The sequence below is a fragment of the Acomys minous genome (assembly GCF_964271855.1).
Source record: "Acomys minous genome assembly, chromosome: 7".
Classification (NCBI taxonomy): Eukaryota; Metazoa; Chordata; class Mammalia; order Rodentia; family Muridae; genus Acomys; species Acomys minous.
Window position 1 is genome coordinate 48,104,975 of NC_140488.1, and position 72,089 is coordinate 48,177,063.

The following is a 72,089-nucleotide window of genomic DNA, read 5'->3' on the forward strand; positions in this document are numbered from 1 at the left end:
GCCCTTTCCTGGGGACCAGCGCCACTCACACTGAGTAATTCTTCCCACTCCAATTAATACACTCAAGATAATCACAATAGACCTCTTTTGCACATGCCAACATACTCTAGACAGTCATTCAGTCTTCCTTCCCAGGTGATTCTAGAATGTGTCAAGGTGACAAGTAAAAACAATCATATACTCCACTAAAAATGTGTACACACACACACACACACACACACACACACACACACACAGAGAGAGAGAGAGAGAGAGAGAGAGAGAGAGAGAGAGACAGAGACAGAGACAGAGACAGAGACACAGAGAGACAGAGACAGAGACAGACAGAGACAGACACAGAGACACAGAGACACAGAGAATTAGAATATTCACATTAAATAAGAAAGATTTACACATTATAGCAATCAAAAGAAAGCTGGAGTAGCTATACAATTTCTAAAAAGAACCCAGAACAAGGAGAATCAAGTTTAAAAAGAGGGCACTGTATATTAGAGTGATCAATTCTCCAACAACTTAAACAAGCACACACCTAATGTTGTCAAAATATGTTCAGCAAAATGAGACAGAATTGGAAAGGTAAAAGACAATACATCACTAGAGCTTTTAGTTTCAACATCCTTCATCCAATTGGTAGTTAATAAAGTAGGAAGAAAATCAATGAAAATATGGTTGATCTAAATAGCTCCACCAAGCAACCAATTTCCTCTAATTGACCCTTAACTTAATTTGTGTCACACCCTATCCAGGAGCAGAACACCATTGTTTACAACTTCACAAGCAATATTTATCAACAGACCATGTCAAGCCATAAAATGCTACAGTTATTTTAAAAGAATAGAAATAAAAAAGTATGCTGTCTACAGAATTAAACTAAATAGCAGCAACAGAAAAGACAGGGGAAACCCCAAAGATCTGGAAAATGGGCATACTTTTAAATAACACATGAGCCACATAAGAAGGCTCATGAAAGGTTTAAAAAATATTTTGAACTGAATGAAAATGGAGCATATCACTATAATAGGCTGGAGCAAAAGCAATGATTATAGAATAATTTCTAGCTTAAATGCATTTATGACAAAAGAAGATATAAAATCAATAATATAACCTTTTAATTTAGGAAAACAGATGTGTAAGGCAAAGTAATTAAGAATAAAGCAATAAAAACTTAAAAAAAGATAATCTACTTTTCTGGAAGTCCCAAGTTTGGCTCCCAGCACCCACATGGCTCACAACCATCTGCAGCTCTAGCTCCAGGGGAAACAAAGCTTTTGGCCCCTGCCAGCATCTGCACTCATTTCCGTGCACCCACTTTCAGATGCACAAACCTACACATAATTAAAAATACTAAAAAAGAATCTGAAAAGAACCCCTGCTTCTAAAATCACAGCTGCATAATGTACAAAGTGGAAATTTATGGTGCATATTAATTTGGATGTTTAGTTTATATATAATGCATATACATTGATAAAATTATACCATGTATAATGCTCTGATATTTGATGCCTCCACATAAAGGAATATCTTTAACACATTTCCTTGGTACTGTACACAACACTACTTCATGTACTTTTTGCTGCCAATTTTCCTATTCAGATTTATTAAAATGTATTTGATACATTTTCATCAGTATTAGAAATGTTCCATACATTTATTATTATTTCAGGTAATATCTATATAGAGATCACACTGATCTCTTTGCCCAGGGGAAAGTCTTGATAAAGAAGAAAGATGACCCAGCTCATTCCACATGTGACTTTGTCACTTTTCTGCTAGGTGAATGCAGACTGTAAGTTTTTTTTTTTATGGTAAAAAATAATTGAATCTACAGTTTGAAGTATGATAAGCAAACTTTATCTTGAACTCCTTCTGACTTGTTATTGTTGTTTGTTTTTAAGGCTTTTGGGGGGGTTAGGGGAAAGGTCTCTTGCTAGCCTGGAATTTGCTAAGTGGGTAGGCTGGCTAGCCAGGTAATGTATCTGTCTGTTTTCCCAACACTAGTATCACAGATGAAGGATTTGTGACCTAACTCAGAGCCTTGTACTTGAAAGACTTGAATGACTGAGCTATTTCCCCAGCACTGTCTTTTATTTATTTTTATTTTGGGGAGGACGGAGGGACGGACAGGGTGTCAATATGTATCCTTGGCTGGCCTAGAACTGACTATGTAGACCAGACAGATCTCAACATTTGCTGAGAGCCTCCTGATTCTTCATTCTGAGTGATGCTATTCCAGACACATGATGCCATGATTGGGTTTGTTTTGCTTTCTTTGAGTCAAGAATTGCACTGTATATCTCTAAGTGGCTGGGAATTCACTGTGTAATTTACCTTGAACTTGTGGCACTCTTTCTGCCTTTTATGTGTGCTGGGATTATAAGTGTGAGCCACCAATCAGCTTTTTGTGATTGCTTTGGTTTATACTGTTTGTCAGAAAGCATATTACATAACTTTTCAGACTTGACCAGAATACACCATAATGTGTCTGCCTGATAGTCTTAGAATGCTCACACTGTGGAGATCAGCTACCACATGACCTCCTGCTTTCTCTGAGACAACTGTCTTGGAGAGCTCATGTCTTAGTTACTTCCCTACTGCTGTGATAAAACACCAGGACCAAGGCAACTTACAGGAGAGGAGTTTATTTTGGTTACAGCTCCAAAGGGTTCGTTTTCCTGTTGGGGGAGTGGAGGCAGAAGGCTGAGAGCAGAAGCTGCACATTCATATCTCAAACTGTAAGCACAAAACAGAGTGAACTTGGAATGACACATGGAGTTTGAAACCTCAGAGCCTGCTCTTAGTGACGTACCTTCTTCATCAAGGTCACACCTCCTAAGCCTCTCCAAACAGCACCACCACCTGGGAAGCAAGAATTTAAATGCCAGAGCCATGGGGGACGTTCTCATGCAGATCTCCAGAGGCCAGGCAGATGTTCTCAGCTGGTCAACTCCAGATCATTTCTACTCTACTAGGCAGGAGTAAGCTGCAACTGTGGGAGAGTCCTTTTGGATTCCTATTCCAGTCCAGCTTTCACATAAACTTCCTGCTCTAAGCATCATTAAAGACCGCAATAATAAGTGGAATGATGTGTATAAAATATATTTTATTGATACAAACAACTGGGCTGGGGTTGGGGGGGGTAACTTGATGGTACAATACTGTCCTAATGTTATTGAGATTCCAGTTTCAAGTGCTAGCACTGCAATAAAACACAATAAAATGTATCTGGAGATGTAAATGGAAAATGTAAAGGAAATTATCAATAGACATTTCACAAAGCCTAAAATATTTGTCATCTGGCCCTTTAGTGAAAGAGTTTGCTAACACAGGTCTTTTTTTTTTTAATACTAACACAGGTCTTAACCTAAAGCAAACAACATAAATTTCCACCAGGCCACTACTGTCCTCATTAAGATGTGCTGTCAAGGGCCTTCTACTATAGATGCATATTAAGGTGCAGGTTTCATTCTAGTCATTGTGGGATGTGAAGTTTTGTTTTGTTTTGATACAATTTTAAAATTATGGAAAAACTCTATTCTGAGTGGTTTTGAAACAACCAAACCCCGAGTGCTAAAAAGGACTACTGTAAAAGTTTGTGGCGTTGATGTAACAAAAAGAGTCTATAAACCAGATTTTGTACTTATTTTAGAAGAACATTTAATCTCTCTTGGACCCAATGAGTTAGTACATCTGAAAAAATTGAAAATACCAAGATTTTGTAAGGATTGCTTTGGAAAACTGTCAACATGTACTATAGCTCAAGAGTAATTTATGTCTTCACTCAGCAATTGTACTTTTGGTATACAAGCAACAGAGAGGGGTCCTTATGGCCACCAATAGATATGGACAAGGATAATCATACTAATTTTCAGACAAAGAAGAATCGTGTTATAGTTCTAGAAAGCATTACAACATGAAAGTAAAAATGAATAATTTACAGCTGTGAGCAACAACATGAGCTGAGTATCGCAAACATTGCGTTCACCCTTTCATTATGATTTCTCTACTCTGCTGCTTACAAAACCACACCCTGCTGGAGTTAGTAACATGCTGAGGGGTAAAGCCTCAAAAAAAGGTTCAGGAAGAGCAGAAGCCACCCCGCAATACCAAAGTGGTGAAAATGTGATATACAATTTTAATATCTGCACTTCCAATTGTGACTACTCACATTTCTTTTTGCCACAATATTTTCACTTTCTTTTCTTAAATAAAAATGATATATTTTTCTCTTCACAATCAAAAACATTTCTTTAACATAAGCAGAGTTTATCTTCCTTAATGGTTTGGCATGAAATACTCTTGGAAGCTTGGTCATTTGGATAGTAACTCAGAGAACATCTCGACTGTACTATTTTTCCTAGTTCTTAACTCCCTTTTTAGAAACAGGCAAGATTAATTATTCTGGTTAATATTTTCCACAAATGTTTTATAAATTTCTCATTTGTGTTATAGCTATTTGGAAGAGATATTCTTTACAAAAAATGACTATTTCTGACATATTCCCTTTGATCTCTCTAAGGAAGTTATTTAGATGTGAAGTTTAGTATCTTTTTAAGCCAGGAACTCTTATGGTCACACATTTATTCACAAATTAAAAAGTGTCAATTATCATAAGACAGTTGTATTACATTCTTATTTGTGTGTGCTATGGCGTGTGAATGGAAGGCAGAGGATAACCTGTGGGAGAAGTCAGTCCTCTCCTTCCACCCCTGCATCCTGAGAACCAGTGAGCTTAGTGACAAGTGACTTCAGCTGCTGTCATCTTGCTGGCCTAAGGTTAGAGCATTTTTGTAGGATTTGAGAGCAATGTCCTTTTTTTTAGATTCAGATTTTATTTTATTTTTTTAAGTTTTATTTTATTAATTTATTCATATTACATCTCAATGGTTATCCCATCCCTTGTATCCTCCCATTCTTCCCTCCCTCCCATTTTTCCCTTACTCCCCTCCCCTATGACTGTGACTGAGGAGGACCTCCTCCCCCTGTATATGTTCATAGGTTATCAAGTCTCTTCTTGGTAGCCTGCTGTCCTTCCTCTGAGTGTCACCAGGCCTCCCCATCCAGGGGACGTGGTCAAATATGGGGCACCAGAGTTCGTGTGAAAGTCAGTCCCACTCTCCACTCAACTGTGGAGAGAGCAATGTCAAGAAAACAACTTAAACATGTTCAACATTTACATTTGAATAAAATTTTGTTTTGGTGTGTGCTCTGTATTTGGAAACTGTGATGGTGCCATGTTTCCTTTCCCGATTGCCAGAGGCTTTATTTTTGTTTGTGTGCGTGTTAGTTTGCTTATATCAGACTTCGAAGCAGAAAGTTTCTAGCCAACTTTATTGTTTTCTGGGAGCTCCAGGTTAGAGAGTTCCTGTGTAAGGTCAACAGGTTTAGGACTGGATAATGTTTTGCTCTGGGTTGTAAGTAATGTGGCCAGTACACTCATCCGGCAGTATGGATCTGGCTTAGGGAGGCCCAGTATTTTATGTAGATGATACTAAAGTGTCTCTAATATATATATGCTATGAATGGTAGTCACAATGTGTTTTTGACTACAGAACATTTTCAGTTATCTGGAATATTCCATGCCCACTAAGTGGATCATGGTTAGAATCTATTTCATTCAATCAGATATATGTTCATAACTTCATTTGAATATCTGGCCTACAAAGAGAAACCACCTTGTCACTAATAAAAATTAATTTTCATTTCAAGGTATTGAATAGAATAGCTATGAGTACCAGGGGCTGAGAATTCTTCTAAATTTGTCTTTATCAAGAAGGGCTTTCTAATACTATTTTCAGGTGGTTTGTGGTGAGATGCACTTGTAATCCTAGTATTTAAGACAGAGGCAGGAGGATTGCTCCAAATTCAAGGTCACATAGAACACTTCAGGCAAGCCAGGGCAACATAGGAAAGATTCTCTTTTGATTCCCTTTTAAAATCCATTTCATATCATTAAATGCCATATAAGATGCTCATTATTTTCTTATTGACATCTTTGATTTCATTGCCATTGAGGATAGTGGTTTAATCTAGAAACCATGAACTTACCTATCACTTCCAGAGAGACCAAGAAGGCCATATGCTTCTTGCTATCAAGTGAGATCAGTAGGCAACCTGGGATGATGCTAAAATCTTTTCTCAGAGACATACAGAATTATGTGGAAAACCATATCCCAGTAGAATGAGATCTACTTATAGCTATCAATGTTAATTTAAAGATATCCTTTCTTTACTATGAAATATCAATACTATAATTATGGGTTTTAAAATTAATTATTTTATTTTATTGTTTTTAGAGACAGGGTTTCTCTGTATAGCCTTAGCTGTCCTGGAATTGCTTTGTAGACCAGGCTGGCCTTGACCTCACAGAGATCTACCTGCCTCTGCCTCCTCTAGTGCTGGGATTACAGGTATATGCCATCACACCCTACTGTTATCATTGTGTTTATTATTCAATATTATCAGTTTTAATTTAGCTATGGCCCAGTTAAAAAAATAAAATATGGTACATTCTCAACAATGATGCATTATACCACATTATTATGAATCAATTCTTCTAAGCACTTTTCCTAGGTTAGCCTTTCATGGTGTCTGTGAGATAATGCTTTTTGCCTTTTCTGCTTATTCTCATATATGTGAGGTATAATATTCAAGAGTACTTTTTGTATGGTATAACAACAGATTAGGTACAGAAACAGATGTAGCAATTCATCACGTGTCTATTAGAATAGATACTGTAGAGATTTTGAAATATTTCACTTTTTATTTACATGTATATGTGTGATGTATGTGTTTGTGCATATGATTGTGGGTGACTGCAGAAGCCAGAAAAGGGCACTGGATCCCCTGAAACTGAAGTTACAGTTGGTTGTGAGCTACTTGATGTGGGTGTTGGAAACTGAACTCAGGTTGTCTGCAATATCAGTGAGGTTTATTAACCACTGATCCATCCCTCCATTTGCAAAAAGGCAACATATACTAACAAAAATTAATAACTGAAGAAAAATAGACAAGGAAAAAGAAAATTGGTTGATCATATATGTGAAATTGTATTTCTGAACTGCCTAATATATTCCATTGATGTATATGACTATCTTTATGCCAGTAGTGCCTAAAGAGTTATACTAAGTTTTGACACAAAGCAGAGAGAAACTTAAGAAATTTTCTTTTTCTAAAAATTATTTTTAATTGGCTGTGGTTTTCTGTAATGGTCTCTGTCTGTTGCAAAGAGAAGTTTCCTTGATGAAAGGTGAGGGTTCTGCTTATCTGTGAGTAGAAGGACAAATATTTACAATGTAGTTAAGGATTATGCTGGTTTAGTAAAGTGGCTGTTGTGGGTTCGCCAAGATCCATGACTTCCCTAGACCTGAGTAGTTTGATAAGTTTGCAGTACCAGGCATGAGCAATGGAGGCCACTACAGAAAAGCACAACCAATCAAAATGCAAACTTGGAGAGCTCAGTCCCAACTGATAGATCTACAAAACACTCCTGCATCCAAGGCTCAGGGAACATTGCAAAAGAGGAGGTGAAAAGATTGTTAAGAAGCCAGAGGATCAGGGAGTTTGCTGTCGTCTTGTATCTCCTAGTAATGTCAGAGGCATCACTCATACAGTCTCGCCAACATGACTGTCTGAATGTGAGCTGAACAAGCGTGATACCAACAGATGTGTTATAGTAGATGAAGTGAAGCCCAAGAGTCCTCATCCATACACAAAGAACTACAGGCAACTAAGGCGTGCTGAGAGTGGGAGAGACAGTTATCCGCAGGGAAGAACACACCATCAGTTATCCAATACCAACTGATCAGCCCCAAACACATTCAAATACAAATAACATCAGACAGGTTGAGTGGGTTCTATTTATGTATTTAGGAACACACACACACACACACACACACACACACACACACACACACACACAATGTGTGTGTGTCAAAATCAATGAAACAAGAGGCCACGAGTTAGAAAGACTAAGAAGGGGGTATATGAGAGGATTTTGAGGGAGAAAAGGAAAGAGGACAATGATATATTATAGTCTCCGAAAATGAAAGAAATAATTTCTAAAGATTGTTTTACAATTTAAATGTAGAGGTTTTGTCTGTCTGTATGTCTGTATACTACATGTGTGACAGCTTCTCACAGAAGCTGGAAGAAGGCATTGGATACCCTAGAACTGAGGTACAGATGGTGGTGAGTTATCAGGTGGTGGGTGCTGGGAATCAAACCTGGGTCCTCTGCTCAGCCGCTTCTCCAGTCCCTTTTTCTCCATTTTCAAGGTTATCTTGGTTTTTTGAGGGTCCATTGTAACAACACAAACTTTTAGATAGTTTTTAAAAGTTTCTTTACATTTATTTTATTAACAACTTTTTACTTATATATTTATTTGTGTGTGTACACAAGCATGCTGTGACATGTGTCTGATAGAGGAAAGTTTTCATGACTCAGGTCAGTCTTCTACATCGTGGATTCCTTGGATCAAACTCCAGTCGTCAGCCTTGGTGGCAAGTATCTATACCCACTGAGCCATCTTTTGGGGAGATAATTGGTATTGACAGAGATTGTATTGAGTCTATCAAGCACATTGGTTAGTAGTGATATCTTAGCCATATTAAGTCTTATAATTGAGAATCACAGGATGCTTTCCAATGTATCTCTTAATTTAGCAATATTTTGTAGATTTTTGGTTTTCATGTCTTTTACCTCCTAGGTCAAGTTTGTTTATATTGTCTTTGTAATTAGATGGAAATGAAATTGTTTCTTTTTAATATGTGTTTTTATAATTTAAAAAGTGTTTTGTGTGTTTTATGGCAGTTTCTTCTGAGATGAAAACCTGTCATCTTCCAGGGAAGCTCCTTAAGCTCAGGGAGTAAACAGCCGAAAGGCATCAAGAAAGTCCCTAAAACTGACCAGATACAGGAACCTCCTTCCTTCCCAAGCATATCTAAGCAATAAGTACTGCTAAGAGACATGTTCAGACAAGCTGAGCTGCTTGGAAGAGGCTCAAACTAGCAGAAAGCCCCCCCCCCCACTCTTGGCTGTCCCCGCAAAAAAAAAAAAAAAAAAAAAAAAAAAAAAAAAAAAAAGACAGTGGAGCTCACTGGAAGAAGCTCAGACCAGCTGAGTTACTTGGGAAGGACAGTGTTTAAAGCTTATGCACTATGTTCCAAGTTTCTAGATTGTGTGAGCTCTCACTTATGCTGGGGCGAGCTTTTGGTGACTTCTGTTTCTGCAAGTAACCCCTCAACCATGTATGTAAAGCTTACTGGCTTAGCAACTTGAACTTCGGTGGAATTTGTACTTCTGTTGTAATTAGTCCTCTAACTTGGTTATAAGTGGACATTTGTTGGTTTTTCCCCAGAAAAATTGTGACACAGAGTTTCTGTGAATTATCGCCAATGCCGAGGAGGCCAGAGGTTTTAGACTTACCTGGAGTAGGAGTTACAGGGGTTGTGAGCCACCCAATGTGGGTGCCAGGGACCCTCTGATCCTCTGCAAGACTAGGATTGTCTCTTAACTGCAGAGCAATCCTTCTTGCTTGGAATTTTTCGCTTAAGCTTTTTTATTTTGATTGTGTATTGTTAGCTATAAAAATGTGATCCAGGTGGGTCTGGGGAGATGGATTAGTCTTTAAGAGCACTTGTTGTTCTCACAGAAGCCTGGATTTGATTCCCAGCATTCACATGGCAATTCACAACCACCTAGAAGTACAACTTTAGGGAATCTGATGTCCTCTTCTGACCTCCAAGGGCACCAAATATGCATATGGTGTGCAGATATATATTCAGACAAAACATATAAAAATAAATCTTTAAAAATGAATACAATCTATGTTTAAGTGTTGATTTTCTTTCTTTTTTTGTTTAATTAATTTATTCAGATTACATATAAATTGTTATCCTGTCCTTTGTATCTTCCCATTCCTCCCTCCCTCCCGCTTTCACCCTATTCCCCTCCCCTAGGTCTATGACTGAGGGGGACCTTCTCCCCCACTATATGGTCATAGGCTATCAAGTCTCAACTTGGTAGCCTACTATCCTTCCTCTGAGTGCCACCGGGCCTCTCCATCAGAAGCAGAAAGACTCAAATGGTATATACTCACTTATATCTAGACACTAGCCCAAGGGCCATGTATCATAAAAGACCTCACTTACCAGGAAATTGCGATAGATGAGAGGACATCCTACTGGGACTCTAGGTGAGAGAAGTATGGGAGAATGGGGAAATAGAAGGATCCAGAGGGTCCTAGAAACCTACAAGTAGAACATTATGACGGGCGTACCTGGGCCCAGGGGTTCTGCTCAAACCACTGCACCAACCAAGGACAACACATGCAGTAAATATCAAATCCCAGATCTAGCCAATGGACAGGACATTCTCCACAGTTGAGTGGAGAGCGGGGAATGACTATCACATGAACTCTGGTGCCCCATATTTCATTTTCTACATTCATTTATTAGTTTTAATACTTCTTTTATGGAATCTTGTGTCAGTGTGTGTGTGTGTGTGTGTGTGTGTGTGTGTGTGTGTATACTCTGAACATTGAACTCAAAGCCTTGTTCAGGCTAAGTACTTGTTTTAAGCATCTATGGAATCTTTGAATTTCTAAAGAATAAATTAAATCATGTCACTTGAAGTTAGAAATAGTAGCTTTAATTTCTTTACATTGTGGGTGCATTATTTTTTTTTATTCTTGCTAGTACAACTCAGAATGCAAATGTCTTATTTCTGATCTTGACAATTTGGTTGTGAACCAAGCCTTTAATGGCCGAACCATCTCTCCAGCCCTCATTTCTGATCTTAAAGGAAAATCTTTCAGGCTTTCCCAAACAGGTATGGCATTAGCTATGAGTGTTTCACACTGGGTTTTGTAAAGGTTCTTCCCATTTGTTTCTCCTAATACCAGTGAAAAAAGCCAAAAAGCTCTTCCACCAGAATTAGCCTGTGATTTATAAAACTTTGACCAGTCCTCTCTGCCTAGGGTTTACAAACTATCCCAGAGTCCTTGGCCTGCCAGCAATAATCTTCCTTTCTTGTCCACATGCTGTGGTTCTATAAGTGATCCCATGCTAGGTTCCCAATGTCAAACTTAGTTTGCTAACTATAGCGGTTCATACTGGATTAAATATGCGCCATTCCCAAATTCGTTATTTTCGGGAAACACTATTTGCCAATAACATACTAGTAAGAAAGAAGGCAACTTCTTTTTTTCTCTCTCTTTTTAAATTTTTATTTAATTAATTCATTCAGATTAAAACTCAATCGTTATCCCATCACTTGTATCCTCCTGTTGCTCCCTCCCTCCCGCTTTCACCCTACTCCTCTCCCCTAGGTCAATGTTGAGGGGCACCTCTTCCCACAGACTATGGTCATAGGCTATCAAGTCTCATCTTAGTAGCCTGCTTATTCTTTCTTTGAGTGCCTTCAGGCCTCCCCACCAAGGGGAGGTGGTCAAATATGGGGCACCAGAGTTCATGTCAGAGTCAGTCCCTGCTCTCCACATAACTGTGGAGAATGTCCTGTCCATTGGGTAGATCAGAGTAGAGGTTCGATGTTTACTACTTGTATTGTCCTTGGTTAGTGCAATAGTTTGTCAAGACCCCCCTGGGCCCCGATCTACCCGTCACAATTTTCTTCTTGTAGGTTTCTAGGACCCTCTGGGTCCTTCTATTTCTCCGTCTCCTATATTTCTCTTACCTAGAGTCTCAGTAGGATGCCCTCACACCTGTCCCAATCCCCTGGTAAGTGAAGACTTTCATGGGACATCCCTTTTGGGCTAGTGCCCAATTATAAGTGAGTATATACCATGTGAGTCTTTCTGCTTCTGGGTTAACTCACTCAGTATGATCATTTCTAGTTCAAGCCAGCTTCTTAAGAGAAACTGTGTCAATCACCATACATGTATAAACCAATATTCTTCAAATTTATAAATTTTACAGATGGTGGGAAAATATCATTTGCAAAACTTCAGTTTACAATGGCAAATCTCCTAAGTTTCTATGGTTTCAGACACAAGAAAGATGTAGTTGGAAGATAGATTGCTCTCTGTTGCTATAGCAAGCCTGGGATGAGGGCCTTAGTCACTATGCTGGCTGGTGCTTGATCTAGCTTTTTGGAAGGACCAGAACATTGGCTTCAAAATGTCCTCACAACAAATGTAAACAAGAACTGGAGAAGTTCTTGGTTTAGAGTTAGTTGAAGATATAAAAGTAAACAATAAGGATAGAGGTAGATTCTTGGCTATACATGATCTGATCCTCTTTGGCACTATGCACAATCAATATTTCTATGGATTTCAACTCCGTATTGACCATTACATCAAACACAGAATGCTAAATTGGCAGGCTATAGTGAAATAGTTTATATCATTTTATATTTTATATCATTATAATGATATAGAGCATTATTTGGTTTGATCTTTTTTAAAAAAACTAATAGCTTAAAAACTAATATACAGCACATGAAGTCATTTGGGTGACAGCTGCTTCCCAACACACAAACAACTTTATACACATCTAGACAGGCCCTCCAGGCAAGCACTGAACCACTGCTCCTCCACATGTTGGGAAAAAACCTTTTGGTTCTCCCAGACTATGAGGCCCAAGTGCTTCTTCTGTGCAGCTGTTAGCAAACCACACCCACTTCCTGCTCATAAGAGTTTGCCACTGCTTCCTGGGTCCTGATGACGTTTGTGCTTTTACCTCACTCCTTTGGGGCACAGCTGTAGGCTAGAAAACTGTTTTGCTGCACGACAGCCTTGACCCATGATGACCCATTTTACCTCTTGTTTTTCCCAAGTGGAAGAGCAAAGGGAATTCTTCCATTTGCCTGTAATGCCTTTGTAAATCTTAAAATGTCTACATGTGAGACTCTGATTCTTTCTTGACATATTTTACCACAACTGTCTGATTTAGGGTTTCTATTGCTTTGATGTGATAAAAAACACATTGGGGAGGAAAGGGTTTATTTCTCTTGCACTTCCACATCATAGTCCCTCCCTGAAAGAAGTCACGATAGGAACTCAACCTGGACTGGAACCTGGAGGCAGGAGCTGATGGAGGGGTGCTGCTTATTGGCTTGTTCTCCTTGGCTTGCTCATTCTGCTTTCTTAGAGGATCCAGAACCACCAGCCCAGGGATGGCACCATGCACAACCAGTAACTAAATGCATTGCAGACTTGCCTACAACCCAATATTAGGGAGGCATTCTCTCAGTTGAGATTTCCTTCTCTCAGATGACTTCAGCTTGTGTCAAATTGGCATAAAACTATCCAGCACACAACCTTTGTGCTGACATCCTTTTCCAAGGGGCTGTCAGTTTTCTATCCTCAATTACACACAATCTGGGCTTTAGCCGAATGTGCAAACATCAGTCAAGTATGAGAGTAAAGCAAGAACTGCTTGCAGGAAAGGGGGGCTTAAAATGGCTGTGGTTAATTTAGCAACTTTCTAGAGCAAAATTAGAGGCATCTGTAATCAAAATAGTGCGACTGACGAGTTTTTTTTCTTATTTTATGGCAACAAATGTCAGAAAAGCCACTTCCTATCATTTTAAAATAAAGATATATATTGCAAATTTTCATGCTTTCATTTATAACAGTGAACGTTACATCTGGTTCACAAAACAGATTAATCTAACACTTGCAAAGAAATCATCTTGAGATAGAACACATAATTATTCCCCAGGATATAATGCATCATCAGTGTATAAAGTAACAATAATATATACTAAAATAGCATCAAGTGAACAGATTTGGTATGTCTGGAGTAGACTCTAAACACCCAATTTTTTAATATATATTTTGATAATGCATTTTATTTTATTAGTTTCTTTTTATGCCATATATATTTTAATTTGTTCACTTTACATCCCGATTTTAGCCCCATCCTTCATCTTCTTCCAGTCCCACTCTCCCTCCCTTATAACCTCTCCCTCCCTCATTTCCCCTCTCCTCTCCCCTGTTCCTTAGAAAGTGGGAGCCCTCCTCCCCTAACATCTGACCTCACCCTATCAAGTTTCATCTGGACTGCCTGTATCCTCTTCCTCTGTGGCCTGGCCAGACCACTCTCCAAGGGGGAAGTGATTCTGTAGGCACCAAAGTCCATGTCAGAAGTAGTCCCTACTCCCCATATTAGGGGACCCACAAGGAGACTGTGCTGTCTATCTACTACATCTGAGCAGAGGGTCTAGATCCTCACCATGCATGGTCCTTGATCTCTGCAGCACCCACATCCTCTACCTGGATTTGTTAGCTCCACTGGTCTCCTTGTGGAGCTCCTGACCCACCTCTTACATAAGATACCCTGAGATCCACCCCAAAGTTTAGCTGTGAGTCTCAGCATTTGCTTTGATCTCCTGCTGGATGGAGTCTTTTAGAGAGCCTCTACTGTAGGCTCCCTCCCTGTTGCTTCTTTTCAACTGCTTCTAGTGTCTATTCTAGTTGCCCTTCTGAATGGGAATTAAGCGTTCTCTCTAGGGTCCTCCTTGTTATTTAGCTTCCTTAGGTCTGTGAATAGTAATGTGGTTATCCTGTATTATTTGGCTAGTATCCACTTATAAGTGAGTATATACCATGCGTGTCTTTCTCGGCCTGGGTTACTTCATTTAGGATGATCCTTTCCAGTTCCATCCATTTGCCTGCAAACTTCAATATTTTATTGTTTTTAATGGCTGAGTAGTATTCCACTGTGTAAATGTACCACAGTTTCTTTGTCAATTCTTCTATTGAGTGGCATCTGGGTTGTTTCCAGATTCCGGCTATTACGAATAAAGCTGCTATCGACATAGTTGAGCAAATGTCCTTGTATGGTGGAGCATCTTTCAGGTATAGCTGGGTCTTAAGGTAGCACTGTTCCTAGTTTTTTTAGAAATTGATTTCCAAAGTGGTTGTACAGGTTTGCATTCCCACCGGCAATGGAGGAGTGCTCCCTTTTCTCTACATCCTCACCAGCATGTGCTGTCACTTGAGTTTCTTTTTTATCTTAGAATCAATCAGCCGTGGAAAATTTTGCATGCAGGGGACATTTTGTTTCTGGGAACTGTACACACCTTACAAGAACAAAATATTTAGACTGTAAAACAGTGTAGCTGTGAAAACAAGAATGAAGCCTTTATTCATGTTTCAGCCCTCACTGGACAAAAAGAATCACTATACAAAAAAGCCTATAAATATGTTAAAACCTATAATAATTTATCAGACATCTTTATTTTAATAGAACTAAATCACCACAGACTTCAGCATCACACAGATAACTCATCTCTGAAAGAATATCAATTTATGGTCAATTAAAATTCCCATCTCATTCGGATAGGTGTAAGATGGAATCTCAGAGTTGTTTTGATTTGCATTTCCCTAATGACTAGAGATGTTGAGCATATCTTTATGTGTTTCTTGGCCATTCCATATTAATTTTTTGAGAATTCTCTGCTAAGTTCTGTACTCCACTTTTCAATTGGATTCTTTTGTTTTTTTGGTGTTTAATTTCTTGAATTCTTTATATATTTCAGATATTAACCTTCGGCTAAATGTAGGGTTGGTGAAGATCTTTTCCAGGTCTATAGGCTGTCATTTTGTTCTGTTGACAGTGTCCTTTGCCTCACAAGCTTTTCAGTTTCATAAGGTCCCATTTATTAATTTTTGATCTTAGAGCTTGGGCTGTTGGTGTTCTATTCAGAAAGTTGGATCCTGTGCCAATGGGCTCAAGGCTCTTCTCCACTTTTTCTTCTAACAGATTTAGTGTGTCTGGTTTTATGTTGAGGTCTTTAATCCACTTGGACTTTAGTTTTGCACAGGGTGATAAATAAGGGTTTACTTGCATTTTTCTAAACTTAGACATCCAGTTAGACCAGCACCATTCTTTGAAGATGCTAACTCCCCCCCCCCCCATTGTATGGTTTTGGCTTCTTTGTCAAAAATTAAGTGCCCATAGGTGTGTGGATTTATTCCTGGGTCTTTGAATTGATTCCATTGATCCATCTGTCTGTTTCTATTCCAGTACCAGACTGTTTTTATTATTGTTGCTCTATAGTACAGATAGAGATCAGGGATGGAGATGCTTCCAGAAGATCTTTTACTGTATAGGATTGTCTTAGCTATTCAGTTTTTGTTTGTTTGTTTTCCATATGAAGTTGAGAATTATTCATTCAAGGTCTATAAAGAAATGCATTGGCATTTTGATGGGAATTGCACCGAATCTGTAGATTGCTTTTGCTAAATTGTACATTTTTACTATGTTAATCCCATTGATCCATGAGCGTGGGAGAGCTTTCCATCTTCTGATATCTTTAATTTCTTTCTTCAGAGACTTGAAGTTTTTTTTTTCATACAAGTCTTTCACTTGCTTAGTTAGAGTTACACCAAGGTACTTAATGCTTTGTGGCTAAACACCCACATTTTAATAAAATTGTACAGGAAACCTTTGGTTGTTTGTTTGTTTTTTGAGACAGAGTTTCTCTGTGTAGCCTTGGATATCCTGGACTCATTTTGTAGACCAGGCTGGTCTCGAACTCACAGCAATCCACCTGCCTCTGCCTTCCGAGTGCTGGGATTAAAAGTGTGCACTACCACATGTGGCTGTACAGGAAACTTTTTAACCAGTATAGCTTCTCAGGTTTAACTGGCTGCTATTGTGTAATTGGCAGTTTTCACCCTACACTGTGTTTCTGAATTCCTTCTATACCATATCTACCCCAGTTCACTCATTATTACTGGTACATTGTGTGGCGCTGTGTATCTGTACAATGAAGAGTAGTGCTGTTTTCAATGTGGTTGCCAAACCTTACTTGTGTAGAACTTCTTGTGGCCATGTGCTTGGTATCTTGGACAGTTACCTGAGGATCCCTTTGAGATGTATCCTCCATGGTATGAGTACCTCCTTATACACATATCATATACACATACATGACACACACTACAAATAAAAAAGTTAAAATAAAAACAAAATAAAACTACCCTATGGCCCACCTATATGACTCTGAGCACAAACATAAAGGTTTCTGAGTAAACATAACACATAGATACAGGCACAGTGATGTTTATTGCTGCACTACTCATAATGCATACAAAGTAAACCAGTATAGATGTCCACAACTGAATAAGGTAATTATGGCACACATACATGGTAGAATTGCATGCAGACATAAGGAAAAACAGAACTGACATTCTCAGGAAAATGAATGGAGCTGGAAATCACTATATTAACTGCTATAAAACAGTCTCAGAAAACAAAATTCTGTATTCTTTCTCTCATATGGCAAACACAGATGTAAGAAGAGAGAGAGAAAAACAGAGTGGAAGGGTGTCTCACCACCATGGGAGCCATATTGTTGGGGAGCGTAATCTTAATGGGATACATGCGCCATGGAAGTAGGCACTGGAGTAACAGAACATTACCCTTTTATGATGGAAACCTGCCATTGAGCTTGTGATAAGGGCCTGTCATAGAATTTGGAGGTGACTAGGGCTGATAGGACTCTCATGATCCTTCTATCAAGTGAGTGTATAGCCAGAGGTGAAAAGGAAAAAACAACAGATTGTCTACCTGGAATTCAGGTCACACTGTCATGCTAAGATAGGACAAAGGCTATAGAGACACATGGCTCCATGTCCCTCAGATGGAGCTGGAAGAAAGTGAAATGGTTAGAAATTCATTTTCTGTTTCTGACAAAAGTCCCACATTCCCATCACCACATTTCCTGCAGAACTCAAAAAAAAGGGGGGGGGGCATAAGATCCTCTTAAAGTGGAGTTACCTGTGGTTGTGAGCAACCAGATGTAGGTGTTTGGAACTGAACTCTGATTCTCTGCCATAGCAGCCAGTTCTCTTAATTGGTCACCCATCTCTCCAGCCTCAGATATAGTATTCTTTATGAGATCTTAACAGTTTCACTTGAGTTATAATTTGAAATTATATCCATTTAAAGTTTTAACTCCTTACTGGACATACTTTTATTTTGATTTTTGATTTTTTGATTTTACATCAGAGACCATGTGTAGCTAACAACTTTTCCCAAGTCACTTTCAATAGGCTTTGTACGTTGAATACCAGCTTTATTTTCCTCAATATCCTGCTGTTCATCAGAATACCATCCGTATACAGGCTGCCTTTTAATCGGTTGTGAGGGCAATTTTATGTGCAGTTTAAAATGCCCTATAGCATTCCATCCCCATTACTGGGGGCGGGGCAAACAGCCCTCACTGTTAATGTGAAATTGACTGATATCTCTGTCTTGATCCTTAGAAATGAAGTTCAGCTTTCATTTAGTATGTACTGTCACATATTGCTCTATGCATGTAGAAATACACACACACACATCTATTTGACTATACATTAGCTGATTTTAAATTTTGTTTTATGCTACCAAATTGGAATCATGAAATAAAACTGATTTCCTACTTAATACTCACAGATGTACATTTTTCAGTAAGGTATTGCTTTTGGGATACAACTACACAAGTCTTGGCAATGGCATATGATTCTATTCGCACCATCACAAATAATGAAGTTATACAATAGCCTTATCATGATGTCTTCTCTGTCTCCATATGTATTTATTTATTTTTAGTATTTTTGTTTGCTTGTTTGTTTGTTTGTTTGTTTAGAGACAGGGTCTCTCACATAGTCCTGGTTGTCATGGAATGCGCTATGTAGACCAGACTGGCCTTGAACTCTCAGAGATCTGCCTGCCTCTGCTTCCAGAGTTCTGGGATTAAAGATGTGCGCCACAATGCCCGGTTTATCCTCTGTCTCCTAAAGTACATCTGTTCTCTACACCACAACCATGGTTATAAGCTAAATTCTCATCCTCCCAAATTTGGTACATGATTGTTTTCCTTTTAATGCCATTGCATATATTTTTATTTATCTTAACACAATTTTTTTCATGTGTGAGTCAGGTAAGTGTTTAATTTTGATGTTCTTGGATACTTTTATTTATAGCTACATTTATTATTGTCCAATAAGCCATTTTGTTTGGCTTCAGCTTCTTCAACTTCTTGTGGTGTGTGTGTGTGTGTGTGTGTGTGTGTCTGTCTGTCTGTCCCAGGATATATTTTTAAATGAATCGCCTACACACATGTAAAGAGAGTGTACATTCCGATGTTTTTAGGAAGAATTACTGTACATACCCAATAGATCTACTTGGTCAATGGTGTTCAGCTCCCATGGAACCTTGATGCTCTTAGTTCTCCCAATCCTCTCTGTGTATTACTGAACAAGGAACGATGACGACTCCAATTATAACTATGGAGTTGTCTGTTCCCCTGTCAGTTTTCTCTGCTTTCGCTTCACAGCTTTTGATACTCCATTGTTTTACACGCATCTATTTTTAGAAATCTCATATCTTTTTTGTTTGAAAAATTTCAGTTTCTTCTCCTGAGTCTGACAGATTTAACAAATATGAATACATGTAGGTCATCACTTGCATTTCAGATAAAGAAAATCATATTGTATGTTCACAAACCATATGTTGTAACCCAAAATTTATATTCAAGTGGATTCCATTTAATCTGATGACTTTGTACCTGGAATAGTCTGTGGAATAGAGCCAAAGCGCTCTGGTCAGTAGGCCCATGTGAGCTTCAGTAGCTGCTAGTCCTAGTGGTCACCCACGTGAGAGAAGTTCCCTCATGTCTCAGGGGAGTGGATCCTCTAGGTGACTACAACCACAGGTGACACAGAATGCAGGAAACACAAAACACCCAGGTGAGCCCTTTCAATCCATAAATAATTGATATTGATAGCTTTTAATTTGGAGTGTGTGTGTGTGTGTGTGTGTGTGTGTGTGTGTGTGTGTGTGTAGAAATGGAAATGCAAACCATGCAATTTTGATATGCCTTCCCTCTTCTTTATAGGCTCTAATCCCTGGAAGGGAACGAGACAATCTTATCCTTCAGGGATTAAACAAGGGGCTCTGTTCTATATCTGAGTATAGTTGCTGTAAGTTTATGAGAACGTGCAACATAAACCTTTGTTACATATAATTCTTTCACTATGCCATTAGAATTTGGAGATTAGTAAATATCACCCTGCATAAAGGGAATACCCACTGTAACAGTGTCTGTTAAAGGAGTCTACACTGTTGTCACAAGTGGCTTGATGAGCTCCAGGGACAACTACATGCTCAGATATTTGGCTGGTGAATACTCAATCTGAATGAAGGATATTTGTTTCCATTGAGAAGTACTCCTCAAAGAAGCTGTTCAGAATTACGTTCTTCTGCCACAGTGATAGCCTTTGTCTAGGAAGCTACTTCCTCTGAGCATGTGTACACAGGATGCCCTCAATATGGTAGATCTTTGCCCACTGTTGCCATGCAGTATTTTAGGATGGTTATTCTGTTCCATTATCAGCCATCTTAGCTTACATCCCCATGAGTGTGATATTTTCATATATTTTATGTTGAAAATGTTCTCATATATTTTCATTTCTAATTTTAAAGCTTTTACTTATTTATTCATTCATTTATGTGTGTGTGTGTGTGTGTGTGTGTGTGTGTGTGTGTGTGTGTGTGTTTGTGTCTTTGTGTGTCTAGGTGTATGTATGGAGGTCAGAGGGCAAGTTTTAAGGAGTTAAGTTTTCTACTACTATGTATGTTCTGGGTCTTGACCTTAGGCCGTCACATCAGGCTTGGTGACAAGCGTCACTACTGCCTGAGCTGTCTTGCCAGCCCCTTTATTTTCATACATAAAGGATACAAAGTTAATATATTATCCTTGAATTTTGTTGCAATTTTTAGTTAGTCATGGAGAACTGGCTGTTTAAGGTACCTTTTAAGGACTATAGCATTTGAGAGGAAGACCATATATATATAACTCTGTGTTCAGAGAGACAGTGACAGGGAAAATTGGCTGTGGGCCTCTTAGAACACACCAAACCTGAAAACACAGCCGGATGTATTTTGGCTAAGTAAAGAATACAACTGTGAATGTTGATGGGAGAGTGTCTGGACTGTGATATTCATGTTTTTATGTTTAAAATAAGTTTCACCAAGTGATTCCTACGATAGAAGATGGTCTGCAGAAAACTTGCAAGTTCTTCAGTCATGGATGATACTGTGAAAAAGATTATCTGGAGAAAAATATCTGAAGTGGAGGAGCATAAGTCAATATGGTTCAATCGAATTGTTAAGATATGCTTACTTAATAAGTGTATTAGGCCTGCATATCCTGCATATTTGAAACAAATTTGAGATTATTTAAATGGCATTATTTTAAATGATTCTTGGATATTTTTTCAGGGTTTTAGAGACAAATTTTAGTTTTCTTTCAACAATGGAATGTATGCATATCTTACCTGCTCCCATCAGAGGGCTAGCTCATCTCCAAGACTTCAAGTCTGTGTATGCTGATGCTACATCAGTTTCATAGAAAAAAAATCTTACGCCAGAGATACACTTTGTTTCTGCAGGCTGGGAAGCATTCAGTGAATTGTCTGCATCCCTCTCTAGACCATTGAATAAGGCTCTTAAGAGGGTAGCCTCTGTACTGAAGGCTTTTTGTTTGAAGAGAAACTAAGTGAAGACCGGAAAGTGCCTCAGAGGTACTTTCAGTATAGATGAAGAGCCTGCTTATCGCGGTTGCCATGGTAACCTGACGTCATCCCAACGACCGAGGTGATTGAAGTGGTTTTTTTTGTTTTTTTGTTTTTTTGTTTTTTTTAAGATGGAGACCTGCGTTATCTGGTGGGAATAGCATCCTTCCTCCACATGCCTGTACGAAGACCAAAGACGCAGTTGTGAGTGCCTGGTTGTGAAGGAGACAGACTTCCAAGATCCCAAACCTTAGTTGGTTTGTTCCTTTTTCTGGTTTTGGTTTGGGTTAGTTCTCTGAATGCCTCGGACAGGAGAATGAGACTCTCTCTTAACCCCACCTTTCATGCTATAGGTGGGATTCGCGAAAGAAAGACATATTATGTCTCCATCCGAGTCCAGCTTCCCTGTCTGTGAAATGAGAGTCAGGATGCTCAGTCATAGGAAGCCTGTCACCTTCAAAAATAACACATGTACAAGCCTGTGGTTATTGTATGATTTCAGGCCATTTTATTTTTATTAGTTCTAACAAAGCAATGAGCTTCATTTTTGCATTTTCATGCATTATTTTGATATGCCTCCTCTTCAACTCCCCTCCTGATTTTCTTCCTCCCTCCAATCACCATCCTTCTCTGATTTCATTTCTCACAATTTTTTATGCTCTTTTTATCCTCATCTCCCACCTTAAGATTTCTTTTTCCCTCTCATGGCTCCTTTTTTCTAGTGTTCTCTCTCTCTCTCTCTCTCTCTCTCTCTCTCTCTCTCTCTCTCTCTCTCTCTCTCTCTCTCTCTCTCTCTCCCTCTCTCTCTCCCTCTCTCTTTCCCTCCCTCCCTCTTTCTTCCTCTGTCTCTCCCTCCCTTTCTGCACTCTCTCCCTCTCTGTCCCCCTCTGTCTCTCTCTCTCTCACACACACACATACACAATATCTGGAATCTGTATATGAGAGAAAACTCTCACTCATATTATTATTAATATTGTTATTAATTATCTACCATGGTGTTTATCTCTAGGAGTCTTAACAAAACGATCTTCAGTTCCATTTTTCCTGCAAGCATTTTTATTGTATGCATGTCCTATATTTATTTTATCTATTTATCTACTGATGAACAGCTAGGTGAGTATATACCCAAAGGACTCTTTAATCCTACTGCGGAGATATTTGCATATCTATGTTTAATCAGTATACTGTTTACTTCCTATTTCTTTTCAGATTGCTGCTAGGGGATAAATGAAACCAAGAGAAGAAAAAGACCCTGATGAGAAGCCCATTGTTATCATCAATACCTCATTGTTTCAGTGCCTTTGGTTGCTCACTAATGCTCAACATGGTTCAGGGCACATACTTATTCCTTAAAGCACAGTGACTGCTGGTTTCTTCCTGGGCAGCTGTTCTTCAGTTACTGACCTTCATACCAAATGGCTTAAGGAAGCAGTGTGTAGTGATGCCTTCCAAAGTATCTACTGTAGATCTGAAGTGCAGCAATGCCCATTATACCCTGTCACTTCTATCTCTGGTGGATACCCACCTCCTGTGACATCATGATCCTGAACATGTGGTACAATGGCTTGCATAAGGCTCAGAAAATAGCGTGGAAGTAAGTATGAAATCTACTTTGATCTCATCATTGAAGAGGTACAGCAGGTGAAAGTTTTCTTTGTCATCAGCTACATGGTTTTTAAATATTGGTCTTTAAGACCATTTTTAAATTTATTATAATTTATTCAGAGTATACCCTGATTGTTATCCCTTTGTTCTCTCTCTTTTATCTTCCAGTTCTCTCCCTCTTCTGCCCCATTCCCCTTCCCTAGACCTCTGAGGGAAGGGCCCTTCTCCTCTGCCTTCTGACTATAGTCCATCGGGTCTCATCAGGATAACCTGCATCCCCTTCCTCTCCTCCCCGTCCAATGAGCAGTGATCAAATCGTGGGTACCAGAGTGCATGTCAGAGGTTCAGTGACAGTCCCCCTTCACCCCTTGGAGAATGAGCTGTCCATGGGCTACATCTGAACAGGGCATCTAGGTTCTCTGCATGCGTTGTCCTTGGTTGGTGCATCAGTTTGTGTAGGCCCCCTGGGTCCAGAGCTGCAGGACTTGATGGTCTCCCTATGGAGCTCCTGCCTCCTCTGGGTCCTTCTATATGCCCCCATCTTAAAGTGGACATCTTTGTCACAAAGCAATGAATAGTTCAGCCAAAGAAGGAAACTGATGCTCAAAAATACATTTACAATATTGCTATGTATTTCTTTTCTGATTATACTAGTATTAATAATAATACTATTAATTCTCCTTCTTTTAGTATGACATATAACATGCATATGTATATGTTTCTGTGTAGTTTCTGCATCATAATTACCTCAGCAATACATGCTACAGACCTTAGAATTTCTCTTCCACAAGGTGAGTCATATGATCTGTAATATTTTTGGTATGGACTACCATAAAGAAATTCTCTGACCTAACTTATTTTATCACAAGATTCCCCATTTTAGTAAGCATTCTGCCCTATATTAGAGAGGAAGAAACAATGTATAGAACAGTCAAGAAAAATCTGGACAGGCCTTGTTGGGTTTTACCATCTGGGTAGTCTGTTAGCATAGATTGTACATTCTTTGTCCACATTTCTACAAGATTGTCTAACCTTCAGTTATGTCTATGCAAGTAAGCGTCTGTAAAAATATGAAAGAGATGAATTTGGAGATCCATTGTATAACTCAATGCATGGGAAATGCTAGAGGGTGGCACCCAGAGGAAACATAGATCCACTGGATCCCTGCTTACATAGCTTGCCATACATTTCTTTGCTATTATCGCTTTGCCTCTATCCTTCATATTATCATTTAATATAAACTGATAAAAATGTTTCCTTGAGTTTTGGAAGCTGTCCAAGCAAGTTAATTGAACCTGAAGAGGGGACTGTTCTAGAAGCACAAAATGATGTAGGGCTCATGAGTAGCATTTAAAAGGGGCAGGGTCATCTCTGAGACTGAGTGTTCATTCTGTGGTAGTGTGAAAAGTAAATTGACTTAGAGGGTACTCAGCTAGTGTTCTTTATTGCAAGTTTAATTTACATGTGCTTTTCTTTTTTAAAGGTGCACTTTGAGGGCAGGCATGGTAGGACATGCCTTTAATTCCAGTACTCAAGAGGCAGAGACAGGTGGATCTCTGAATTTGAGGCCAGAATGAGTTTGAGGACAGCCAGGGCTACATGGTGAGACCCTGTTTCACAAAACAAACAAAAAGTTATATTCTGGAAGTTTTTAAAAATCAGAGTTGCACTGAATCTATAGATCAATTTGTGGATAATACTTAAACTTCTGACACATGATGACAGTTTGTCCTTTTCAAGTTCTCTCGGCAGTGTCTTATGTTCAGTTTATAAGCGCTGCACATAGGTGGGCAGCTTTTTTCCAATACTTTTCCTATTCTCATGTTCTTATCAATGATAGGACTTTCAGTGAATGTACAGTAGTTTTTTTTTAAACAAAAGTATTTTATATGCTGTCTCACTACACCTAGAGACATGTATGACAATCATTTCTTTTAACTCTGTTAAAATATGCATTTTGACCAAATAAAAGGCCTTGTGCATCTAAGACAAGCACTTGCATATTACACTGACAAGATTTCCCTGTGTAGCCTTGGCTGTCCTGGACTGGCTTTGTAGACCAGGCTGGCCTGAGACTCAGATCTTAATGGAAATACTTTAGTAGTTTCCTGGTCAGTGAGGCATTTCTTTAAAATAGATGATATGAACCAAGACACACATACTTTGCATTTAAACTGTGATGGTAGAAAGCCACCTAATTGTTTTGAAACAAGCAATTCTTTTTAAAAAGTACAGAGATAATGAAACTATGAATACCCTTTGTATATTCACATCTCCACTATGTCTCAAAAACAAAACAAAACAAAACCCTCAAAATCCCAAAACAAACAAAAAACCCAGAAAACTTCTCTACAGAAAATATCCTTAACATAATGGTCATTGTTTAACAAGTGGGATTAGTTCTTCATTAAGTCAAAATTGATTGGGACAACAAGCAGAATTATGTTCATAGGTTTGCAGAACTAGTACTTAAACTGCTAGCACAAATTCTAATACAGACCATATGACTTCATCACTATTAAAATTTCCATTTTCATTAAGTGGATACTCTCTCTATGCATCCAGGGCAAAGAATCAATATTTGGAACATAAATCTCTCCATGAGAAAAGAAAAATATTTCCGAGATATTTTTTGTTTGTTTAAAAGCATAGGCTACTCTATGATAGAAATGATTTTTGAATAGTTATACTAATCAAGGTTCTCTAGAAAAACAGAACCAATACCAGGTTTGTCTGTCTATCTCTCTCACACACATACTTTCTCTTATATCTATCTATCTATCTATCTATCTATCTATCTATCTATCTATCTATCTATCTATGTAGAGATACCAAAGAATTATATGATTTTGGAGGCTTGGTCAATTCAAATTTTGATGGAAGAGGCCAGCAGTTTCCTGAACAAACTGAACAAGCAGTTGACATGTGAATTGATAGCCAGCATCACAAATGAAATCCAAAGTGATCTACAGAATAACCTCTTTACTAAAGAGTATCAGCTTTCTGCTTTATGCGTGGTTCTAAGTAACAAATAAGGCCTGCTCAGACCATGGAGGGCAATCTGCCCTACTTAGTGTACAGATTCAAATGTAAATCTCATCCAATCACCCTCATAGTAACATCCAAGATATCTGACGAAATATCCGGGCACTGTATCACAGTTGACACATGTAATTAATCATTGCATCATCTATCCATTCAAATTTGTATTATCATCTTTTAGAAATAATTGACAATATATTCAAACTAGGGAGAAAAATATTTCAGAAAATTCATAGGCAGTTTTTGTAAGAATAAGTTAGTAAAATAAAATAGTTTAGTAGCTCTTGTTTTTACAATTGCACTGTGGAATTTTCATCTTTTATCTGCAAACAAATCTGCCTTGATGAATTCCTGAGTTCTTGAGTTTAAGAAAAAGAATGTATGTATATGTAAATGTATCTGTGTATATTGATTAAGCCATGATAGTATTTATCATGAAAAATATTTGAGGTTAATTACTGTGTATTCTGTCAGTTATGTTCAGTTCTTAGTACATATTAGAAAGCAAATGGAGGACTGTGATGTTGTGTTTTTCTCAGCTTTCCTTGGCCATAATGGTTACCATGGTGACTAAGTGAATGCTGTGGGATTTGGTGCAGACTGAGCATCCATTTATAAGGCTTTTTTGAATCACTTCTTATGATGCTAGTTGTTGAGCACTGTTTTTATGGTTCCATCATTTGTTCTGCATATATTAATTGACATTTGACTTCTGGATAGAGCTATATTTATGACAATATGGCTCGTAGGCTATTATTTTGCTCAAAAAAATTTTAAGTGTCATTATAAGTATATATGTCATTGTTGTATTTTTCTAAGCACTATATATCAAGCCCCCTTAAAGCTGGTTTGATTCTTTCTTTTTGGAGACAATGTATTGCTGTGCACATTGGCCTGAAACTCTATGTAGCCCAGGTTGATGTGAGACCCCTGCCTCTCCTGAGATTATTATTTCTTCCTCCTCCCCTAGTTCTTTGAGATACTTTCTTTAAAATACTGAGATCTTCTCCTTTGATCGCAGCATCAATTGCTGTGGCTTTCCTTTATTGAACGACTTCCTCTGCATTGGATACATTTATCTTTCCATTTCTGTGGCAATATATTTTTTTGCATTTAAATTTTTTCTTTGTCCCTTTGGTTGTTTACAAACATGGTTAATTTCCATATCTGGGTGAATTTTCTGATGTTCCTCTTGTAACTCTTTTTTAGTTTTACACTGCTGATATGTGTGTGTGTGTGTGTGTGTGTGTGTGTGTGTGTGTGTGTGTGTGTGTGTCAGTGTTCAGAAGACTGAGGTAGAGGGATTGTGAATTGAAGACCAGGCTTGGCTACATAGTGAAACCCTCAAAAAAGAGAGAGAGGGAGGGGACACGAAGGAGGAGAGAGAAATGTGATGTGAGTTCTGTCCTCCTGTATGTTTTAGGACTTGTCTTATGGCCTAAGTTATGCTTTGTCATCGAGAATGTTGCAAGCATATGGGGAAGAATGTGTGTTCTGCTGCTGTTGGATGCATCTTGTTGTGTAGGTGGCACTGGTGTCTGATGAATGTTGTCCATGGAACTTCTATGAAACAAACCCAAAGTACAGCATTCATGAAAGTACTTTCATCTTTGAGACCCAAAATCCTATATAGGACCTGATACCTAGGGTGCATTGATACATTGGTGGTAACACAAAGGGCCCGGGTACTTGTGAAGGATCCAGGCATCATAGAATAGGATCACAGTGTGAACAGAGTTGGAGTGGTTCTGACATCAGGGTGGAGGTTTCCTCAGTTGTGACTGAGCTACTGCCTAAACTATAGCTATGCGTAATGAGGTCTCAGGGCTGTGGCTCAGGGTATGGAATACATCAATTTTCTAATGGTTCTTGTGTCAGAGGTGCTTGTGCCCATAGTGCAGTGATAGATCTTCAGTTCAGAGCATCCTGGTAAAAAGATGAGGATGGTCACATGTTTTTACTTTTTAAAATCAGAATAGACTGTAGGAGATTGTGGCCTTATTTCTGGGAGGGAGACAGAAAAGGGCAGATGGAAGGCCCATTGTCTAACAGGAAGGCTTTCTCATTCCCATGTGTGTATTACTTCTGGAGCCTTGGGCTGAATGAGACTGTGACTCAACTGTGAACTCTCTGAGGAATCTGTAGAGTTGAACATGGAGGAGTTTAGTGCAGTCCCTCATCCTTTCCTCCCCTATGGAGTCACCTGGGGCCTATTTTGGTGTGATAAGATTTCAAGGGTCAGCTAACTAGGTGGTTAAATTGGAGTGTGACAGAAATTCAAGGGGCTTCATCAGAGATAGGCTAAGGAGAAGCATTTCACAGTTTTTGCTTTTAGCTGGGGAAGTGGAGACTTTCTTTACTGGAGACAGTTTTTATTTAATTTTATTTAAATAATTTATTTAGATTACATCTCAATTGTTATCCCCTCACTTGTATCTTCCCGTTCCCACCTCCCTCCCTTTTTCACCCTACTCCACTCCATTAGGTCTGTGACAGGAGGGGACCTCATCCCCCACCATATGATTACAGCCTATCAGGTCTAATCCTGGTAGCCTGCTTATCCTTTCTCTGAGTGCCACCAAGCCTCCTCACCAAGGGGAAGTGGTCTAATATGGAGCACCAGAGTTCATGTCAGAGTCAGTCTCTGCTCTCCACACAACTGTGGAGAATGTGCTGTCCATTGGCTAGATCAGAATAAGGGGTCTAGGTTTACTGTGTGCATTGTCCTTGGTTGGTACAGCAATTTATACAGGCCCACCTGAGTCCAGATCCACCAGCCTTGATGGTCTTCTTGTAGGTTTCCTGGACTCTCTAGGTCCTTCTATCTCCACATTCTCCCATACCTCTCTCACCTGGAGTGGAGACTGTTGAAGGAAAATTATCTTCAGACTGTTCTTGGCCTTCCTCTAGGCATCTGTAATGTCCCTGCAATGCTCACTTGGGGATTCCATGTAGGTAGAGGTACACATAGTTCTAAACCACTCTTACCAAATGACCTGGGCTTAGAGATTTTTCCTTCAGATGTTGTAGCATTATTGTTTTGGTTTGGTTTTTTGTTTGTTTGTTTTTGTTTTTGTTTTATAGGAATGGCTCCAAATATTTTTTTTTGCCCATACAACAATTTTATTGTTGTTGACAAAATGGAGAATGCAATAAAGGAAAACATCACTAAAAAAAAATCTTTAAAAATTTTGAGACGAAAATGTGACCACATATCCCTGGCTGGCCTTAAACTTGTGGCAATCCATCTGCCTCTGCCCTCTAAGTGCCAGGATTTTAGGCACACACCTTAATTTTCCCCTTTCTCTCTTTCTCGTTTAAAGTAGGGATTGAACCTAGTGCCACATGCTTACTAGATAAGCACTGTGACACTGAGCTATATCCCCAGTTCTTTTATTTTTTATTTTTTCTCCTTTATTAATTTATTCTTGTTACATCTCAATGGTTATCCCATCCCTTGTATCCTCCCAGTCTTCCCTCCCTCCCATTTTCCCCTTATTCCCCTCCCCTATGACTGTTCCTGAGGGGGATTACCTCCCCCTGTATATGTTCATAGGGTATCAAGTCTCTTCTTGGTAACCTGCTGTCCTTCCTCTGAGTGCCACCAGGTCTCCCCCTCCAGGGGACATGGTCAAAGGTGAGGCACCAGAGTATGTGAGAAAGTCATATCCCACTCTCCACTCTACTGTGGAGAGTGTTCTGTCCATTGGCTAGATCTGGGTAGGGGTTTAAGGTTTACCGCCTGTATTGTCCTTGGCTGGTGCCTTAGTTTGAGTGTATCCCCAGTTATTTAAACACATTTAAAAGTCTATTTTTTTTTTGGTTTTTTTCGAAACAGGGTTTCTCTGTGTAGCCTTGGTTGTCCTGGACTCACTTTGTAGTCCAGGCTGGCCTCGAACTCACAGCGATCTGCCTGCCTCTGCCTCCCGAGTGCAAGGATTAAAGGCGTGCGCCACCATGCCCGGCTAAAAGTCTATTATTTATAAAAGAACATTAAACTTTTCTCTCTCAACTGAATTTTGGAGTATATATTTGAACATTTTTACTGAAGTTTATGTAAATATAACTATTTAAGAACAAGAATCAGCTGACCTTACATTTATTTTAATTTTAGTTTTTTTTAAAACAATTGATTTCTTGTATATGTATGAATATTCTGTCTGTAAGTATGCAAGCACACCATGTGTGTCCACGGTAACTGTGGAGTTCAGCAGAGGGTGCAAGACTCTCTGGAACTGCAGTTTCAGGTGCTTGTGAGCCACCATACGGGGAACTGAACTCAGTTCCTTTACAAGACCAACAAGTGCTTTTACCTGTGGAGCCATGTTTCCGGTCTCCAATGTTACCTTTTGCTAATTTCCAAATTATAAAGGTCAGTCCACGCTCATCGTTATAAATCCACATAACAATCAGATTAGGTATTGTGATGGTTTGAATAAGAGCGGTACCCATAGGCTAATATATTTGAATAGTCCCAAGGGAGTGTAACTATTTGAAGGGACTAGAAGGATTAGGATATGTGGCCTTGTTGGAGGAATGTGTCACTGGGAGTAAAGTATTTGAATTTTCAAAAGCCCATGGCAAACCTAGGCTTCCTCTCTTCCTGCTGTCTGGGGATCCGGATATAGCTCTCAGCTACTGCTCCAGTACCTGCCTGCATGCTGCCATACTCCCCACTACAACGGTAATGGACTAAACATCTAAAAACTGCAAGCAAGTTCCTGGTTGCATGCTTTCTTTCATAAGAATTGATTTGGTCATGGTGTCTCTACAGCAATAGGACAGTGACTCAGACAGTATAAAAATAGGAAATCTATCTGGCGCTATCTCAGAAATTCCATTCCTTGGAATATACCCAGAAGATGCTCTACCACACAACAGAGACATATGCTCAACCATGTTCATAGCAGCCTTATTCATAATAGCCAGAACATGGAAACAGCCGAAGTGTCCCTCAATAGAAGAATGGATAAAGAAACTGTGGTACATATACACTATGGAATACTACTCAGCTATTAAAAACAAGGAATTCCCGAAATTTGTGGATAAATGGATTGAGCTAGAAATGATCATAATGAGTGAGTTAACCCAGAAGCAGAAAGACTCAAATGGTATATACTCACTTATATCTGCATACTAGGCCAAGGGGCATGTCCCACGAAAGCCTTCACTTACCAGGAAACTGAGACAGAGGGGAGGACATCCTATTGGGACTCTAGGTGAGAGAAGCATGGGAGAATAGGGAAATAGAAGGATCCAGAGGGTCTTAGAAATCTGCAAGAAGAACCTTATGATGGGTGGATCTGGCCCAGGGGTCCTGCTCAAACTATGGCACCAGCCAAGGACAATACGTGCAGTAAACTTTGAGCCCCTACCTAGATCTAGCCAATGGACAGGACATTCTCCACAGTTGAGAGGAGAGTGGGGACTGACTTTCACATGAACTCTGGTGGCCCATATTTGACCATGTCCCCTGGATGGGTAGGACTGGTGGCACCAAGAGGAAGGATAGCAGGATACCGAGACTTGATGCCTTATGAGCGTATACATGGGGAGGAGGTCCACCTCAGTCATAGTCATAGGGGAGGGGAGTAGGAGGAAAGTGGGAGGGAGAGAAGAATGGGAGGATATAAGGGATGGAATAACAATTTAGATGTAATATGAATAAATTAATAAAATATATATTTAAAAACATGGTTAATATTTATTCTTAACTTCCTCAGTGCCCCTCCACCATTGCCCAATGCCAAGACTATACCTTCCTATAGCTGGTAACTGAGAAGTTAAATTTTTCATGACTTTAAAAATATCAGAACTAACCCCTAAACAACTAAGCTTAATTGTAAAACTAAACTATCTGGTCTTCTTTTTATTTTATAGAGATGAGATATGATAGATATTGATTTACATTCAGAATTTTAGATTCACCAAGATAGGAAAGATGTTTTCTTCAAGGCTGCCAAATACAAATAGCCAAAACACTATGAATGTTACATTTATATAATTCCTAATTGTGTCATGATTCTTCTTGCTATAGGTAGATCATTGTCTTTATGTGTAATAATATAAATGTATATGTAAAAATAATAATAAAGATTTATTCATTTTTAAAAGAAAACCCAAAATCAGAACTAGGGCTAGAGAGATGGCTCAGTGGTTAAAAGTGCTGGCTGCTCTTCTAGAGCTCCTGAGTTCAATTCCTAGTATCCACATGGCAGCTCATAACCATCTATAGTGATCCATAGCATTCTTCTGCTGTGAAAGCATGCAATCATACGTAAAATATGCAAACAAACATACCTTAAAAAAGAAGACAAGATACATTAACAAAGAAACATTTCTTATAAAACGTGAAAACTAAAACAGAAATGACTCAGCCAGCAAGTAATGAGGGTCAAAAACAAACACAGGTCATGTGGGTCAGAGATAAATACCTCTAACCAATATGTGTTACTTAACTGTTTTTCAGAGACAAGACCAGTGGTTGTCTTAATTGAGGCACATAAAAATAAGGGAAACTTTTTTTTTCAGTTGACTGGGCACAGGGGTAAAACACTGAGATGAAAAACAAAACAAAACACCTAACAGTCATTGTGTGAAATGTTGGGACAGAGGTCTGCAGTATTTAATACAGCACTACTTGGAATATCTTCTCGCTTCCTGTGTTATTGTAAGTGGCTTTTGTGTTCAACAACTTTGCTAATTGATTTCCATGAGTGATTTGTGTTACTAGAAGATATGTGAAGTAATATAATATAACCCCCCCCCCAAATAACACAAAGTCAGCCCTTCTCATGTTGTCATCTTTTCGTAATACTTCACAAGCTTTCTTTAGGATGATTTTTTTTCTCACTTGGGTGCAAAATGTATGATCTTTGTTTGTAACCAGAGTAGTCTGAGTTGCATTACCAAATGAGATATGCCCAAGCTTTAGCCCCCAGTGCCTCATGAATGCTCCTGTTCTGGAAAGGGAACCCGTAGCTATGCAATTTAGGATCTTGAGAAGAGATTATACCGGGTTTGGAATCTAACAACTGTTGTCCACATCACAGAAACTGGGAAATCTGACAAACAAATGGAAGGTCACAGAAGACTTTAAGAACTTTAAATGAGACTGTCACAAAACCAAGGAAAGACGAACCCATCAGAAAAGCCACAAGAGAGGAAAAGAAGGCATCTCCTCTGGAGGCTTAGCAATTAAAGGAATTCCAGTTGGCTTACGCTCTGAAGTGTGTGGTGATTTGATAGGGATGCCCTAGGCATCTAAGCTGTTCACTCTAACATATCTCAAATGTAATTGATTGTGTGCAAACGTTAGCCTTTGGTATGCTTTATAGTGACAATGATACATAAAGCCAAATTTAAACATTGACAAAACTTTCTCATGCACCATATCCTTTAAAAGTGTTGAGTCATTCGGTGCTCAGAGCACACTTTTAGGATGGACAATGTTGCAAACCCTCATTGTTCACTATAGATGAAACACTGAGGGGCAGTGAGGATCAGGACAGTGCTCAAGGCTGCCGAGTTAGGCAGTAGGACAGCTTGAATTTAGACCCAGGACACTGTGCTCCAGGGCCCGAGGAATTGTCAACGACTTATTGTTAAGGGAGAGAAACGGTCTGTACAATTGAGCATATGTTAGAACACCATTAAGATAATATTCAGTATGCTGACATTTATATAAACAACTGCCTGTACCTCATGATAAAAAGAAAATTTGTAACCTTGGGGAGAGAATGTGTGCTGCAGGCAAGAGGCCTGAGCCAAATGAAAGTCCACACATCCACCCTTTCTTCTCTTGTATTTGCTAGGGGATTAATGGAACACCTCTAACAGAACCGTGTCAGCATTGTGTTAAATAATATTTAGTTGCAGACAAATGGGGGGGAACCCAGACTATTATATGTCAATGAAATACCTGTTTCTCTTGAATTTTTGTCCCTGCCAAGGCAAGACAGAGGTGAAATTCTCATGTGGCATGATTTATCTGGACAGATCTAAGGACTAAGGTGATAGTTGGACGGGTCGAGCATTTTCCTATGCAGATATTAACTGACATGCCAAACAGTGCACGGCAGCCAATAGGCACACCCGGCACCAGTGAGCTCCCCAGATCAAACCATACATAGATGGGTCTGCCTTCCCAGGTGGGGACCTGATTTGGGTTTGCTTGAAGGCATGATTTGAAACACCTCCTAACAGGTTACAAAAGGCCCAAGAATGAAATGCACTTCCTGATTCTCAAGTTGTGAAAACAAAGGGTGCCAGAGAGACAGTTTCATTGCTGTAGATCCCTGTGTTCCCAGTAGGCAAGGAACGGAGGACTGATTTTCACAGTGCCTGCCTTAGATTTAAAGCTCTGCCAGACTTTCCTTACTGCTGTGTCCCAACAGTTAAGAGCCATGAAGGGCCCTACTCTGTGGCATGCACACTGGAGCATTTTCTCAGTTACCCTCAGGCAATCTCCGTAAGAAAAGCCTTGCCTGTTCTTTTTCACAGATGAGCAATCTCAGGCTCATCTCCAGATGTCCAGCAGGTTTGGAAAGAATCCATCTCTTAACCCCCGAGGGGACCCGGAGCACTCCCAGGTGCACATTCATCTCAGTACCTGTGGGAGGGGAGGAAGAAAATCTCCATTTCACACGTTCCCATGATAGCGGGAGAGAATTCCTTGCATTAGTTCAGCAGTTCCAGAAAATTCTGGAAGCTCTAAGCCAATGTCTCTTTTTACTCGGCTCCCTGGTCTGACAAAATTGCAAACTTTCTTCTGCTTGCTGGTTGATACCTATATCTAATTTTATTTTATTTTTGTCCTTCATTTTGATTTGAGATTTCAGTCCAGGCTGGACTGTGACTTACAATGCTTTCCCAGGCTGATTCTGTCAATCCTTCTGTCTCAGTCTCCACCATGCAGAACTTCTTTTCCTCTTTTCAATGTAAAGGAAAACATTTTTATAAAAACTAACAAATGGGCTGAAACGAATCATTTCGTATGATTGCACTTGTTTGGAAATGTCGTGTGGGAATTAATGTAGCCTCGTTTTCTCTTTCCCGGTTTTTCCAGATCTACCTGGCATTCAGTATGTGTGGATGTTCCCACCCAGAAGCCACTGCGTTCCTCTTCCATTGTCCTACACTTATACATTCTTCCTAGGCCTTCCCCCAATCCCTGCCTACCATCCTTTCTCTACGACACTATAGGCATAGCTGTACCCAGCACCCTCTTCATCTGCTGAACACCTCCCTAGAGCCCTGTGCCTGCTGCAGACTGTGATACAACGCTAGAATCACCTCTTGATTTTCGTGTATATGATTTTATTATATTCTTTTACCCACACTGTTTCTACCTTCACGATAATTAGAATCATTTTTGTAAGCTTATTTTAAGAGCTATCATATTTTTTTCCTTATTGTAGAACCTTCTTTGTAGCTATTTGCTATTTATGGGTGGCGCGCTTTTGCCACCTGGTGATCAAAACCTGAACAGCAGCCTGAAGCCTTCTGAGCTAGGTAGGAGGGAGGGGCCGAGTCGAATTCTGATCATAGAGCTTTCTGGAAATCTGGACGGATAAAGGGAGACGTTTCTGCTGTATAAGACTACTAAGGCCACCAGATTGAGAGTACTGCCTAACACCGTGCAGAACTGAAAACTATGCGAGGTCTGTTGGGTAGATAGCGAAGAACGAAAATGAACTCAGAACCATTGTGTTCTTTGTAACCGCCTTTTGCCTTTATTATGATCCTATTTACATATAAATTCATTTTAAATACCACTACAATACAATTTTATTTAAAATTTTATGTCAAATTATTTTTTAAATTTTTAAAAATTTTATTAATTTATTCATATTACATCTCAATGGTTATCCAATTCCTTGTATCCTCCCATTCCTCCTTCTCTCCTATATTCCCCTTACTCCCCTCCCCTATGACTGTTCCTGAGGGGGACTTCCTCCCCCTGTATATGTTCATAGGGTATCAAGTCTCTTCTTGGTAACCTGCTATCCTTCCTCTGAGTGCCACCAGGTCTCCTCCTCCAGGGGACATGGTCAAAGGTGAGGCACCAGAGTTCGTGAGAAAATCAGTCCCCACTCTCTACTCTACTGTGGAGAATGTTCTGTCCATTGGCTAGATCTGGGTAGGGGTTTAAAGTTTACAGCCTATATTGTCCTTGGCTGGTGCCATAGTTTGAGTGGGACCCCTGGGCCCAAATCTGCCTATCATAATTATTTCTTTAGAATGAATGCGAAGTTTATTTTACCTGTTGATTTATGAAAAGATTTAATTTCTTTACATTTAAAAAATTAAACTGTAGTTTCAATACTCATGCCCATATATAGCAAATAAATTCTAAATCATTTTCTACATTAAGTTTTTCAAAATGTCCTTTGAAAACTATGCAATGTATACTATGTATACACTGACATAATACATTCGGCATATTGTTACTAATGTTTACTGTTGTCAGTATAGTATGAAAATGTTTCTCTGTATGTTGGTAATAATTTGAATTATTGCTAATGTGACAGGCATATAACTACCCGTCATCGTTGTATTGTTTTATTACAGTTAATTTTACTTCCTCCTAGAATTTTTCATCTTATACCTGTGAAATAATAATTTTTCACAAATTCATTTTATGTATTCTAATATCTTTTATTATAATCTCTTTCCCCCCTCCCTCCCTCCCTCCCTCCCTCTCTCTCTCTCTCTCTCTCTCTCTCTCTGATGTGTGTGATTTCCTGAACATGTTAAAGGAAAAGTTTGGGGCAGACTAGACATGACTGATGCTAAGATGAAATGAAGGTGTACTGTCTGAGTTAAGAAAACTATCTTTGCTGGGCCTGAAGAAATGATGGAGCGATTAAGAGCAGTGCCTGTTTTTCCAAAGGGCTGGGCTTCAATTCCCAGAACCCTCACAGAAGCTCATAACCGTCTGTAGCTGAAGTTTCAGGGGATCTGGCACCTCACCTGACATACATGCAGGCAACCATGATAGCATATAAGACAAAAATAAATAAATTATAAAAAAAAGAAAACTACCTTGGAAGGATTGGCATGATACTAGACGAATCTGACTCTCGCACGTGCGTGCGTGTGTGTGTGCGCGCGTGTGTGTGCGCGCGTGTGTGTGTATGTGTGTGTGTGCGTGTGTGTGTGCGTGTGTGCGTGTGTGTGTATGTGTGTGTGCGTGCATGCGTGCATGTGTGTGCTTGCGTGCGCATGTGTGTGTGCGCGTGTGCGTGTGTGCGTGTGTGCGTGTGTGCGTGCGTGTGTGTGTGTGTGTGTGTGTGTGTGTGTGTGTGTGTAAGAGAGGGTAAGGGAATTAGTGTCAGAGTGCTTGTGATGACAGTCATATTTCCCTTTGAATTCTTCTGCCCCTTTCATATTTTGCCTCCTACTTGGCTAATTTTTCTAAATTCAGGCTCAGAAATGAAGAAAACAAATGTGACAATCATAATTATCAGAACCTTAGAATTCCTTACTCCACCCTGAAGGCTGACTTCTGTGCTGCTTGTGCTCCTTTGAGAAGTACTGCAATCCTAACACCCAGGAAGATTTTTTTTCCCCAGAGCCCAGGGATTTGCACTTGCTAGGCAGGTGCTCCACCACTGAGCTAAATCGTCAACCCCAGGAAGAGAGTATTAATTCATTCTCACTGACATGGAATCATGTGAAGACATTTAGAGATACACAGTGACAGTAATAATGCTGACCTCTTAGACACCAGGCCTTGCATGTTTTTGTCTTGCCCCAGAAGATGGGAAAATAAGCAGATGTAAGTGTAAGGCTAACCTAGGGAAGTATGCAGAGGTAAATGGGAGGACAGTGGTTGGAAAAACACAGGACAGAGAAGGACTAAGATATATATTGTATACTTATCAGTGTCTACATAACACATGTGCACCAGGCCTTCTTTGTGATTGGTTGCTCCTGTGGCACAGGAGATAGAGTTTTAGCAACTTGACTCTGACATGAACTCTTGTGCCCCAGGAGGCCTGGTGGCAGTCAGAGAAAGAATAAGCAGGCTACCAAGATGAGACTTGATAGCCTATGACCATATAGTGGGGGAGGAGGTCCCCCTTGGTCATAGACCTAGGGGAGGGGAATAGGGTGAAAGCGGGAGGGAGGGAGGAACAAGAGGATACAAGTGATGGGATAACAATTGAGTTGTAATCTGAATAAATTAATTAAATAAAAAATGTTTAAATTTTTATTTTTATTTTTGGAGGGTATGATATAATTATTTATTTCTCTCTTCCCTTTTATCTCTTCAAAATCTCCCACATATCCTTCCTTACTCTCTTCTAAACTCATGGCTTTTTTCATTAATTGCTGTTACATACATATATGTTTATGTGTATGTATATATATATATATATATATATATATGTACACACACACACACATATATATGTAAATACATAAACACAACCTTCTCAGCCTGCATACTTGTATCTATGTTTCAAGGCTGACCATTTGTTACTGGGTAACCATTGGTGTGCTTTTCTTTGGAGAAGACTATTTCCCCGACTCTCAGCATCCCTTAGTTGTCTGTATGTCTGTAGTTCTTTGTCTAGGGATGAGGCTGCATGATATTTTTCCTGTCTATTTTGATGTGTTCTTTGTTGTGGTTGTTATTCAGCTCCTGACTGGACAGTTATGTTGGTAAGACTTTATGAGTGTAGCTTATGACATTCCCAGGAGATGCACTCTCACAACAAATTCCCTGTTCCTATGACTCTTACGATCTTCTTGCTCCCTCTTATTAAATGTTCCCTGCACCTCAGGTGTGGGAGTTGTTTTGTAGATACAGTCTTTAGGAGTTGGACTCCAGAACTCTGCATTTTGATTGTTTGTGGTTTTCTGTAGTGGTCTCTGTCAGTTGCAAGGGGAAGCTTCCTTGAGGAGGAGTGAGGAGTCCACTTATTTGTGGGTAGAATGAAACGTTTAGAATGTATTTGAGGATTATGATGGATTGGAAAATGGTGGCTGTCAGTTCTCCTCGAAGATTCATGACTTCATTAGCCCTGGGTAGTTGGCTAGGTTCCCAGTACCAGGCATGGTCTTTCTCTTAACAAGCTGATCTTAAATTCAGTTAGAGAACCAGAATATGTGTTCTACTGCTGGACCCTTGGGTTACTGTGCCGCACTTATCATTGTTGTGGTCCAAAGGCATCCCAGCTGGATAGGGCTATTGGTTGTTTTCCCCCTTTGAAAGCTTGCATGATGCCTTCTGGTACCATGAAGGCCAGTCCTCATGGAGGACAATTTCAAATCTATTTTAGTTTTGTACAAAATAAAGACAATTAAAAGCCACAAGAGTCCAGGACAGCCAGGACTACAAGAGAAACCGTGTCTCAAAACAAAACAAACAAACAAAAACCAAAAACAAACAAACAAACAAACAAAAAGCCATACATTTAAGGCAGGTGTGATTCACACCTTTAATCCTGAAGATGAGGTAGGAGAATTGGCATAAGTTTGAGGCCAGTGTAGACTACAGAATGAAAACTTATCTCTAACAAAAACCAACATCACATCCTCCTATGTTTTAAGGATAATTTTCAGTAAATATACAGCATTGTGCACTACTGTAATAACTGTAATATATATGTATATGTAATAATAATATATAATGTATATGTGTGTGTGTGTGTGTGTGTGTGTGTGTGTGTGTGTCTGTGTCTGCTTTAGTATGTGTATGGAGGTCAGAAGACAGCAATGACAACATGTTGGAATCAGTTCTTTCCTTCCATCATGTGCGTTCCAAGGACTGAATTAGATTAGGCTTGTCAGAAAGTGCTTTACCCATTCACTGGCCCTGGATCACATTTTAAAACAACCTTATGTCTCATTGAGTGGACATACAGTGCCACACAATGTACCAGTAATAATTAAGGAACTGGGGTAGATATGGTATAAATGAAATTCAGAAACAGTAGCAGACAGTTAAACCTGTGAACCTATACTGGTTAAAAAAAATTTCCTGTACAATTTTGTTAAAATGTAAGTGTTTGGAGTCTACTCCAGACATACTGAATCTGTTCATTTAATGTTATTTTAGTATATATTATTATTACTTTATACACTGATGATGCATTATATCCTGGGGAATAGTTTTGTATTATATCTCAAGATGATATCTTTAGAAGTATTAGATTATCGGGTTTTGTGAACCAGAGTAACATTCCTTGTTATAAATGAAGGCATAAAATTTACAATATACATGTTTATTCTAAAACTTTAGAGGCTGACTTTGTTACACATGTTGTCATAAAAAAGAGTAAATCTCATAGCTGTACTATTTTGATTACAGATGCCACTCTAATTTTACTTTAGAAATTTATCATTGCTAAATTAACCACAGTCATTTTAAACCTCTCTTCTACAAGCGGCTCATGCTTTACTGTCATACTTGGCTGATGTTTTCACAATTGACCAAAGACCAGAATCTGTGTCTCCAAGGAAGGAAGACTGAGAATCCTGTGGAAATGGATGTCCGCAAAAGGGTGGGCAGGTAGACTATGTCAAGAAAGAATCAGAGTCTCACATGTAGACATTTTAAGATTTTCAAAGGCATTACAGGCAAATGGAAGAATTCCCTTTGCTCTTCCACTTGGGAAAAACAAGAGGTAAAATGGGTCATCATGGGTCAAGGCTGTCGTGCAGCAAAACAGTTTTCTAGCCTACAGCTGTGCCCCAAGGGAGTGAGGCAAAAGCACAAACGTCATCAGGACCCAGGAAGCAGTGGCAAACTCTTATGAGCAGGAAGTGGGTGTGGTCTGCTAACAGCTGCACAGAAGAAGCATTTGGGCCTCATAGTCTGGGAGAACCAAAAGGTGTTTTCCCAACATGTGGAGGAGCAGTGGTTCAGTGCTTGCCTGGAGGGCCTGTCTAGATGTGTATAAAGTTGTTTGTGTGTTGGGAAGCAGCTGTCACCCAAATGACTTCATGTGCTGTATATTAGTTTTTAAAATATAAGCAAGCTCAAAGTGAATAATGCTAGATTTCCTCATTATGTAAAGTGGTTCATTATGGTCTGCTAGCTGCAGTCTTTGTTGTAATAGTCAATACGCAATAGAAATATTGGCTATGGGTAATTCTAAAAAGGGTCATTTTTAAAATGTGTTTGTCTTAGAGTTTTTGTTACTTTTGTGGGGCCAGGAAATCTGCGACTGGGAGATTGACAACTGTGATAAAACACCACAACCCAGGACAAGTTGAAGGGGAACCAGTTTATTTCCTCTTAGTATCCAGGTAACAGTCCACCACAGAGAGAAGTCAGGGCAAGAACTCAAACAGGGCAGGATCCTAGAGGCAGGAGCTGAAGCAGAAGCAGTGGAGGAGTGCTGCTTACTGGCTTGCTCCCCATGGCTTGCTCAGCCTGCTTTCTTATAGCACTCAGGACCACACCCCAGAGATGGCACTGCTCTCAGTGATCTACATCAGTTACTACTTAATGCCAATCAGGTGGGGCATCCTCTCAATTGAGGTTTGCTCTTCCAAAATGACATAAAATTAGTCAGCAGGGGCTTACTGACTCTACCTCTATCTCGTGTGTGTGTGTGTGTGTGTGTGTGTGTGTGTGTGTGTGTGTTCAATTGACTCTAAACAATTAATGTGGATTTCTCCAGGTCTTGTTTTTATTTATTTATTTTTTTGTGATGACATGTTGAAGCCAAATGGTTTGGTTTTCCCAAAGCCTATGCAGTACCAGCCTCCAGGCCCCACTCCAAGCTTACTTACCAGAGCAGCCACACTATATCAATCGATACCAGTCATGTCTTAATTATAGTATCTCAAACTCATAACAATTTAGAAGAGTTCTTGCTGTAAAATGGAAATTTGGGGAGGGAAGTGTATAGTGTATATGTGGTTCATGCATAACCCAGGTGTACGGAGGTAACACATGCCAGTATGTGGAGGCCAACGAAGGACATTAGTTATCACCGTCCTCTGCATTATTCCTGTGTGTCTAAATGCTGACTCCAAAGCTTGCTCTTCAGCTCCAAGGATTCACATGTTGCACATGCCCCATAATGGGATGATTGGCATGGGCAGCCATGCATGATATTTTTATGTGGTTGCTAGGGATTCATAGTCAGGTTCCCATGCTTATACAGCTAGCACTGTTAATCACTAAGCTATCTCCCTCATTCCTATAAAATGAAGATTTGAAAATAATATCTTTTCCCATTGCATTCCCACCCTCTGTTGAATTTACCATTTGAATTGAGTATTTTCATGTTTCATGCACATATGAGAACCTGTAAATATTCTGTTAGCGGCTTATCCTTATTTGTATTAGTGTGTGATTAGCAAATTGTGTAAGCAGTACCTCTCCATGGCCTCTACATCAGCTCCCACCTGCAGGTTCCTGTCTTGTTTGAGTTTCTACACCCACTTCCCTCAGTGATGGGCTGTGATGTGAGACTATAAGCTAAAATAAACCCCCTTCTCCCTGACTTGTTTTTGATCATGGTAGAAACCTTAAGTACTACAGCTACCATCATGTAAAGTAGATAAAACCCTCAAAAAGTTCCCACTAAGATAAGATATAAGACAGGGGTGTCCACTTACACTATTCTTATTCAATATACTACTTGAAGTCCTAGCTAAAGCAGGAAGACAAGAGAAAGAAATAAAAAAGATACAAATAGGAAAGAAAGTCTAGTATCCCTATTTACAAATGACAATTTTTTGTTTGTTTTTTTGAGACAGGGTTTCTCTGTGTAGCCTTTGTTGTCCTGGACTCGCTTTGAAGACCAGGCTGGCATCAAACTCACAGTGATTCACCTGCCTCTGCCTTCTATAGATGACAGATCCCGTAGAATCTACCAGGAAAATTTCAGAGGTGATAAAAAACTCTCTTTAGCAAAATGACACGTTATCAAAGTCAGTAGCTCTGGCTGTTCTTCCATTGGATTTCCAGCACCTACAGGGAGGCTTACAAATATCAATAATCCTAATCTCAAGGGTTTGGAAACCTTCTTCTGGGCTTTGTAAGAATGTTATGCACATGGTAAACAGACACACATACAGGGAAGACACCCATACATGTAAAATAAAAAATAAAAATAGGTTATACAAACGGAACAGAGAGTTCTCTGAAGAACAAGTACAAATGGCTAAGAAATACTTTTAAAGTGCTCATAATCATTAGCCATCAGGGAAATACAAATTAAAACTACTTTGAGATTTCATCTTACTCCAGTTAGAATTGCTGAAATTTAAGATAATAAAAGACAACAAATGTTGCTGAAAATGTATGAAATGGTGAACCCTTATGTACTATTGGTGGAACTGCAAATTGGTACAGCTACTATGAAAATCAGAAAACGAGAGATATACCCAATATATGACCCAATTATATCACTTCTGTGCATATACCTAAAGGATACTCTTTCCTACTACAGAAAAGTATGATCATCCCTGTTGGTAGCTGCTCTAGTCACAATAGCTAGGACGTAGAAACAACCTAAAATGCCCATCAACTGATAAATAGATACTGAAAATACACACATAGTAGAGTTTTATTTGGCTGTCAAAATGAATTATCAATTTACAGGTAAATGAATGGAGCTGGTTAAGAATTCTGTGCAATTCCCTGAATTGTTTACTAGAGCTTCTAAACACGGCCCACGCTGCTCGCCACCATCTTGGAGTCAATTATTGACAGAATTTTCTTAACAGGATCTCTCTTCAAAATATTGATCATCAGGATTTCTAGAACTTCTTAAAGAATATGTGATAAAGAAATCTCTGGTCGTTCAGGAAATCTAACACAAGCACCAAAATATGCTTGCCTTCTCTGATCACCCAGGTTCTGCCCATGAATGCTACTTGAGCAGACAGAATGGTCTCTGAAAAATATCTACTCCACTGATTCTACTTTTTTTTGGAGACAGGGTTTCTCTGTATATCCATGGCTGTCCTGTACTCACTTTGTAGGCTGGCCCTGAACTCACAGAGATCCACCTGCCTCTGCCTCCCAAGTGCTAGAATTATAGGCGTGCATCACCGTTGCCCAGCTTGTTTATATCTTTTTAAACATGGTTTCTATATTTGCAAAATGAGTTATGATAAATTATCATGCATGTCTCTGTTATTCCTCTAAGTTTTCTTTCAGTAATCTACATCTTAGGGGGCAGTTATTCTGTACACTTGTAATTTAACTGTTAGTTCATTGAATATTGTCTTCACTGTTTCTTACCTCCTTCTGAGACACTGCTGATATGAATGTTCTTTCCTTTTATCCTAGCAATTGTCTTTTTTGATTCATCTCTTTGTCTACTTTGAATAAATGGTATTCATCTGTCTTCACGTTTCTTGTTTGTTTTTTTTTATAATCTTCGCTTTTTATTTAGCAAGTTTTTCTTTAAAAGTTCAGTTTTATACTTTCTACTATTAATAACAATGATTTTGCTGTTTTAAAAACATATTTCACATATTTTATTGTGTCTTTATGTATGTGTGTGTATGCATATCATGGCACATGTATGGATATCAGAGGACAACTATTGGTAATCTGTTCTTTCTTTCCACCATTGTGACCTAGGGATAGACTGCAGGTCTTCTGGTTTGGTGGCAAGTCTTTAAGTGCTGAGTTTTCCGCCTGGGATTAGCTGAAATTAAGAAAAAGGAAGGAATAAAATGGAGTACCAGTTAGTCTGTCTTCTAACACACCCTGCATCCTTGACAGCAGATGGATATAGTACTATACTTCATTTCACCTAAAATATCTCTAGATCAAGAATGTGAAGTTGGATGGACAGGGAGCTGGGGACGATCTGAGAGGAACTAGGGAAGGGGAAAGAATATGATCAAACTTCCCCCTGGTGGGGAGGCCCTGCCAGGCCACAGAGGAAGAGGATACAGGCAGTCCAGATGAGACTTGATAGGCTGAGGTCAGATGTTAAGGGAGGAGGGCTCCCCTTTCTGAGGACTAGGGGAGAGAGAGAGGGGGTATGAGGCAGGGAAGGTGGAGCAAGAAGGCAACAAAGGAGGGAGGCTACAACCAGGATGTAAAGTGAACACATTAAAAAAAGGAATATGATCCAAATATATCGCATACTTTTTAATAAATTGAAAAAATCCTCTTAACATTTTTGAATACTCTAAGGAAGAAAACCATGTTAAGACACAAGCCACAAGAGTATGTGTTGGGATTCAGACCTGAGACAAGTGGCTGAGGTGCCTATTTAACCAAACAGACCTGGCCTCCAGGTTCTCCCAGTGTCCCTCAGTGCCCACATGAACTTCCTATGCCAGGGGCAGGGCTTCCACCCTCTCAGAGGCTCTTCAGTATATAACCCAGACATTTTGTTTCATTTCTCGCCTCTCTCTCTGTCTCTCTATTTGTTTCTCCTCTCTCTGTTTCTGTCTCTCTCTGTCTCTGTCTCTGTCTGTCTGTCTGTCTGTCTCTCTCTCTCTCTCTCTCTCTCTCTCTCTCTCTCTCTCTCTCTCTCTCCATGCATTTTCTATCTCTGACACCCCTTCCCATATTTATGTCTTTTTCTGCATGGCAACTTCACTGACATCCTTCTGTGAGGTTGGTGAATCCGCCCAAGAGCTACCCACAACAAGCCTGCCTTTATACTTTAATTTGGTTTGAATTGGCTCCTTTCATCTACAGGGATAACCTGTCATCTGGTGCCATGACTCAGAGAAGTTGAGTCCCCAGCCACATGGGACTGCTCCTTTCCTCCTATTTTTCTCTCCAATTGACACAATTGATTTTGGACTCAGTGAGTTTACTCCCTTCAGCCTTGAAGCATCAGTTGCTTCTTTCAGGTCTCAAGACAGCCACCCACCCTATCTCCTGCCTAGATGGCTGTCCAGGACAAGCCTCTCTGCTCTTTGTTCCTGGGGAGCCTTAGGATTCACAGATGTCTGTCTCAGGGTACCCCCTCCTTGACTGTAGGACTCCCAGGCTTATGGGTAGGATGCTGCCTACTGAGTCTTCTGGGTTACTGGCAAAGGCTGGGAAAACAGCCATTACAGGGTATAAATCTCAATTGCCAGACACTACTGGGTGCCTTCTGTGAAATTTATCCAAATTGGGTTTGTCTCAGACCTGCCAAGGACAACTTTAATCTGAAATCTTTGAGCGCAGGTTTTTCGGGGAAGCATGCTCTCTCACCTCCTTCCCCACTTTGCCACAAAAACATCTGCTCTCACCTCAGTGTCTGCTCAAACCAAACTGCTTATCTGACCCTTCTAAGATTTTTATGGATCATTTGTCTGTGAATTTAATTACAAATTGTAGGGTCTAATTCTTTAGCCAGTTCTATCTTCTACATGGCTCTGGCTCTACAGCCTGCCCATGCGCACCACAGGCCCCACCTCCTACTCGCTACCTGCAGCTAGCCTGCACTAACCAAAGCACACACTCTCTGTTCCTTCATGGACTCATGTTTTATTACAAATTAATACACCTGATTTTCAAATTCTCAATGCCATGAACAAATGATTCCTAAATATCTTATCTAAACTTGCTCTACTCTACATTTAAAGTTCTACTTACCAACTCTTAATCTTTTATCTCTGACTTCCTTGTACTCTGCTCTCGCTCTCTCTCTCTCTCTCTCTCTCTCTCTCTCTCTCTATATATATATATATATATATATATATATATATATATATATATATATATAAGCTTAAAATTCATAATGGGGTTACTAATTAAAAGTCTATGCTTAGAAATCTGTTCTGGGATATAAACAACATGTGGATGGTAGCCATCTTGATTTTGGGATAAAGAAGGTGGAGTCATGGTTTCACTGCCGTCTTGAAGGATAGGCACATGGCTGGCAGCCACCTTCGTTATGGGAAAATCATAGCTTTACTACCATCTTAAGTAAGGGCCAGCAGCACCTTCTCAGCTAAGGAAGCTGATAGCGACTCCTACTACAAAATGGCTGTACTCACAAAAATCAGATTCAATATTAACAAGGTCATTCTTCCTTAAAATTACAGCTGGAGAAAATGAAAAAAGTTTTGTTTGTCTATTTCAAATGTATGAATGTAAGTGCCCACTGCATGCTTCTTTGTTTTATTTCATTTCATTTTATTTTTTTGCATGCATCTTTCTGACTGGTCTTGTGAGGAAAATATTGTTTCTTTCTCCTGCCACCAGCTGTCTAGGCTCAGAATTTACCTTTAGGCTTCCTGGCCACTGGTTTTATTTAATGAGTTATCAAAAGTGCATCTCCACATGTCCGTGCTAAAAAATAAAAATAAATAAGGAATATTTGACAATCAAGATCTATAAACTCCTAAGGTCTAATAAGGTTCACATTAATGTTTATCAGCTTCTCTTTCTTTTAAGCTTGAGCTGTCTGGATAAACTAAGCCATTCAGAAAACTACAATAGTTTATAATGGTAAAATAAAGTTGCCAGTCTCTAAGGACTGTATCTATGATTAAAAGTTTCATTTTGATACTAAAAGCACTTCAATTCTAAATTTTGACTTTTAAGGCTTAAACCTAACAGGAACAAGCCTGCTCCTATATATATTTTCAAGAAAAATTTGTCTGTTCAAATACACTTTAGAGAGATATATGGTCCTCAGGTACTTCAGAGATCTGCTGAGTATGGCATTGAAATGTTTAATGAAAAAAAGTTTACTATGAAAGAAACCCCAGCTACTAGCAGTGACCCCCAAATCTTCAAAGAACAGAGATCAGAGAATGACAATGAATCCCATGTATTGTGATAATGCTGGCCTCTGGGCAAGACTTCTCCAGTGCCTCAACCACTGCCAGGACCCTGGCCAAACTGTGGACAAACAGGGTACCAGAGATACCTTACACTGCTTAAGACAAAGTAAAGTCACTCTCCTAAGTTCCTGCTCCTCAGAAGGCCTCTCAGATTTGCCAGGACTAACAGCTGAAGACTGATGCTACCCTGGGACATATGCCTCCAACGAAACCATCAACACCTCAGGAGTCTAGTACTGTGTGACCATCTGGGTAATAGGGGAGTCTCTGTCATTTTAAATGATACATAGGACATTTGGATTACAACTCTTGCTAGAACTTATTCTTCTCAGGTCTCTAATCATTTTGAAGCCCAGACTAATAAAGGAGGTAACTTTTTACTATTTCCTTGATCTAAAGGAACTCACTTTACTATGACTGTTCCCAATAATCAACCACCTCATGTCTCATGGTGAATAATTGAATAGGAAAAATGTAAAGCTTATGTAAGGTCTGAGGATGTGAAAACCTAACTTATGAGGATCTAAAAAAGTGTTTGAGATTCAAAGAAGGTGTTTTAAGGATGGTAAATGCAAAGTATAGAGGTTGGAGGACATAAAAGAAAGTGGTTTAAGGTATTTAAGAGGAATAAAATATTCTTCAGATCCCTTTCCATCACTATGCTACTATTGTAATAAGACTTCAGACTTTAGAGTCTTTACTTTAATCAGAAGTTCTGATAAATTATTAGTCTAACTCTGATAAAACTTTCCACTTGTAGGTCCACTATAATAGTCACAAGCTAAAGATTTTAAATTGATTCTCAAGCTTCTCACTATGACACAAAGGTGTGAGTCTACTGCTCTATCTACAATGTGGATTTCAGTAAAGATTACTAACATACCTAAAATTTATACCTTTGTAAACCTAAAAATATTCCAGTAAGCTTCACGGAATACACTGGAATCCACCTCTCATAGGCCAAAGAGACTGCAGATAAGTAGTGTCAATTAAGAGCCTAATTCTTTCCCCACCTGCCTATTCCTGAGGGTGGAATCCGTGCCCCCTTCCCTGGCCTGGGAGCCCCCAAGGAACAAGACCATGGGCCTAAATGTTTTAAGTATACACCTAGAAAAAAATTTCCCCAAACTCCTTAACTTTCTCTCCCTTTCTCCCTTTCTCCCTTTCTCCTTCCCTCCCTCCTTCCCCACTCCCTCCCCCTCCCCCTCTCTCCCTTATGCACATTCCCCCACACACACAAGAAAAAATTAGAAATAAATCAGTGAAGTCATTGCCCAACTGCTGAATAAAAGTAAAAGTATAGTAATCTATAAGAGATTCCAGTTGACCTTAATATCTTCTGATAAGTCAAAGTGCTGCCAGTAAAAGAAGACACTTGAGGGGAGAGATTTAATCAAAATATATCATACCCTTATAAGAAATTCTGAACCAATAAATGAAAATATGTTCTAATGAAAACTCAGTCTTCTCTAAGAGAAATTGAACAGATAGGGGAGTGCTTATTCATACAGGCTAGATTTTGTTTGTTTTGTCTGGGATTCACCTACCTACTGAGTCTTAAATATGGTCAAATAACTTTTTTTCTTTTTTCTTTTTCTTTTTTTGAAAGACTTTCAGACTACCATCCAAATAGTAGCAAATGGATAAGGGAAAGACAAACCAGAATGATCCACCATGTAGGGGGTGGCTTGGGGAAGGGTTTTGAGAAGCAAGCTTTCTGCCACATCTTCTACTATAATTAGAATCAACTACATGAAAGAAAGAGGGTTTGGGAAAAGATTTGTTGGAAAGGCTCACAAAAGCCTCCAATCTCCAGACAGCCTCTGTTCCTTTACAACCACCTTGCCTCTCCTGCCCAGCCCCCCCACCCCCCACCCCACCCCCGCTACCAAGGTGGTACTTTCTGATTTCTCAGGTACATCCTAGTTTTTCTAGGAAGCCACCCCTTAACCCTTCCATCCAGAGAGGTCAGCAGCACTGTTTTGTGAAGTCTGACAGGCTCATAGTGGTTGGCAGGCCTGTGCTGACCAATCACAGTTGAAGGGTGTGGCACTACATTGTTCTGGGGGCTAGATCAGTTTGGTGCTCAGAGTTCTTGCTCAGAACTTTGGTAGGCTTCATTATGGAGGTGAGGGAGGAGCCAATGCAGCCTAGTGTAGGCTTAGATCCATCAACATCAGGGGATCAGCAAACAAGTGAGGGGTCTTCCAGTCAAGCCAGTCCCTGTGAAAGTGACAAGGCCACAGGTCAGCCATGTTTAAGAAAGGTGAGAGGACTACAGCTAAGTACCTTCTCTTCTTCCTTGACCAATTTCTGTTTCCCTGGGACTCTTGACTTTTCCTGGCCTGGCATGAATCCCCTCCTCAACCCACATCTTTTCCTTATAACATCCCCTTCAAATGCTAATCCTCTTTCATACCAGTGAATCTCTGCCCTCACTGCTGTGCTTGTAGGTGCAAAAGACTATCAAGAAGCGGAGAAGATCCCAGCGGAGGAGTAGAAGGTCAGGCAGAAAGGCCACAAGGAAGACACTGAAGACCTTTGTGCGAGATGAGGAGCTGCCTTCACTGGAGTACTGCGATCTGCGCATTCTGGAGATGGGTAATGATAATCCTGATGAAGAAGAGGAGATCTTAGTGAGCATCAGGATAACTGTCAGTGACCCGGGCAGCTCAGAGACTCAGTATAGTCAAGATCAATAATTTATCAGAGGTCTTGCTGCTGAGTTAAGCCAGTCATGGACATTGATGGTTATTTAACACAGACCCCTTCTGTGGTACAGACAATAAAAGTAGCCATGTGAAAAATGTGCTTCCCTGTGGATCTGTGGTGTGCTTTTGGGAGGAAGGGTGGCTAGATGGTAAGAGAAGGGAACATTCGGTTCTCCAGGCTTGAGAGCCTGACAATAGGTCTACCCGTGGGCTGATGCTGAAGGATCTGCACGGTTGGCGCCAACTCTGAAGATGAACTAGTTCCTCATACTTTATTTTATGGGCTAGGCTATGAGGGTAGAGAGGGCTGGTAGTTCTATGGGTATTTGCCACGGGATGGGGGAATGGTTTCAGGGTATGGGTAAGAGAACCTACATGTTGTGCAGTGTGCAGACTGAAGTACCCGGCCCAGCATTGGACATACTGGACCCCTACCTCCTCCCAGTGTTTGTTGTATCCCGCTTTGTGATATAATCCACTTGAAGGCCTCAGGAGTGCCCAAGATATTAGTCTATTAAAAGATGCCAGAATCCACTCCAGGGACAGCATGGGTGATTTGAACTCACAACCATAACAGTGTTTACTCCAATTCAGTAAGATATTTGAAGTGGAACATGATCTGGAGGATATGATCTGCCTCTAGTCCTGGCCACAAGCAGTGAACATTGTCTGTAGGGGGTTTTAGAAGAATATATCTTCCCTTCTCTTATTATCATAAATTCAGTTTACATTTTCCAGAATGTTTCTCCCCTCCTTGAAGGCAATATAATTCTGAAATAGGTTTGTTGCCAACCTGTGGTCTATCACAAGCATTCCAGTGCCTAAATATGAGTTTCTAAATTGCCAAAGACACTAACAATCTGTAGAGGAATTTGAATTCAGAACATGGCTTCTCTGGCAAGAGATGACATCTAAAGACTTCTTGGTCTGTATGATCCATCTGGAATACAAGCAGGCCTTTAATCCAGGAGACAGAAGCAAGCAGAGCTGAGTTCAAGGCCAGCCAGTTGTAGAGCAAATTTCAGGCAAAGAAAAGCTTAGGTTCAGCTTAGGACCATGTGATGGTAATCTCAAACCAAGAAAGTAAAGTTAGTTTATAGGAGGAAGCACCTATGTTTGAAAGTGATATCTAATTGGGTGGCAGAAAAAGAAAGTGATGAAACAGAAAAGATTAGACAGAATAGGATACACTCAATTCTCAGGAGAAGAGGAAAGGAAAGCTACTTAATGTGCAATGCAGAGAGAGAGGAGGCAGTTTGAGCAGGACAATAATAGAGAGACAGGTTGCAGAGAGATAACTCAGCTGAAGCCTGAATGAGCCATAAGATAAGAAGGAGCCAGAAGTTTAGGGCAGATTGCTGGAGTTAGTTTGAGGCCAAGCATAGCAATTCTGGGTCCCAGTAAGAAGCCAGATTAAATCAGATGGGAGAGGAGTTAGAGCCAGAACAGCTGGGTTGAACCAGGCAGCCCAGGGGTCAGAAAGAAGAAACAGTGAGTTCATTAAGCAGTAATTCTCAGAGGCTGAAACATTGTAGGCCTAGGTTAGACTGTATGGATGCTAGCAGCTTCCAGGACTAGGCCTAGGTAAGGAGACAGAAGCAGTAAGCCTCCCAGACAATAAGTGAATTAGGTTAATAGAAGTTCCTTTTAAAACAATGAGTACAAAAACGAAAAATCGAGGGATTCCAAGATGGCAGCAACAAAGACACATGGTGTCCAATCTGCAGGGAGGAGACCGCAGATGCTACCTGGAGCCATGGATCACAGGAGCTGGGGATCACTAGATGAGAGAGATCCACATAGTGAGGACCATGGGCAGGTCTGACCATCGGGCATCCAGCCACTCATGGGGGACTGCAGTCCAGTCCCCAGAACCTGGATAGGACCCTGCCTGCGAGCTGCCAGCTGTGGCCTTGTTCTGCAGCATGAACTTGGTATATGGGACTGAACTCCTGACAGTGAAGCAACACAGCTCCTAGCCTAGGGAAATCTCAGGGAAACGGGTGGACCTGTCCTCAGAACCCCCCTGCCCACACCTTGCCAGTCCACAGACAGCCCAGGTGCCACATGGGGGCCCAGACAGCTGTGGACACATTGTCCAGCCATAGTGGCACTGTCTGAACGGGGTCAGTCATGAGCCTAACTGTCAGCCCCAGAGGACTGTCCTGGCACAATTGGTCACAACAGACCCAACAGAAGAAAAATGGGAACAAGAGAACTTAGAGAAGAAATCAAGCAACAAAGAGGCGAGCTTCTCTAACATTATCCAAGAGATGGAGGAACGAATCTTGGGACTAGAGAATACAATTGTAGATCTTGAAACAACCATGAAAGAAAAGGCTACATCTGAAAAATTTCCTAACATAAAACATCCAAGAAATCAAGGACACCATGAAAAGACAAAACCTAAGGATATAGGCTGTGAGGAAAGAGATGCCCAACTCCAAGGCCCAGAAAATATTTTCAATAAAATCATAGAAGAAAATTTCCCTGAATTTAAAGAAGGAGATGTTTATAAACATACAAGGGGTCCACAGAACTCCAAATAGCATAGACAAGAAAAGAAAAACTTGCCATCACTTAATAATCAAAACACAAAATATACAGAAGAAAGAACAAAGAAAAATTATTAAAAGTGGCAAGGGAAAAGGGCCAAGTAACATATAATGGCAGACATGTTCTCTTATGCAGTAATTCATGCTTAGAAAATTATTGGATGAAGGTGCTCATCTGTGATCATGATGACAACATTCATTTGTAACAGTGATGACATTTCCGTGGAGACCAGCAGAATCTGGTGTGTAGAGCATGGCCATGCCTACCAGAATAGGTTTTGTTCCCAGCTGGAGAGAAGTTCTGCTTTCTTGGTGGTGGCAGCTTCCATAAAGAGTGTGCTTTCTTAGCTGATTCCAAGGGTGAAGAAGTCCTGCATTCAGAGAAAAGAAGGGAGAGCTTGGAGGAGCCATCCCTAGTTACTGGGCAGAAGGGGCATTGTGGTTGTCATAGAAACGCGGGGTCCTTATGCAGACTGTTTTCAAGGGCGACCCATGAGAGGCAGTGAAGGGGGCATTCCTGGTGTTTACACTGACAAGACATCAGAGTCCATCTTACCTGAGGCTCTCTCAGTTGCAGTTTTCATTATAGCCACCAGGTGGCAGCCAAACTATTCTTACATAAGTTACAAGTTAAAGGGCTGACTGATGTTTTACCTAGAAGCAAATAAAGACAGTTTAATTCTTTGTTTAGAAACTTCACGGGCCTTCTTAAGCACTTCCACTTAAATATTACCACAAATCTAGTGCTCGACAACTCACTTCATCCTCCCCTAGTATAAAGAGAGCAGTGCAAACACAAGGGAATACTATTCAGCTATCACAAGTAAGGAAACCATGAAATTGGCAGGCAAATGGAAGAAACTAGAAAAGATCATCGTGAGTAAGGTAACCCAGACCCGGAAAGACACACATGGTATATACTCACTCGTAAGCGGATATTCGCCCAACATAGATGTCCTCTGAGGAGATGCACCTAGCTGTGTATCAGGAAAGATGCTTGGACTCAAAGCCACACTCTGAGCTGTGTGCTGAGAGTGTTCAGGACCCCACAAGGAGAATATCCATGCTGTGGACCTGGTTCCAGGAGGGCCTGGACAATCTGTTGCACCAACCGAGGTCAATGTATTCAGCGAAACTACACTCCCTGTTAGGCCAATGGACAGCTCATTCTCCATGGTTGTAGGACAAGTGGAGACAGCATAAACTCCGGTGTCCCTGACTTGATCACTTCCTCCTTGTCAGGGAGGCCCTGAATACACACAGAGGAAGGGGAAGCAGGCTATCCAGATGAGATCTGATAGGCCATGGTCAGACAGAGGAATAGGAGCCTCTTCTGCAGAGATCTAGGTGAGGGGAATAGGGTAGATGCAGGAAGGAGGGTGAGAAAGGGAAGATAAAAGCAAGGGGATAAATATTGGGAGGTAATTTGAATAAAGTATAAGTAATAAAACACACAGAAAGAACCAAAATACCTTCTTTTGGGGACAATAGAGCTGCTTTGGAATTGACTCTCTCTTCCCCATTCCCACTGGCCTTGTGCTTTCAGGACAAGAGAGAAGAGGAGGCCCTTGGGACACCCAAGAAGCTTCAGGCTTGGATCTCTCTATCCATCCCATGTCCTCTCCCCCTCTCTCTCACTTGGCCCATCTGGGACACAGAGAGTGAATCAACAGAGATGAGTCAGGCACTGGCAACCACATGCATGGTCCACCATACTAAAGAAGACTGAGTGGCACCCAGGATGCTTTCCACTTGGAGCTCTCTCAGCCTGCTCCTGTCTTACCTGACCCATCTGGGACACAGAGAATGAACCCAGCAGAGCTGAGCTGGGTGCAGGCTGCAATGCCTATTGAATAACACCCTGATGGAGCCCCTGGGGAGTCTTAGAAAGCAGCTTTCAGCTTGGAGCTCTCTGTGCCTGCACACACCTGGCTGGCCCACCTTGCACACAGACAGTGACTCCACCAGAGGAACCTCCAGGCCTGCTAAAAGCGGAGGCAATCAGATGGCTGGAGGCCAACACAAGTACACAAGCAACAAAACTCAGAGCCATGTGAAACTACCGGACACCAGTGGTCCTATGACAGAAAGTGGTGGAAATACTGACATGCCTGGAACGTAAGAAGAAAAATTTGAATCTGAAGTAATGAAATGATAGAGGCCTTGAAGGAAGGAAATACATCTCTCAAGGAAAGACAGGAAAATACATTCAAATAGATGAAGGAATTGAATAAATCCTATAAAAATTTACAGGAAAATGCAATTAATGAGAGAAATAAATGAATAAAACTATTTAAGACATAAAAACAGAATACAAAGCAACAAAGAAAACACAATCTGAAACAATCCTGGATTTGAAAAAGCTCCAAAAGTGATCAGGAACTGCAGACACAGAAACACCAACAGAATGCAAGAGACAGAAGAGAGAATCTCAAGTGTAGAAGATACAGTTGAAGTTATCCATTCATCAAACAAAACATTAAAAGTAAAAAATTCCTGACACAAAACACCCAAGAAATCTTGAACACTATAAAGAGACCAGACCTAAGACGAATGGGAATGGAAAAAGGAGAAGACTCCAAGCTCTATGACCAGAAGACATCTTCAACAAAATCATAGAAGAAAAAAAACTTCCCCAACCTAAAGAAAGAAATGTCCAAAAACATACAAGAAGCCTACAGAATGCCTAATAGATTGGACCAGAAAACAAAATCCTCCCACCGCATAATACTCAAAACACTAAATATACAGAAAAATAAAGAATATTAAAAGCTGAGAAAGAGAAAGGCCAAGTCACATATAAAGCCAAACCTATCTGAATAACACCTAACTTCTCAGAGAAGATTATGAAAGGCAGAAGGGCCTGGATGGATGTCATACAAACACTAAGAGACCACAGATGCCAGCCCAGTCTTCTATAACCAGCAAAAGTTTATATCCACATATAAGCAAATACACACCATATTTATTTTGTGAGTCTTGCTTTCTTCGGGCTGTATGACTTATTCTCTTAAATTCATTTATATAGAAGTTTCATCATTTATTTATTTTTAACATCTGAATAACTCTCTATCAGCTAAATATACCACATTTAATTTACCCATTAATCTGTTGAGGAACATCTTAGTTATTTACAGTTTCTGACTATTATGAAGAGAGCCCCAGTGCACTTGGTGGAGCAAGTGTCCTTGTGGCAAGTTGAATCATCCTTTGGGTATATGCCCAAGGGAAGAACAGCTGGAACCTGAGGTAGATTGACCCCCATCTGCAGTACAAGTCCCTCTAAATCACCCCATATGAACTCACAGAGACTGAAGCAACAAGCACAAGACCTACATGAGATCAGACAAAATGCTTCCTGTAGAGATTACAGCCTTTGGATTAGTATTGTTATGAGACTCCTGAGTGTGTGAGAGTGTGGGTCTCTGATTCATCTGACTCTGCCTGAGCTCCTTCTCTTGGTTCTCATTATCAAATTTCTATGTGATCGTTGTGTTTTTACCTCTTTCTAACTTATTTTGTTTTTCATTGTCCTTATCTGTTAGAACCCTGTTATTTTACAGTGAGTGAAGTGAAGGGGGAGGATCTGGATGAGAAGGGGAGGTAGAGTGGAACTAGGAGAAATAGGGGGAGAGGGAAGGGTAGTTAGGATATAATATGTGAGGAAAACTATATTTATACAGGATAAAATGGGGGAGGAATCACCCAGACTGGGTGGGTGCCCCATGCAAGTCATTCCAATATTCAGACATGCAGAAGCAGGTGGATCTCTGTGAGTTCAAGACCAGCCTGGTCTAGAAAGCAAATCCAGGACAGCCAAGGCTACACAAAGTAACCCTGTCTCTGGTTCACAGAGATATACTGATACATACCTTGGTACCACTAGGTCACTGAGTGTCAGTAATTACCCAGCAATGCCTACACACTATGTCAGCCCTGGCCATGAAATGCTAAGGCTTCTCCCTCACCCTCACTTGACTTATGTATCCCTCCCACTTTCCCTCTCATTTTGCCTGTGTTTTCATTTTATTTTGTTGCTCTCTTTCTCCTTGCTGTCTCTAGGGCTCTTCCCTTACGCCTTGTCTGTAGGCTTTACCTTTTCCTAACCTACTTTATTTGGCATTCTTTAAATGATTATACCTCCCTTCTAACCAACCTACCCTAGATAAGAGAGAAAAAGAGGTAAATGGGAACAGGAGAAGTAGATCTCAGTGTCTGTACTAGGGTGTTTTTCATCTGGTAAAAACCAAGCCCCTCTGCCCCATGAACTGGATTGACTGCGAATTGGATAAACGTCACGTGTTCTTTCACAACTCTGTTTCCCATCCCACACTTGGGATCAAAACAATAAACATGTTTACATCCACTACACTTCTGTTTTTGACAAAGTCATAGAGTCTTATTTTAATTGCATTCTTTGTAGTATTTCAGTCAGTGTTGAAGTTGAGCAACTTCCTTAATTGTAGACTCAGATTTCTACATCCTGGCATCTTCTCTGGATATTTTTACTCTGTTCTCACTCATCTCAACATATATGAAATGTTTGTTTATTGATTTTTTTTGCTGATACATATACTAGATTAAATTATGGAAATGTGGATACAGTGTAATCAATCTCTCATTTCCAGAAGCTTCCATCCCTTGTACATAAACATACAGAAACTGACAGCACAATAGGCATTTATGAACACATAATTACGTTAAACTTAGTCACTGCAACAAATGATGTGATAAAGAGTGTGTGGAATATTTGTGAGAGAAGATACAAGCCTACCACAAATTTGAAAACTGCTCCCCTTGCTCTCAGCTGTGGTAATATATTGCCAACTCAGCGACATATTCCTATCAGTTTGACATGGTACTGCCAAGTGGAACTAGTGATCAAAGACAACTTGAATTAAACTGAAGAACCTGAAAAATTCCAAGAATCACTTCTTTCAAGTGTGCCCTGTTTTACGGAGCATAGCATTTTTTGTATTATTGGTATTTTCTTTTTGTTGAAAATAGCTTGTTTTGTCGTCCAGTAAATGCCATAAAACATGTCATAAAACCACTAAGCTGGAAGCCCTAAGTTACAGAGAAAAAGCTGCTGCAGACTCTTGCAAGCCCTATGCATGCTGCTTCTGTTTCTATGTCTTCATATATGCTTCCATTTCTATGCCATCAGGTTATGACTCTAACCCAGTCTGCCTAGCAACCTGTGATGTCATTGCCTGCCTGCCACTAGTGTGGTCATACCCAGGAATATATAATAGGACAAAGCCCATCTTTCTCTCTCTCTCTCTCTCTCTCTCTCTCTCTCTCTCTCTCTCTCTCTCTGTCTCTCATGCCACACATCCTTTTCTCTCCCCATGCTCACACAATAATCTTCACCATAAAATATGTGTTGTGTGGTGCATATCTATTATTTTGCATTGCAAATCATATTTTAACTTTCACATCCTCTTTTCCAGGGTGTTGTACAGTGAAGGAGTCAGTGGAGACATGATGGGTTATAGTGTGCCCTGTCTGATCCCCACGTTCCCCTCTGTGAAAGAGGGTAAGAATGCTCACCCACAGGATCAGGGGATGGTGGAAATTAAGTTATAATGTTGAAACAGTAGTGAATGATTATGCTGTATCTCACGTGATTATTTAAATATGCAATTCGCAAGATCTCTTTTCTCTCCTTTCTCCTCTCTCTCCTTCCCCCTCCCCCTCTCTCTTTCTCTCTTGCTTCTACACCACCTCCACCTCTTCCTCCTCCTATTCTTTCATCTTTCTTATATTTATTTTTTATTTGCAGTTTTGCATCCTGGCTTAAAACTCTAATTATCCCCCTGCCTCAGACTCATAGGGATCCAAATACAGCTGTACGACAGGAAGTGTGTTTGAGATCTGAGTGAAATTTTAATATGCATTCTTGCGTGGTGCTCACTCTGCCACAGGGTCCTGCACCCTCCCCAGAATCCCTGCCATGCTGCAGTAGGTACCATGTAACGTCTCTAATACATGTCCTCTAAAATGAGCACTCCTATTCAGTGCCCCAGGGAACAGCAGGACACCTGACACCTTGCACATTTCTCACTTTCTATCATCCGACTGACTTTTGGAAGCTTCTCTGCATGTTTCATAGAAGTTCTTTATTGAATTTAAACTTTTCAAACTTTTTCTCCTAGTCTTACCTTTCCAGTTTTTTCCCCCTGTGCATTAGGAACAGTAGAAGTGTTTACATTTTAAGGATTTCTCCTTCTCCACCTCTTCAGGCGTGGTGTTTATTTGCTGTCTTGTCTGTGAAGTCTCCACCTAGGACCAAGGGACTAGCACTTTCTTCCGTGTCTTCTATCAGACATTTTATAGACTTATTCTAATATCTTTACATCTCTAACCTATTTTTAGTTGTCTTGGCATATGATACGATGTTGGTCCTAATTTATATGTTTGGATAGGGATATACACTCGCCTCAGCACTGTCTCCCAAATGACCATCCTTTCCTCACTGAAGTGCCTTTGCATACTGATCAAATGTCAGTTGTCCTAGAAGCCATGGTGGGACATATGCCAACAATGCCAGTGCCTGATGGTCTGTAGCAGCAGGCTAGTCAGTTCTTCTTGGCGCAGACGACTCTCAAGCTGGAGGCCAGCATGGAATACATAGAAAAATGTTGGCCCCACATTGGCAGCTGTCTGTACACGTGTGGGTGTAGGTAGCCCTGTTGATTTTGGTCTTTCTTCTACTTGTCAACCTTGCTTCCAATAGCTTGTTGGCTCATTTACTGCGCACTTGCAGGGAGGAGTCCTATGAAGCATTTTCCCCTCATAATTCCATTTCCAAACTTTCCCCCACACTATGCATTTATCTAGAAGTGTAGAATTAGGCACAGAAGTTTTTAAATTAGTATATATAAATGTTTATTTTCATTGCCTTGGACACGTAGGAAGATTAGACCAAGGGTGAATTATCTGACACTTTAACATAGTATGTCCTTATTTACAAAGCCTTTCTGCATTTTAATAATGTTTTAGATATTTCAGTATGTGGCACTATAGTTCAAAGTACGCATATTATCTTCCAATATTTCCCCCTTTTTGATCCAGGTATACGTGGCATTTTTCTAAGAGACCATGACCATTTATGGGATTCTCTGTGAAGTGAGAGTTAACCCTTGCGTGAAGTGGCAGGAACGCAATCAATGCCGATGTTCCTTCTGAGTGATCTTTTTGAGGGAGAGCATGGCTTCGTCCGTGTTGGAAAGATTATTAGATGTTTCGTGAATTTTTTGCCGTGTCCCGTCTGAGCATTTTGATGTTACTGAGAGCGTGTTGGAAGACAGGAGGGGCATGTCCCAGAGACCGTGACACGGGCTGTGTTCTTAAGATCGTTTCTGCAAGAACCAAATTGACTAGATGAAAAGAAGCTGCTGGACCTGGGAAGGCATGGGAATGGTGCACCAGTCTCTGTGCCTTCATATAACCCTTCCATGAGTCTGTCGGGAGGTGTGGGCATGTAGCTCAGTGGTAGAGTGCATGTTTTGCATGTATGATGCCCCTGGGTTCGACTCCTGGCTTCTCCATTGCTTTATTACCTCACTTTTCCGTTTGCCTTTGCATATTCTGTTTTTCTACTCAAGGTGGATCAAACTTTAATTTTCGCTTAGGCTCTAATAGATTCAGAGGGAATTATGGCTTGAAAGAACCTATGTGTCATCATGATCATGTTCATCTGGAACACTGACAGTTTCAGTGAGACCATCACCGTCTGGTGAATAGAGTGTGGCCAAGTCTCCCAGAGTAAGATTTGCTCCCTGCTGGAGACAAGATCTGTTTTCATGATGGTGGCAGTTTCCCTATGGTGTGTTTCTCAGGTGATGACAAGGGTGAAATACTTGTGCTTTCAGAAAAAGAAGGGAGAGCTGGGAGGAGCCATTCCAAGTCCTGAGCAGAGGGGGCATTGTTTTTGTCATAGAAACCTGGGGTCATTATAGAGACTGTTTTCATGGGCAACCGATGAGAGGCAGTGAAGGGGGCATTCCTGGTGTTTACACTGGGAGAGGCTTATAGGTTCCTGATGGTGAGCACTTGAGTCTCCCTGAGGGAGGGGTGTCAAAGTTGGGTATCATACACGGTAGTTGGTTCACACCCACTTCCGGGTTTGTGGACAGCGTGCCCTCAGAACCAGACAGACTTGTCACCTTTCAGCCTCCTCAGAGCAGGCCTTTCTGGACCAAGGTGCACTGGAGCCATCATGTTATGATTCTGCCCCAGTCTGCCTAGCAACCTGTGATGTCATTGTCTGACTGCCACTTGGTGTGGCCCTACCCAGGAGAATATAAAAAGACAAAACCCACCTCTCTCTTTCTCTTTTGCTTCTCTCTCTTTCACTGTCTTTGTCTTTCTCACTCTATCTTGGAGTGCCTCACACTATGCATTTATCAGGAAGTTTAAAATTAGCCACAAAAGTTTTTAAGTTAGTATAATTTTTATTTTCATTGTCTTGGATACATAGACACAATAAACATCTTACCAATGATGAATCGTCTGACCCAGGAACATAGTGTGTCCTTCATTTATACAGGTTTTCTGCATTTTAATAATGATTTTCTATATTTGAATATATGGGCACCCTAGTTCTATGTACCCATATTATCTGCCAATATTTTCCCCTTTTTGATCCAGGTATACCAGGTTTATTCTAAGAGTTCATGACCATTTATGGGGTTTTCTGTAAAGAGAGAGTTAAACTTTCTGTGAAGTCCCAGGAACACAATCAATACCGATGTTCCTTCTGAGTGATCTTTTTGTGGGAGAGCATGGCTTTGTCTGTGTTGGAAAGATTATTAGATGTTTCGTGAAGTTTCCACTGAGTCCCTTCTGAGCATTTTGCTGTTCCCGAGAGTGTGTTTCAAGACAGGAGAGACATATCCCAGAGACCATGCCACAGGCTTTGTTCTCAAGATTGGCTCTGCAAGAACCAAATTGACTAGATGAAAAGAAGCTGCTGGACCTGGGAAGGCGTGGGAATGGTGCACCAGTCTCCGTGCCTTCATATAACCCTTCTATGAGGTTGTCGGGAGGTGTGAGGATGTAGCTCAGTGGTAGAGTGCGTGCCTCGCGTGTATGAGGCCCCCGGGTTCAATTTCTGGCATCCCCATCATTTTATTATCTAACTTTTCCGTTTGCCCTTGCACGCTCTCTTTTCTATTCAAGGTGGATCAAACTTTAACTTTCCCTTAGGCTCTAATACATTCATGGGGAATTATTGGATGGAAGAACTCATCTCTGATCATGATTGTTTTCATCTGGAACAGTGACAATTTCAGTGAGACCATCACCGTCTTGTGAGTAGAGTGTGGCCAAGTCTCCCAGAGTAAGATTTGCTCCCTGCTGGAGACAAGATCTGTTTTCATGATGGTGGCAGCTTCCCTATAGTGTGTTTCTCAGGTGATGACAAGGGTGAAATACTTGTGCTTTCAGAAAAAGAGAGGAGGGCTGGGAAGGGCCATTCCAGGTTACTGAGCACAGGGGACATTGTCGTTGTCATAGAAACCTGGGGTCCTTACAGAGACTGTTTTCAAGGGAGACCCAGGAGAGGCAGTGAAGGGGGCATTCCTGGTGTTTACACTGGGAGGAGCTTATAGGTTCCTGATGGTGAGCACTTGAGTCTCCCTGAAGGAAAGGGGTCACACCCTAGTAGGTTCACACCCACTTCAAGATTTGTGGACAGCGTGCCCTCAGAACCAGACAGACTTGTCACCTTTCAGCCTCTTCAGAGCATGGATTTCTGGACCAAGGTGCACTTGAGCCATCAGGTTATGATTTGGCCCCAGTCTGCCTAGCAACCTGTGATGTCATTGCCTGCCTGCCACTTGACGAGGCCATACTCGGGAGTATATAAAACTACAAAGCCCACCTCTCTCTCTCTCTCTCTTTCTCTCTCTTTCTCTCTTTTTCTTTTTTCTCTTCCTCTGTTACTCTCTCTTTCTCTCTCTGGGGTGCCCCACTTCCTTTTTTTCTCCCCATGCTCACATAATAATCTTCACCATATAATATCTGTTGTGTGGTGCATATATATTAAATTACATTATATATCATATTTTAAATTTCATATCTTTTTGTCCAAGGTGTTGTCCAGGGAAGGAATCAGTGGAGATAGGACAGGTTATAGCGTGCACTCTCTGATCCACGCTTTCCCCTCTGTGAAAGAGGATGATAATGCTCACCCACAGGATCAGGGGGTGGTGGAAATTAATTGATAATGTTTCAACAGTGGTCAATAATTACTCTGTATCTCACATGATTGTTTAAATATGCAATTTGTAAGCTCAATTTTCTCTCCTTTCTCCTCTTTCCCCTCCACCCTCCCCCTCTCTCTTCCTCTCTTTGTTCCACACACTTCCAACTCTTCCTTCTCCTCCCCCTTTTACTCCTGTTCTTTCATCTTTTTTACTTTTACTTTTGAATTTGCAAATATTTTGCTTGGCTTAAAACTCTAAATTATCCCCCTGCCTCAGATTCCTTGGGATCCAATTACAGCTGTGGGACAGGAAATGTGCTTGAGATCTGAGTGACATTTTAATATTCATTCTTCTGTGGTGCTCACTCTGCCACAGGGCTCTGATCCCTCCCCAGAATCCCTGCCATGCTGCAGTGGGTACCATGTAAACGTCACAAATAAACATCCTCTAAAATGAGCACTCCTATTCAGTGCCCCAGGGAACAGCAGTACACCTGACACCTTGAACATTTCTCAATTTCTATCTTCTGACTGACATTTGGAACCTTCTCTGCATGTTTCATAGAAATTCCCTATTGGATATAAATCTTCAATATCTATCCTAGACTCATCTTCCCATGTTTTCCTCCCATACATTTGGAACAGTAGAAGTTTTTCAATTTTAAGGATTTTCCCCTCTCCACTTCTTTAGCTGTGGTGTTTATTTAGTGTCTTGTTTGTGAAATCTCCACCTAGACCCCAGTGACAGGGACTTTCTTTTGCATGTTCTGTTAGACAATTTATAGTCTTTTATTTATGTCTTTACATCTCCTGCCAGTTTACATGTGCCTTTACCCAAGTGAGCAATCTTGCCTCACCCTTTTTGTATGTTTTGAGTTGAATATTTAGATCATTTCATTTGTATTGATATAGCTTTCTATCAAGTAAAATATTTAATGTACTCCAGCCTTAGATTCTAAAGTTTTTTATTTTCAGCATCTTTATCAAATGGCATCACTTTAATCCGTATTTGCATCTCACAGTCTAGTCTGGCATTGGTGTTGCTGAGTGTCCCTAAATCACCAGGTGAGCAGGAAGGTTGACTTGTGTGAAGTCCCAGAATTCAATGTAGCTGCTGCACACAGGATCTTCCCTGGAGGCTGGGGTTGGAAGACCTTTTCATATCATGTAAATTATCATCTACAGGATTATTGTTGCATCAAAGCCAGTGTGCTCTAATCTATTATCATCACAGAGCTTTTCCTTCTCCCTTGTTGTAGTGAGGTTTCTATCCAGGAACATAACTGATAGGAGGCAGGCCAGCTCTTCAAACACTGGCTGTCTCTGCATGGATAAAAGAACATCTTGTTGTAGTTCATTCAACAAGACTGAAGGTCTCAGCAGTCCCAATATGGTGTTGGAGCTCCAGAGGAGTCTTGGGGAAATTCTGGTCTTTAATCTACAGTGGAGACTGAAAAAGTAGATTCTATCACCAGCAAAGGAGTGCCTCAGCAACACAATAAATGGACTTGCAAGTGAGAGTGAGGGCAAGCAGGCAGAAACCCAAAAGCTTCCTTCTCCAAGTCCTTTTATGGGTTCTGTCAACCAAAGGTGTGGCCCAGATTTAGGGTGGCTCTTGTCACCTCAAATGATCCAATGCAGAAAAACACTCACAGGAGTGCTGCGGGGTTTAGCTGATTTCAGGTGTAGTTAATATGGCACCAGGTCTATGCATCACATTTGTCAGTGGAAATGTTGCTTTGTGACTGGTATAGTGTGTGAGAAAGTTACATTTCCCCACTAAAGTTTAGCCTGTAGTATTATGGAACATTTAATAATCTCTATTTTTTTCGAGAAAGTGTTTTTCTGTTTACCTTTGGCTGTCCTAAATCTCACTTTGTAGACCAGGGTAGTCTGGAACTCACAAAGATCCACCTGCCTCTGCCTCCTGAGTGCCAGGAGTACAGCATGTACCACAGTACTCTGCTCAAAAATGTTTCTTAATTGTATTTTGTTTTGTTTTGTTTTGTTTTGTTTTGTTTATGCACGGAATTTTATCTCCGGTTTATTTTTATTTGTAATTGGCTACTGTATTTTGAGTCATTTTTAATTTTTAGTGAATCATTTAAATGTATAGGTGTTCTGAAAGTCAGCATTTTCAGAATTTACATCAGCAGGCAATATGAAAAAGTTTTTCTTTTTTGATTGGCAACCTTATATCCATTTACATTTTATAAAATCAACTTCCTTGGCCATATGTTCTATTACATATATTAAAATTATCTCTGACAACCACAATGCTCCCTCTCCTCAGTAACTAGTAATGGCTTCTCCCAGCCCTCTCTACTTTCTCTGAAAGTACAACTCCCTCACCCTTGGCATCACCTGAGAAAGCACACACATTAGGGAAGCTGCCACCACCACGAGAGCCGAGCTTCTCTCCAGCTGGATACAAAACCTATTCTAGGAGGCATGACCACACTCTACTCACCAGACTCTGGTGATCTCCATGGAAACGTCGTCATTGTTAACAGATGAACTTTGTCATCATGATCATAGATGAGCACTTTCATCCAATGATTCCCTGTGCTTGAATCACTGCATAAGAGAAAATGTCTGCCCTACCTTCAGGAGAAAAAGAGAATGCACATCAAAACAGAAAAGTTAAAAAGTACCCTCTTGGAGATGCAGAGAGTCAAACCCAGAATCAAATATACGCTAGTTATGTGCTCTGCCACTGAGCTACAACTCCACATGTTTTACCTGCCTCATATCAGCATATATGAATGTATAGAGATGCAAGCAGCACTCATAGGACTTGCAATGGTCTGCATCACTCACTCTCTGTATTTTAGGGTTTCCACTTTACCAGTTTTACGACATATTTTGCCATTGTTTGGGTGAAAAAAAAATCTTTGTTCAACAAAACAGAAAACAACTGTAAGAACAAGAAATCCTATGCTTTTTAAAACCAGGCACATTTACAGGAAGTGGTACTTGGAATCATTCAGGCTCTTCATTTTCATTCAAGTTGTCTTTCATCATTAGTTCAACTTGACAGTATCATGGCAAACTAATAAGAAGGTGTTGCTGAAATAGCAATATACTATCATAAGTGAGAGCAAAGGGACCTTCTTGCAACTTCTTCATCACACATATATTTTCTTTGAAATCATGTCCCAGCTTTCATGGCTTGAAAGCAGTTTTCAATGTTTAGGCAGGATGGTCATCTTCGGTCACAACTTTCTCACATACTCTTTATCACATCATTTAATCCACAGAATAAGTTTCAAATAACTATGTGTTCATAAAACACTACTGTGATGTCAATTTCTATATGTTTATGTATCACAGCGACAGGGTTTTAAGCTTCTGGAAAAGAGAGATTCATTACATTGTGTCCCCATTTCCATATGTCATCCAGTATATATCTCAGCAAAAAAAATCGTTGAACTGTCATTTTATAAAAGTTGAGATGAGTGAGAACACAGTAAATACATCCAGAGAAGATGCCAGAATGTAGAAGATGGAGTCTACAAATAAGGACGTTGCTCAACTTCCACAATTATAGAAATACTGCTAACAATGCAATTAATTGAGACTTTATGACTTTGTGATAAAGACAAGCAGTAAGGGCAGAGAGCTAGAGGTAGCAAGTGAGAAAGAGACCAACAAAATAAAATGAAGACAAAGGCAAAATGAGAGGGAAGGTGGGAGGGATCCCAAAGTGAAGTGAGGGGGAGGGATAGAGGTAGCACTTCATTGCCAGTGGAGGCCAAGGGTGAAGGCGTTGCTGGATAATTACAGACACTCAGTGACCTGGTGGTAACAAGGTATGTGTCAGTATACCTCTGTGGTCCATGGTTCTTTTCAGTTATCTTCCAGGCTGGATGTGTCCTACTCCCATTTTATTCAAGATAAATGTACTTGTTCCTCACATATTTTATCCTAATTACCGTTTCCCCTCCTCCTACTCTTCCCAGTCCCACTGCACTTCCCCTGCCATCTGGGTCCACTCCCTTTCTGTCTCCCATTGTGAAAGAACAGGATACTTAGAGGTAAGACCAATGCATAACAAAATAAATTAGAAAGAGTAAAAAACACAACTGTCATATAGAAGTCGGGCAAGGCAAGCCTACAGAAGGAGTCCAACAAAGGGCAGGCGAATAAGGGACCCCCCCCCACTCTCACACACTCAGGAGTCCCACAACAACACAAACCCAAAGGCTGTAATGTATACCCATGGGATCTGCACCCATGCAGTTCTTGTGCTTGTTGCTTCAGTCACTGTGATTCATATGGGCTGATTTAGAGGGACTTGTACTGCAGATGAGGGTCAATCCACCCCGACGTACAAACTGTACTTCCCTTGGTCATATACCCAAAGGCACTCCAAATAGGGTCTCCAAATACTGAGAGAGATAGTGTCCCAAATGGTTACATTTGTCACCAAACAATTCTTCCATACTGGGGCTGGGTTATGTCCAATGGAGACATTGGCCAAATGACTCCCATGGAAATCCACAAACAACAGAGGACATTGAAAGGACAATAGATTGCTCTCTACAAACAACAGCCAGGCCTCATTGCTTAAGGGAACACACACACACACACACACACACACACACACACACACCATTGAACATGGAGAAGTCAAGCCTGTGACTATATAGAATCTTCACCTCTATGTTCTTGTCTCTTGGGTACAGGAAAGCACCGTGCAAACCACCAAAAGAGAAATGTAAACATCAGTCCAGCCACAATCCCTGGATGTACAACGTTGTCCTGACTACAAATTATGCTAGGGCAACTGTGGCCCAAAGCATGTGGGGTAACCAACCTATGTCTGAATTGACTTTATATTTGCTTCATTGGATGGAACCTACACCTGGCACTACTTTGGTGACCAACAACCAGAGACCAGATACACCAGAGACCTAGGGTAAAACTAAATACTACTGGTGTAAATAAAAAGGGGGGGAGTGATGTTTTGCTGTACTCGTAGTTAGATACATTATTCAGAGAATAGCCACCAGAGAAGATTCCTCCTAAGGCTGATGGGAACAACCTCAGAGCCTCTCAGCCCGACATTACTCAGTGAGTAAGAGTCAGAGATAGATAGATAGATAGATAGATAGATAGATAGATAGATAGATAGATAGACAGACAGACAGACAGACAAGAACACAGTGATCTAAATAGGATATGTTCCTCAAATGCCTCCTCTCAGACCTCAGGGCACCCACCACCCCAAAGAGGAGGCAGAAACAGTGGAAGAGTAAGGCAGCGTGGAAGACACCAGGAGAACAGGGCTCTCTAACTCAACTTTGCAAAGGCTCCTAAGAGCTCAGAGAGACTGAAGCAGCAAGCATGGGGTCTGCACAGGTCTGCAGCAGGTCCTCTGAGTATATATTATGGCTTAGAGTTTGGTGTTTTTATGGGACTCCTGAGTGTGAGAACAAGTGTGGCTCTGATTCCTGTGCCTTCTCTTGGGCTCTTTTCCTTCTGTTGGTTTGCCTTGTCCAAATTCGACGGTATGGATTTTATTTTCTCTTATCACTTATTCTTTGTCCTGTTTGGTTGTGATCTCCTCCAAGCCTGACCTTTTCTAATGAGAGACAGACAGGGACTGGACCATGATGCCATGGGAGGAGGGGGGTACCTGGGGGACCTAGAGGGAGGGGAAACTGTAATCAGGATATATTGTATGAGAGAAGTAGGTACTTTCAATAAAAACAGAAAAATAAGAAATGTCATCAAGGCAGCTATAATGGCATCATGATTCTATGCCAGCCATGCTGAGCAAATGTTTCTCCACATGGGAGATGCCTCTGGAGACTTATTTAACCCTTTTCACCTCACATTTCACTCGAATGAAAAAAGGCTCCACATGAAGGGGATTAGGTGGTCAGCCCCTTTAGCTTTCCTTCCTGCCTTTCTACTTCTCTCAGACTGGTTCCTCTTCATGCATTCATCTCCTCTTAACAGGGGACCCGTGGTTCAATGATCTCCAACATCTTGGGGTCTTCCCCACATCCTACAGTTCACCTTCCCAGCTTTCACACGATGGTCCCTGTGGGACCACTACTCACTAAGGGCCCTCTTCCCACAGTAATGACCGCACTTCAGCACATGCTGCCTGCGTCCAATTGCTCAGAGAGTCTTGATAGGAGAATGCATAGCTCCCTCATTCTTGAGTCTTTTATGTGTCCAATGACGTGTTCTCGGCCAGGTTAGGATAGACCCTGAACTACCAGAATCCCATTTGCACAAGACTGTTTCTTGTGCTAGGTCCTAGAAGCAGAACTCCTCTTTGGCTGTCTTTCCACAAGGTGGAGGCTTACCTGAGTGGACATGGAGGATGTTGTCATAGGGGCACCTTTATTATGGTTTCAGTGCAGAACAAGAGGCCTTGCTTTACTGGAGTGAAGCTCATAAACACAGTCTCTCTTTCAGCACATGCGTTATCTACAACGCTAGTTCCCTGAGCTCTTTGTCTCTCCCAATGTTGCATTTAGTATTTCTTTCTGTCCCACTTGCTCCTGACCACTGTAGACGTGCAGAAGATGATCAATAAGAACTCTGTCACAGATTCAATGTTATGCTGCCCCATCACCTCCTCTGTCAAAAGAATTCCTCCATTACATTTTAATTTAATCCCAAACAAGTGCTTAGGAAATTTCCAGGACATAGACACATCTTTCTTTCAAAGTATCACAGGAAATGGCTCTAGGTACCACGCTGCTAAAGGCCTTGCTTCTGTCTGAAATCCTTGAGCCATGTGTCTATATTCAGCATTGTTCTGAGCACTACAGTCTTCCAGGTTGCCACCAGAGTGGTCCATTAAATTCTGCCCACTCTACTAAGTTCCTCCCACAAACGAGAAGATCGTGATCTTTCATTCAACACTCCACTCAATGGCACCACTTTCATATTACTTCTTTTCCTATTACTCTGATCTAGAGCAACTTAGGGAACAGAGAGTTTATATGTCTTTCATCAGGATAAGGTGGGGAGGCATGGCAGCAAGTGGAAGGCATGGAAACAGGAAGAGTACGTTCAAGTTTCACATCTTCAACAAAACCATGAAGGAGAGACCATCCTAGAAGTGAGAAAAGGCGATAACAAGAAATCTTAAATGTGCTGCCACCAACATAGAACTTCCATAAAGGCTGTGCCTTTTCATGGCCTCCCAAAACCCATCCATCAGTGGAAGAGCAAGTGGTCAAGTTCCTTATGCTGTGGGGAACATTACAATTCAGCCCCCCTCAGAATCATTAATGAGGGAGTGGCTAAAGAGTTGGCTAGTTGCTTGGGAGCACTTCCTCCTCTTCCAGAGGACTCACCTTCCGTTTACAGCACCCACGTCCCATGGCCTACAGCCACCTGTAACTCCATCTACAAGGTCTCTGAACACCTCCTTCTGCTTTGTTTAGGTACCTGCACAAACCTATGATTGACTACAAGTTCAAAAGTCAACAATCATGTAATCCTACAAGGGAGAGAAGTCTATAGGCTGAAAGTAGTCTGGAAAGGACACTGAATCCTACAAACACACTCTGGATGGAACTCTCGATGGATATGACCACATTGGGAACTGTCTTTGTGTACTGAGGCTAAAGATCAATGTATGCATTCACTCAGCAGCTGCACTCCTGATATATTTAGAGACGAATCCATCAAGCAGCAGTCTAGGCTGCCAAACTTCTCTTCATGAGGTGCCAGAAACAGATGCACCCACATCTTTGAGGACAGTTAACTCTCATTACTGAGAACAAGGACTTAAACCATCAGAGGGTGAACAACTGAGAGACAAAACCACGTTAACTTTCCTCACAATCTTCAAGTATAACTGTATCCAAAGAAGGCTCTTACAGAATCATCCTATGTCATGTCTGCATACTGTGGATCCTGACTACATCTGAGATAGCAAGGCCTCCACTGGCTGGGCCAATAGAAAACGAGATATGAAATGCTGTCTGAGGCTCTCCTGTCATCCAACTCATTTGAAAGTGGAGGCCAGTAGTACAGCTTGTAATCAAGGACAGTGATTCCTCTGCCAGTTCTTTTGTTGTTCAGGATCCTTTTAGCTATCCTGGGCGCTCAAATTTTCATATGACTTTGAATATTATTCTTTCAAAGGCTGGAAAGTGTGTTGCAATTTTGATGGAGATTGCATTATATCTGTAGATTGATTTTGGTAGAATAGGCATTTTTATGATGTTAATCCTACTGATCCATGAGCATGGGAGATCCTTGTGTCATCTGATGTCTTCTTGAATTTCTTTCTAAAGTATTTGAAGATTTTTTGGGGGGTGGTTCTTTTTCAAGATATGGTTTCCATGGCTGCCCTGGAAATCACGCTGTAGGCTAGGCTGGCCTCAAACTCACAGAGATCAGCCTGCATCTGCCTCCCCAGCGCTGGGATTAAAGGCTTGTGCCACTACTCCTACCTAGGGCTTGAAGTTTTTGTAGTGCAACACTTCTACTTGCTTGGTTAGAGTTAACCCAACATATTTTTATACCATTTGAGGCTATTGTGAAAGGTATTTAGCTGCTTTCTTTCTCAGTCCTTTGGTCAATTGTACAGAGGAGGGCTACTGATTTTTGTTAGTTAATCTTGTGCCCAGCCATTTGGTAAACGTGTTTACCAGATGTAGGAGTTCCCTAGTAGAGATTTTAGGGTCACTCATGTATACTACGATATCATCTGCAAACAACTATACATTGAC

The 72,089-nt window shown here is 40.5% G+C and overlaps 1 long non-coding RNA gene across 1 annotated transcript; it reads left to right on the forward strand.

Annotated features, from left to right (window-relative positions):
* Positions 1–24,135: 24,135 nt before the first annotated feature.
* LOC311601419 lies at positions 24,136–33,338 on the forward strand. Its single transcript, XR_014780573.1, has 3 exons — positions 24,136–24,730; positions 32,702–32,840; positions 33,223–33,338. It is a non-coding gene; the product is annotated as an uncharacterized lncRNA (long non-coding RNA).
* Positions 33,339–72,089: the final 38,751 nt, after the last annotated feature.